The sequence below is a fragment of the Artibeus jamaicensis genome, unplaced genomic scaffold (genome assembly GCF_021234435.1).
Source record: "Artibeus jamaicensis isolate MK-2021 breed Jamaican fruit bat unplaced genomic scaffold, CSHL_Jam_final contig_465, whole genome shotgun sequence".
Taxonomy (NCBI): domain Eukaryota; kingdom Metazoa; phylum Chordata; class Mammalia; order Chiroptera; family Phyllostomidae; genus Artibeus; species Artibeus jamaicensis.
In genome coordinates, this window is record NW_026521843.1 from 4491097 (window position 1) to 4563185 (window position 72089).

Genomic DNA, 72089 nt, shown 5'->3' on the forward strand with positions numbered 1-72089 from the left:
TGAGCGAGGAGAGCAGAAGTCTGGCGGCTCTGATGGTCTGGCCGAGTTTGTTAATCACAGTTTGGTGCCCTGCGAACACGGCCACGGCTTCGTTCCCCCACAGGGATTCTTGGAAACAGCCGCCAGGAAAGATTTGTTTCTAGTCATGAACCAAATATGAAGGTCACGTGATTTTGTGATTTTTTTTTCCCTCACCAAAGAAATATGGGAGGCCGAAGCAGGCCGACCTTCCAATTAATCCTCCGAACAGCTGCCTTCGAGGTGGGTGATCCTGAATATTATTCACTACCCTAGTCATCTTTCAAGGAAAAGAAATTGTCCGCTGGCCTCCAATGGCTTTCATTCATTGGAGGCTACAGTGTGGCGTGGCTGGAGGATGCGGTTGGCAGGCAGGATGCAATGGTGACCTGCACCCACCTTTGCTCTCAGGGGAGCAGGGTGCTGAATGTCAGACTGTGCACACAGTACACTGACCTGCACACACACATGCACTGGGTGGAATCAGCTCATTTGGAGCCTACGCACAGCTCACGGCGTTCTTCTCCAGGAGCTCATCTGCACCCAGCGGCCCTCTGCTCTCTGAGTCCAACAGGCCACTCGCAGGTCACTGCGTTTTGACCCACTGGCCTCCCTGTACTGACCCAGGAGTGCTGTTGAAGTCTCCTGCGAGGGTGTGCGAGAGCCTCATTCTAGAAGATGTGACTGATGTGTGGGGCCCTCTGTGCAGTTTAATTCCATTCTCCCCAGCGAAGAATGGACGTCAGAGTCAGGACGACCGGAGTCTGAATCCTGACAATATTATTTTCTGCTGTGAGACATGGAGAGAGCGACTTTTGTGTAATTTCTCTGAAAAACAGGTTTCTTTCTCTTATTTTTTAAAAAACATATTTGTTTTTTATTGTATTTTTTCTATTACCAGTTATCCCCCACATGCTCTCTGCCACCTCCACCCAGCTCCTCCCCCCAATCACAACGCTGGCCTTCATCTGTACAGTGAGGCTGAAGGGCTTCCTTCCAGGGTCGTGTTGAAGCAAGCTCATGCAACAACGCCCGGTGTCGGGCATACGCAAAACTTGTGCTGCTCACAGGAAAGTGGAATTTATAACCTTTCTTTTTTAACATTTCATTTGGTCATCAGATAGTGGGTATTTATTTCTCATGTATAATTTTCTCCCTACTTTAGTGCGATTTTCCTTATTACATGCTATTTTCTAAGTATTTTTTTCAGGATCTGAATTTATGTTAAGTGTTAATCTCTCTCTCTTTCTCTTTCTTTTTATGGCTGATTACCTGGCCCAAATTATCCCTTGAGAGTAAGTAGGAACCAGGGTCAAACTTAAGATACAGACCTGTGCAATCTGTAGTAACCACCAGCACCCCACACTGCGCCACTGTGGGGGTGACTTCCATCAAAGGAGAGGGTGCTGCTCTCTGGGCCCAGAGGGGACCAGAGTGAATCCCCACCCAGTTCTTCCCAGGAGGAAATGGTGTTGAAATAGTCTGCAGCTGCGAGGGTTTTCAGCCTCACGTTCAGGAAGACAGAGCAGAACTTGCTAGAGGCTATTTTCAGAGAAACCCTGATACCTGCAGAACCAACATGGAGACACGGTTGTTAACACCCTGGGAAATGCCAAACCAAGGCTGGATCTCAGCCAGTGGAAAAGTGGAAAATCCTGGGCCGCTTATCTCTGAGCTAATCTGCATTATGCAGAAGGTGAGATGCAATTATACAAGACAACACAGGTGCTCGCTCCTCTGCGCTGCCTCGGTTGAAGCCCAGGAACTGTCAGGATCAAGATGCACGTGGCATTGTCTAAATATTTTGCACAAGCAGGCCTGTTGTCCTGCCTGGGTTCTTATGCCTACAGACATACTCTCGTTAAACTCTGCTCATTCTTCCTGGTCTGTCTCATTCATTCCTGGGACTCCAGGGACCACCTATCCCTAAAATGACTCCTCTGTATATTTCCAGCTTCGAATTTTTGTCCAAACTTCAGGCAGCATTTGAAGTGCCCTGCAGGTGCCTAAACTCAGCCTGTCTTACTTCACCTGTTACTCAGCATTTGCGCACAAGTTCTGACTCCAAGCTCGGAATTTTGTCCTACTTAAAACCATGTCTTCCTCAGTGTGGCTTTACTGCCGATTGAGGTTGTTGCCCAGTTAGAGTGACTTTTGGAAAGATAGCAGCAGCGTCTGTGGCATTGATGAGAATTTGGACTCAGAGACTTGGGCTCAAACCTCAGCTCTGCTGCCTGGAGGCAAGGTCACTTCCATCTTCAACTGTGAGAAGCTGAGCAGGAATGGCCAAGTTTGGATCATTAGAATAATCAAGGTCATACCACATGGCCTACAACATCTGTGTTATTAACCCAATTATCCTGATTATGTCTTGTGTATAATCTATAACATGTAGTATGCAATACATGCATGTGACAAGTTATATACAACATATAATAATATGTACTTAGCATAATTAAAATAATAACCATTAGTCTTTATGTTGTGATTTCCATGGGATAGCTAGGCACTATTGTGAGTGCCTTTTTATTATTATTATTTTTTACTATCGTTCAAGTACAGTTTTCTGCCTCTCCCCCACCCCCCTCCCCACCGGTGAGTGCCTGCTATTAACTCATTCACTTTTTACAGCTACTCTGTGAGGGTCGTGCCATCACCATTCACGTTTTTTTCTGAGTGGGAAAGGAAGTCGTGAAGTTAAAATAAGTAGTCACTTCTCTTCTGTGTTTGTTGTGGGGCCTGCAGGAGACTCTGCGCCCAGGGCTCCCCTGCCCGGTGCCGTCATAGCAGCAGGGCCGCTGGGGCTGAGCTCTGTGCTCGCTGCCCCTGGGGAGGAGTGGGAGACGGCAGCCTGGAGTGGGCCAGAGAGGCTCCAGCCACTCTCAGAAGTGCACGGAGGGCTGCTGGGAGGCAGGCCGCACAGATGGAGAAGGAACAAGGGGTACAGAGGCAGCAGCGTGGTCTGGCTTTGGGAATCCGTGTGTGGCAAGGCTGGTGGGACCTCTGAGTCTGGGGTGCACTCTGTGGACACCCTGAGAAGAGTGGGCAGCGGTGGTGGTAGCTGCTGTGATTCCATGTTGGCAGGAAAGGGACAAAGTCCTTCTCTATCTCCCTGGCAGTGGGTCACCCTCCAGGTCTCGGGAGGGCAGGCTGGAGGACCTGAGAAACCTGGGTCCAGTCAGTGCAGGACTGAACGAGAGGCAAGGCTTCCTGAAGAAACATTTCTCAGAGGCCCACGCAGCTCTGGATTTTCACAGGGAGAGGCAAGGAAGAAGCTGGGATGGCTGTTCTTGGAGAACAAGCCACAACACAGAGCGTGTACCTGCCGCATTGAATGGACTCAGGTATGGAGTATGGACACGTGGTCTCCTGAAAGGCCTAGTGTCAGGGTTTAATGGGCTGTTGATCCCTTGGAATAAGAGACTACACACTGCCCCCCTGCCACCTACTTTGTTTGCTTCGAGATTCATAGGGCTGGTTACAAGCAGAGTATTCATGGCAGCCTGGTCCTTGGTGTCCACAGGATGGGCTCAGGTGGGCCCAGGTTGGTGGCTGCTCTGCTCCACCCAGGACTTGGGTGCATGGAAATGTCTTTGCATTTGCCCTGCTTGTAGCAAAAAAGGAGGAACCAGACATCTAGTGGCTGTCAGCATCAGAAGGATAAGGACTTGGAGACATGTCATCATTCCCCCCTTTATAGAAGAAATGCATTTCCTTTTGAGATAGTCCACCAAGGGTGCACTTGGGCATGAGCCTGAAAGGGGTGAAGACAGTCATGCGCATGCGTCCCCACCTTTCTTCCCCGAGCTCTTGACCAATCCCTCCAAGAAGACCTTGGGAAGAGAAGAGGTCCAGAGTATGTTTTGAATGCAGTTTTGATGCCCCACCGTACACATCTTTCTTCCAGACATTGGACTGGACCTTCTGTCATCAAGATTGAATTATATCAAGTTTTATTGGAAAAATGGATATTAATTTCCAATTGACTGAGGAGCATCTTTTCATGCACTTACTGGCCACTTGTATTACTTCTTTGGGGAAGTGTCTATTCAAACCCTATGCTTTTAAAAAATTTGTCTTTATGTTTTCCATGTTATGAAGATATATACTCATGTATATACTCATATATGAGATTTGTCTGGAGGAAGTCCAGTCATTGTTTATGTAACAAGAATGGTTTGTAAGACATTGATGTAAACTGGCAGCCAAGGAGAGTGGACTGGAACGCACGTGCATGAACAATGATGACTTCACTGTACTCATCAGTGAGGGCAGTAGATGCTGTTGAGTGAGCATGTGTGCTGTGTGGCTACCACATTCAAAATGACTGAGCAAATAGAGCAGTGAATCTGCATCAAATTTTGCAATAAGCTTGAACATTCCTCCACAGAAACTATTTGGATGAATCTGAAGGCCACAGCTATGGGCAACTAGTGATTGGCTGCTTCATTACGACAATGTACCGGCTCATGCATCACACCTTGTGCAAAGTTGTTTTGCAAACATCAAATCACCCAGGTGACTCAGTCCCCCTATAGCCCAGATTTGGGGCCATGTGACTTCTGGCTTTTCCCAAAACTAAAATTACCTTTGAAAGGGAAGAGATTTCAGATAATCAGTGAGATTCAGGAAAAATCTGATGGGGCAGCTGATGGTGATTGGGAGAACTGTGTGAGGTCCCAAGATGCCTACTCTGAAGGGGACTGAGGCATCGTTGTCCTCTGTATAAGGTTTCTTGTATCTTCTGTACATTGGTGTTATTCAAAACACAAAAGTTTTAAATTTTTACGAGTTCCAATTTGTCTATTTTTTTTGGTCATTTGTGCTTTTGGTGTTATCATATCTAGAAAACCAGTCTAACACAAGAGCAGAAAGGTTTACTCTTACATTTTCTTCCAGGAGTTTTATTGTTTTTTATCTATTCTGAGTTGATTGTTTTGTATGGTGTGAGGTAGGGATCCAAGTTTACTTTTTACATGTGGGTGTCCAGCTGTCCCAGTACCACTTGTTGAATTTTTTTTCCCATTAAATTGTCTTGGCATGCTTGTAGAAATCAATTGACACAATGTCATTCACCTCCACTTGAATACCTGGACTTCACATTCCATTCACTATTTTAATATTGTCTTCTAGTCAGAGCAACACCACCTGCACACGACTGCATAAACAGAGCAAAGACCATCAGTGTGAAAGCTGGAATGAGTTTACTTTTAAACTTGGATGAGGGAAAGCCTTTCTGAGTAGGATAGAAAATTCAGCAGCTGTAAAAGAACAGACAGATATATATGACTAAATAAAAATTTTGAATTCATGATTGGCACAGGAGAGGTGAAACACAGTAAAACCAACCAACCCGGGGAATGCATCTGCAATGCATATGACACATGAAAGACTAATTTCTTTAATCTTCAAAGAGCTTATACAAATTGACAAGACAAAGTAATAAAAAGGCAATACAAAATATTGCACAGGTAATTTAAAGGCAAAGAAAAATGGGTATGAAATGTTAAAATACACCCAATGTGTCTTTTAGTGGAGGAAGATGTTCGGGGTGTCAAGTTGCTTATTGAAAGGGTCAACGTACTTCCGCCAAGATGGAGGCGTAGGTGGAGACGCCATGCTTTCTCACAAAACCAAGTTTAGAGACAACTAAATATTAGCAATAGAAAACACAGCCAGAACACAGAAAATTGAACTCTTCGGAAGTCTGATAACAACAAATTCTTCAGCCTGACCGGTAAGAGGGGCGAAACCAGCAGCTGGACGAGCGGGGTTGCACAGGAAAACTCGGTCAGATGGACTCAGGCGGGCGGAATCCAGGTGCAGGGCTGGACCTGGTGGGCAACTCAGCGAGCGACAGGGGGAAACAGCGAGGGAGCAGGGCTGCGGGTTGACTGTGGTCGCACATTCGTGCGTGGATAGACAAGCGAGGGAGTGGGCGATTGGATGGGAGCCAGCAGGCTCCAGTGGCAATCGATAGCGGAGGGCGCCGCCATTTCCCCGCTCTGACCCCGTCTCCACATACAGCGTCATAATCCAGCGACCTAAGTGGACCTGCCCTGGTGAACCACGTAAGGCTCTACTCCTCACCCAGTGACACAAAACATTAGAGGGGGCTGCCATTTCCCCACTCTGACCATGCCCCCACATACAGCGTCACAACCCAGGGACCTGGGAGTCCAAGGCTCCGCTCCTCGTACTTAACAGGGGCGAACAGACCAAAAATGGCTCAAGAAGATCTCAAAGCCCCAGAGCCTATAAATCTAAGCAATGAAGAAATAGCAAAACTCTCAGACGCACAGTTTAAAACACTGGTGATCAGGATCCTCACAGAACTGGTTGATTATAGCCACAAATTAGACAAACATATGAAGGCAAAACTAATTGAAATGAATGGAATTGCACAGGAAACCAATAGAGATGAAAAGGAACCTGGGACTCAAATCAATGGAGTGGACCAGAAGAAAGCAAATAATGGCCAAACAGAAAAGAGTCAAGAAGCAAGAATTCAAAGAAATGAGGAGAGTCTTAGGAACCTCCAGGGCATCTTTAAACGCTCCAACATCCGAATTATAGGGGTACCAGAAGGGGGAAAGGAACAGCCACCAGTGGAAAACTTATTTGAACAAATAATAAAGGAGAACTTCCCCAATCTGGCAAAGGGAATAGACTTCCAGGAAATCCAGGAAGCTCAGAGAATCCCAAAGAAGTTGGACCCAAGAAGAAATGCACCAAGGCACATCATAATTACATTAGCCAAGATTAAAATGAAGGAGAGAATCCTAGAAGCAGCAAGAGCTAAGGGGACAGTCACCTACAAAGGAGTCCCCATCAGACTGTCAGCTGATTTGTCAAAAGAGACCTTACAGGCAAGAAGGGGCTGGAAAGAGGTATTCCAAGTCATGAAATCCAAAGACCTACAACCAAGATTGCTCTATCCAGCAAAGCTTTAATTTAGAATGGAAGGACAGATAAGGTGCTTCTCAGATAAGATCAAATTCAAGGAGTTCATCATCACCAAGCCCTTATTATATGAAATGTTAAAGGGACTTATCTAAGAGAAAGAAGTTAAAGAAACATGAACAGTGAAAGGACAACAAACTCACAGTTATTAACAACCACACCTAAAACAAAAGAAAACTGAAAGGACACCTAGATCAGGAGCAGAAACATAGAAATGAAGATCACATGGAGGGTTAGCAATAGGAGAGTGGGAGGAGGAGGAGAAGGGGGGAGAAGGTACAGAAAATAAGTAGCACAGACGGTAGATAGAAAATAGTTGTGGGGCAAGAATAGTATGGGAAATATAGAATCTAAAGGACTTGAGACACATGGTCATAAACTAAAGGGGGGGTAATGGTGGGGATGGGGAGGTAGGGTGGAGGGGAATGAAGTGGGGATAGAACAACTGTAATAGCATAATCAATAAAAAATAAATAAAAAAAAAAAGAAAGGGTAACGTAAAACAAGGAAGCCTGCCAAGAGCAGCCAGTGGCTGGGGGCGGTGGGGGTGGCTGCTACCACCACCACTACGGACGGAGTACAAGTTGCCAGTGCTCATTAAATTACAAACTGCTCATTTTTTGATCTACCAGTTTCACTACTATAAATATACTTGCTAGAGTAAAAAAAAAATACCAAAACAAAAACAAGCTTGGAAGCAGTTTAAAGGTTTCAGAGGGTTAGTAAACACTCCTCAAGTAGCTCTGCATATCCTGATGTGGAAAAATCCCTAAGAATAGTTTCAGGGGAAAACTGTGAAACCCTGAGAAGCATACAGTGTATGAACCAAAATGTACAAATGTTAAAACTGGAAATACAAAATAAGATGTATAAAAATAAGATGCAAATAAAAGCATGCGAAGCAAAAGTTTAAAATGTATGCACACACATATGTGCTAGCATAACAGTAGCATAACATAGTAAGTAAAGCGTTTGCTGTCGGTTTTCAAAGGGCACATTAACCTCGGTTAGTGGTGATCACCTCCCGAGAGGGACTTCTAAGTAGATTTTTTTTCATTTTTAAAAATATATTTTATTGATCATGCTATTAGTTATCCCATTCCACCCCCCACTTTGTTCCCCTCCACCCTGTACACCCCCTTGCACCCACATTGCCCCCCTTTAGTTCATGTCCGTGGGTCGTACATATAGGTTCTTTGGCTTCTCCATTTCTATACTACTCTTAACCTCCCCCTGTCTATTTGCTACCTACCATTTATGCTACTTATTCCCTGTACCTTTTCCTCTTTTCTCCCCCTCCCCTTCCCCGCTGATAACCCTCCATGTGATTTCTATTTCTGTGATTCTGTTCCTGTTCTAGTTGTTTGCTTAGTTTGTTTTTGTTTTTGTCCTTTTTTTAGGTTTGGTTGTTGATAGTTGTGAGTTTGTTGTCATTTTACTAATGTGCATATTTTTGAGCTTCTTTTTCTTGGATAAGTCCCTTTAACATTTCATATAATAAGGGCTTGGTGATGATGAGCTCCTTTAACTTGACCTTATCTGAGAAGTACTTTATCTGCCCTCCCATTCTGAATGATAGCTTTGCTGGATAGAGCAATCTTGGATGTAGGTCCTTGCTTTTCATGACTTTGAATACTTCTTTCCAGCCCCTTTTTGCCTATAAGCTTTCTTTTGAGAAATCAGCTGATAGTCTTATGGGGATTCCTTTGTAGGCAACTCTCTTCTTTTCTCTTGCTGTTTTTAAGATCCTTTCCTTATCTTTAATGTCAGATAATGTAATTAAGATGTGTCTTGGTGTGTGCTTCCTTGGGTCCAACTTCTTTTGGGCTCTCTGAGCTTCCTGGACTTCCTGGAAGTCTATTTCCTTTGCCAGATTGGGGAAATTCTCCTTCATTATTTGTTCAGGTAAGTTATCAATTTCTTGCTCTTCTTCTCCTTCTGGCACCCCTATAATTTGGATGTTGGAACATTTAAAATTGTCCTGGAGGTTCCTAAGCCTTTTCTTATTTTTTTTGAGTTTCTGTTTCTTTATTCTGTTCTGGTTGACTGTTTTTAAAAAATATATATTTTATTTATTTATTTGTAGAGAGAAGGGAAGGGAGGGAGAAAAAGAGGGAGAGAAACATCAATGTGTGGTTGCCTTTCATGCATCTCATACTGGGGACCTGGCCTGCAACCCAGGCGTGTGCCCTGACTGGGAATTCAACCAGTGACCCTTTAGTTTGCAGGCCCATGCTCAATCCACTGAGCTACACCAGCCAGGGCCTGAGTGACTGTTTACTTCTTTCTTTTGGTCCAAACTGTTGATTTGAGTCCTGGTTTCCTTCCCATAACTGGTGGTTCCCTGTACATTTTCCTTTGTTTCACTTTTCACAGCTTTCACTGTTTCCTGTATTTTGCAACCATACTCAATCATTTCTGTGAGCATTCTGATTACCAGTGTTTTGAACTCTGCATCTGATGGGTTGGCTATTTCTTCATTGTTTAGTTGTATTTTTTCTGGAGCTTTGATCTGTTCTTTCATTTGGGCCATACATATTTTTTTTTGTTTTCGGTGCACCTGTTTTGTATGAGGGACAGAGCCTCAGGTATTCACCAGGGTGGGGCAATCCACGTTGCTGCATTGTGATGCTGTATGGGGGGGAGGGGTCCAAAAGGGAGCAGTGCTACTTGCTCAGCTCTCAGTTGGCTTTCAGTCACTTCCGCCGCTACCCAAAAGCGGAGTGGGCCCTTCTGGTGCTGATTCTAGGTGGTTGGGTTTGCGTATGTTCTAGGACCCTGCAGGTCTCTCCAATGAACTCTCCTGTGAGACTGGGTATTTCTCTCCGCACCACAACCTGCACAGGTGTTTTCATTCAGAGGTTTGAGGCTTTATTTCCCTGCTGGAGCCCTGGGTTGTGAGGTCTGTTTCGCTCCCCAGTTGTTCCTCCCGGTTTATCTGCACACAAATGTGGGACTGCCCCAGTCTTCCAGCTGCCACCTTGCCATGAGTCCCCTCTGCCCGGCTGCTGTCTCCTCCCCTCCTACTGGTCTGGGTGAGTGTTTCTTCTTTAACTCATTGGTTGTCAGACTTCCATACACTTCGATTTTCTGGCAGTTCTGGTTGGTTTTTGTTTTTAATTTATTGTTGTCCTTTTGGTTTGGAGGAGGCACAGTGTGTCTACTAACACCTCTATGTTGGCCAGAAGTCCATGTTATCATTTTTATTTTTTAAATATTTATTTATCTTTAGAGGGGAAGGAGAGAGGGAGAGAAACATCAATGTATGGTTGCCTCTAGTGCGTCCCCTGCTGGGAACTGGCCTGTAGGGAACTGGCTTGCAACTGAGGCATGTGCCCTGACTGGGAATTGAACCGCGATACTCTGGTTCGCAGACCTGCACTCAATCCACTGAGCTACTTCAACCAGGGCTCATTTTTATTTTAAAAATATAGTCAATTGAGATTATATTTCAGAGGTAAAATTATGAGTCAATGCTTTTTTCCTCTTTATCCCTGCATTTAAAAAGTTAGAGTCTTTTTTTTTTAGTATCCTTAACGTATCCATACGATGTACCCTAGCAAGTCTGCCTTCAGCATTTCTAAAGCTTGGTAGGTGATGAGTCTACCCACAGCCAGATGGTTATTAGGGAGCATTATTTAATGCTGGCATTCAGCTGCTCATTCTTTTTAACATTGTGGTAAAATACTCAGAATGTGAAATGTACTATTTTAACCGTTGTTAAGGGTGCAGTTCAGAGGCCTTAAGTACAATTGCACTGTTGTGCCGCCATCAGCACCACCCTTCTCTGGAACTTTTCATCACCTCCAACCAACATTCCGTGCCCATGAGACAGTAACTCCTGCCCCATCCCCCAGCCCCTGGGAACCGCTGTGCTACTTTCCGACTATTGATTTGACTATTGGAGGTCCCTGGTATAAGTGGGATCATGCAGCATTTGTGTTTTTGTATCTTGTTTATTTTACTTGGCATACTATCCTCATGGCTCTCCCATGTTGTGGCGTGTATCAGAGTTTCCTTCCTCTTTAAGGTTGAATAATATTCTATTTCATGCACATGCCACATGTTTTAGCCAATTCATCCACTGATGGACACTTGGGTTGCTTTCAGGGGTATTGGGAATAATTCTGCTATAAACACGGGTGCACAAGTTTTCATTTGAGTTTCCACTTTCAATTTTTTTGAGTATCTATCCAGAAGTGGAACTTCTCTAGATCCTATGGTAATTCCATATTTAATTTTTTTAGGAACTGCCATGCTATTTCCACAGGGGCCGCACCATTTAAATTTCCACCAGCAATGTAATGTACAAGGGTTACAATTTCTCCACACCTTTGCTGACACTTGTTATTTTGTGAGGTTTTCTTTTTTTGATAGTTGCCATCCTTGTGGGCATGAGGTGGTATCTCCTTGTGGTTTGGCTTTGCATTTCATCTGTCTGCTAATTCTTATAATAAACATTTGTGGGGAGCTCAGAGGGACCAAGCCCTGGGCTCAGCACACGTGGCTGTAGGGCTTGTGGGATGACAGATTTGCAAATGCAAACTGGCATTGCCCATATTAGCGTGCAGGGGGCTGGTGGCCCATGCATGGCACCAGGGTGACAGAAGGGTAATTTGGCTTGTTCCATGGCTCTGTCATACCTGGTTCTTACTAGTAAGCAAAGGCAATGCATTCCAAACACAAGAACCATTACAGAATAAATCTTAACACTGAGAAAGTTCTATTCATTTACTTATTCTCCTCCCTGTGAATTGGAACTAAGCAAGCATCCTTTGATTTCAGCATTAGAACTCCAGGGTTCTGTGGAGTAAATTCTGAGGGCCACGGGCTCGAATGAACCCTTTCATTCTGGGGAGATGAAAGAACACACAAGGCAGAACACTATCCCCTGTGTAATTGCTTTATGTGTAGCCTTGGCTGTGACGAGGACCAGTGAAAGCAATAATCATAATACCACCACCTGGCAAGTGTGGATGGCATTGAACTCTTCAAAGCTCTGCCACATAATCAGGGGAGGCGGTGTCCCATGCCGGAAAAAGGTTATCACTTAATTTTTTTCTAATCTATAATTACTCATGTGCTTCTCACACCTGGTGGAAATTATATTTAACAGTGTAAACAAATTCTTATTGCCTGAGTGGCTTCCATTTTTCTAGTTCCTTTTTACAGTTTCCTCAATTTGGGCTTTATGAGCTACTTTTTATGCATTTTAATCAATATTATCTTCTTGGGTATTAAAAGCCTCTTTTATAGCTATCCCAGAGGTAGGACATCAAGTGTATATGTATTTGTAAATATGATCAAATTCTTGAAAAATCAGTTGTTCAAACAAAACAAGACAAAACAAAGGGTTTTGGTGTCAGAATAGCAGAGGCTTAAGGTAGCATTTCTTTGTGGTATCATCGGTTCACAGTCAATGCACAAGTAACTGGTACATTTAAAAATTTGATAAGCAAAACCTCAGTTTTTTTCACAATTATAAGCATTCTTTCTGGTGCTCTGACTCATGGGTCAAGGAGTGGCTCCTATGTTCTTACTCTTTCTATTGAATAGCCTCCAGAACTTCTGATCTTGGCAATGTGGTTGTAAAAACTGCCCTGGGTTTTTGGATGAAAAGGGAGTGGAATGCAGTGCCTAACGGGAGAAGCATTTTCCTCTCACTCTTTCAGGATGGGCCCCCGGGGTGGTGGGAGCTTCGGCAAGTCCGACTGGTTTCTGCAGGCTGGGGGAGGAAGATGGCAGCAGAACTCAGGGCCCTCGTGTGTCCAGAGGGGCATTGGTGGGGACTCCCGGAACACTGGATAACATCCAAAGTCCTGGAAGGGTTCATCGGCTCTTTGATCCATCCAAGAAATATGAATTTATTCTCGCTGTTATAAAATGAACTGTGTCCCCCTCAAAGACATGTTGAAGCCCTAACCCTGTACCTGTGACTGTGACCGTATTTGGAAGTTGAGTCTTTATAGATGTAATTAAATTAAGGGGAACTCATGCTGGAGTAGGGTGGACCCTACTCCAATAGGACTGCTGTCCTTACAGGAAGAAGAGAAGAGATCCAAGCTCTGGAAGAACGGAGAAGGCCAGGATTTGGGACGTAGCTTCCAGGATTGTGGGAGAATAAGTGTTGATTGTTTTAAGCCACCCTGTTGGTGGTACTTTGTTATGGTGGCCCCAGGAAAATGTATGCAGTGTTCTGTTACTGAGGAGACCTAAGTGAGTGGGGTGGTGTCATTGTCCTTGAAGAGGTGACACACTGGTGAGGAGCAGACTTGTGTAATGGGGGCAGTGGGTCCCCTAACCCTAACTCTTTGGAGTTAGACAGACTTGAGTTCCAATCCTGAGCTGCTGCTTAACCTGTCTGGAGCTTGGGTTTCCTCATCTTTACAGTACAGCATACTAATCTCTTTCTCATGGGATTTCTGGCAGAAGATTTAACAGGTTGATGGATTTGAATGAGCCTGACCAGTGCCTGGCCCACTGAATGTCCTCAGCTCACACTTGTTACTGAAGGACTGGGTGTGTTCTCTCCCCTCAGTAAGGCCGGGTCTCTGCTCTTTCAATTTCATCTTGTTAATTTTTGTCCTTGCATTGAGTTTATTTAAGGAACCATTCGGTTGGGTGAAACCTCACAGCATTTAGGTTTTGGCTCGATGCATTGGAACAATCAAAAGGGTATTTATAGCTAAAAAACGTTTGTGCAGCCAAACCACATTATTTTCATCTCCTGACGCTTGAACGAGCTCTGGTTTGGGCTGGATCTTGAAGCCTTCCTGTGGTGTGGAGAGCAAATTTTCCAACACCCTCACTCATCTCTGTAAATATCTTGGTCCCACCCCATCTGGCTGGTCCAAACCATGGTCTTTCTCAGGTGATGCGCATGGTGACCCTGGGTGATAACAACGTGGACAGACACTGTGTGGGGAACCTGCTGACCACTCTTGATGGACATTGGGAGATGGTATTTTCATAGCTGATGGCTTGCAAGTATCTTAATAGGTACCTTCTGTGGGGAAAAAAATCACATTTGGGTCTTATATGCTTCTCATATTTGGGTCTTGGCAAGGCCTAAACACAGAAGAATGTCTTGTTTCTTCTATACACCTGTGTAGGAAGGAGCCAGGACTTAGGAAGTGTGTCCAGCCAACACCGTGGCCTTAATGCGCATTCCAGCCATATCTCCGAGAGCAGCTGAAAGAGCGAGCCACAAAACATCAGGGCTTCCTGATGGAGAAGCGGAGTCAGCCCAGACTGCGGAGAAGGAAATACTTGGAGAAATAGGAGCTGCGTTTTTGTTCTGTCATTGCCAGAAAGCCAAAACCCACGCTGGAATTTTGTGGTTCTGGCAGTTTTTGTGCCTCCCAGTCATTTGACACAGATGGTTCTCATTTGAGGATAAGACACTTCATCCACCAGAGGGAATGAGGCCCAGGGAATGTGCCCGAGCTGCCCGTACACATGCCAAAGTATATTTTTCAGCCGGGGAAAATGAGAACTTGGAGAAGATGGTTCTAAAGCCACCAGTCAGTGTGCAGAAACTGAACGGTAAAAATATTCCCCAACACTGAAACCCGAACATGCCTTTAGATCGTGGCGCCTTGAGAACACTAACTAAGGCCTCTCGGCTGCACAGCCAGCCCCGAGTCCGCTGGAGGCCCACCACCTATCGTGGTAATGGCAACATTTCAATACTTCCTGACAGTTGCCTTCTCCTTTGTCATTAGAGAAAACAGACTCTGAGAAGCTGAGTGAGCTGCCGTTTGAGCTAAAGGGGGAAACATCAAAGTGGAAGGTGGCATCAGTGCCCTCCTTCCTGACTCAAGGGGTGAAACCTTTCCTACTCATGTCGTTCTTTATTAACTCCTCCACTCCCGCTCCTTCCCCCACACTGCTTCCCTCCCCTCTCCTCTCCAACTGTCTCTCCTTTCCACCTACCAAGGATGAGGTGGTTGGGATTCCCAGTATATACCGTGGTGTTTTCTGCCTCCCAACCAACTCAGCAAGAAAGTCTCCACCATTTAGGACACCCTCCTCTTTCTTTGTATTTTACATAGTAACATGCTTGCATTCTGAGCAAATTCTCACCTGTCAGCATCTGGCTCAGCCACCCTCCTCTGAGGACCACTCCCCATTGCTCCCAGCTCAGGAGCTGTTCCTCTGTGATGGTGTTGCACTTTTGCATCACAGGTCTTCACTGGCATTGGGACTATGAGTTGCTCCTCAGAGGAGAACTATGCCACTTGGGACTGTCTTCTCAGTGCCTAGAAGTATCTGGTGCATAGAAGGGGATCAATCATTTAGGGGCTTACAGCCCTGTAGGTTGGCACCCTGGTTAGAGACATTCCTGGGACAGACCCAATTTATCCACATTTCACATAGCCTAGTGTATATAGTCCTGAGAAAAATGGTATGTGTTACTTTAATAGAATGAGGAGCAATCTGCAGTGTAGTTCATAAATGTTTGACTTTTAACCTTACAGCATCAAAGAGAGGCAGGGAGGGCATGTACTCAACCCATGAGGATGAGTATTAGCCCATTTTACAGGTGAGAAAACTGAGACTCAGGGAGGTTTCTTGATTTCTTCCTGGCTCTAAAGCTAGTAAACACCAGAGATGGGCCTTGTTACTGGGCCTTCCGAACCCAGCTCAAAATTTTCTTGTTGGTATTGCTGATATTGTTGTTAGAAAAGCATAACAATAATTTTGTGGGCTCTATAAAACAATTTAAAACCACAACCCGCCATGATAACAACCATAACAAAGCTTTGAACCCTTCAGGGCAGATGCCGTGTATGGTTCCTGGTGTGTCTCATGCTGAAACGCCACTTGTGAGCCAGCGGAGCCCAAACCCCAAGCACACAGGATGGGCTGGGACAGGCAAACATTGTCACAGCTCATCAGACTCCAAGATTTACAGACATAAAACACTGACGGAGACTTGGCTCCAAGAGCGAGCGAGCCAGGCTCCTGGGGAGTGGCCATGTTGCTCCATCCATAAAGAACCGGAACAGACCTTGGCCGGCTTCCAGGGCTCACATCTGGAGAGAAAGGTATGATTCATCATTATTTTGTCCACATTTGCAAGTGTTGGCCAGGCCTTCCTTCAGAGCCTGCTGGGCTGTGGGCCCTGTGATGGTGCTTCCGGGTTCCCTGTGGGCAAAGATGTGGGGGGAAGCTATAAATGTAATGTTTTTAAACCGCATTTCCCATTCAGGTCTATGGCCAATTAAGTGGGTTTAGAATTGTCTCCATACTTGGGAGTGAAGTCTGCTGGATCCTGAGCCTACCCCAGGTATCTGGGGCAAATGAGATCTTGGTACCTCTGTGGGTCCTTTAGGATGAGGCTCAGGGAGGGTCATTCTATGTCTAAGTGAGCTGTTCGACCAGGAATGACATGTTTGCCTTGGAGGAAGCTCATCAGAGACACACACTGTACTCAGTTCCTGCTCGTGTCTGGGAACCCCATCCTCCTCTCTCCCCGCCTCCTCCCTGAGCCGTGTGTCTTCTCCCCAGACAAGCTCTGTGGCTGGCCTGCTGGACCAGGTGCTGTTGAGTGGTTTGAGCAGAACCCCAGAGTCTGGGAGCCATCCTCTTGCCCAACCCTCTCTGTAGAAAGACAGCAGGGTGTGCAGTGTGAAGCATCAGTCCTGGGGTCAGACGGCCAGAGATCTGAGCCCTGGCTCAGCTCAAGGCAAAGTGTGGGATTTGACGTAGGCCTTACACACCTTTGTCTCCGTTCCCGTAAATTCTGTGTGATGCAAAGAATGGGACACATATAAGGAATCGTTACTTCCTTCCCGGCTGCCTGTCCCTAAGCCATGTTCCTTAACTTCTTTGGGCCTCATTTTCTTTACTAATAAAACTAGGAGCATAGTATTTAACCAAAAGGCCCAAACATGTAGCATTTACAGTACTAGGGATACAGTGGGGTTTCACTGACATTGCAGATATGAAGCTCTTTCTATAGTGCCTATCTCATAGGAGGGGCTCAGTAAATACCAGTTATTTTTATTCCCATTGTTGGTGAGTGGCAGGGTCTATTTGGGAGTACCAAAGGTGGGTGGTCGACCTACTCATGACAGAGGTACCAGAGCCACCAGGGTTGCCAAAGAGAAGGTGGGTCCAGGTCAGGTGGGTTGGAGGCTGCACAGGTGAGGTTGGGAGAGGGTTCGCCTGTACGGTTGGATCAGAGGCACAGGGCTTAAAGGCTTGGGTGGAGCACCAGCCAGACCCCAGGTCTGCAAAGGGATGAAGTTGTAGGAGCAGTGGCGGTGGGGGATCAAAGCCAAGGCCAGGGCTCAGACAATACTTTAGGGCAGCTTCTGAGGGCAAGGTACTGCCTGGGAGTGGGGTACAGAGGAGAACAAGGCACAGGCTCCGTCCGGGAGGATTCCTGCTCTGGGTGTTGGCAAAGGCAGTCAGCCTTATCATGAATACAAGATATGTATCTCCATAGATATTCTTTTGATTAAACGGTCACTTTATATTTTCCTCATTAAAAATAGTAAGCACAAAGTATTTTATAATTATGCAGAGGAGGGGAGATATATATATATATATATATTTAAGTATGGCTACGGTGACAAATGAAGAAATTTGGACTCAAGGGGTCAAGGTCCCGAGATGCTCCTGTTGGTGTGACCTTGGGTCTCGGTTTCCTCATCTAATTAATAATAGGATCATTATTTTATCCGGTTGTTATGAACATAATATGAGATGGAGAAAGTGGCTTTGCCTACTGTGCCATTTAATGCGAACTGTCATACATTTTAAAACTACTTCCCCTTCTGAGAAATAAATCATTCATGTTTTCAACCTCTACCCACTGCCTTTCCTTTTAAAGTTCTTGGGTAGATCCTGCCATCTGCTTCTCTCTCATTTCAATGATTATAAGATATCTCAAAAAGCTAAAAGGCCTGTAATTTCCCTAAGTCAGAATTTTCTGGGTTGCCCTTTGCCCTGTGAGCTGGGCAGTTCAGATTGTCTTCCAGAAATTGCCTTGGTTCTCTGCAGCTGTCCGTTCAGTGGGAGTCCATTCCTGGCCCCACCTGTCCTTCCTTTTCAGAGGCTCAGGGAAGGTGAGTGCATATAGGTGTTGGTATCGTCCTGCCTGGTGTCTCCTGTGCTGTACCAAACTGACCAGCAGCAGACAGAGGAAAGGCCTGCAGGACAAAGTCCACCACGATGGAACCTGAGAAAAACTGGGACTTGGCCCCCTTTTTGTTTTTTAGGCACTCATCTCCCGTCCTTCCAAGCAGCTTTTGGTGTGACTCTGGCCCCACATGTCTCTCTGCCCACTGCTGTCCCCTGGCCCATTCCATCGGGGCACTGATGACATCCAAGTGTTAGCCAGTTAGTCATGTGTTGACAGGTGGCCAGGGCAGAGGCTTGATGCTTTTACATTTGGGGTGACCATTTAAAAAAGAATATGCTTTTGTTTGCTAGTGTGGCCAAACCAGTCCCCAGGGACTGGGTGGCTTAAACAGCAGAAGAGCATTTCCCCAGAGTTCTGGAGGCTGGAAGTTCCAGGTCAAGTTGTCAGCTGGGTTGATGTCTTCTGAGGCCTCACTCCTTGTCTTCACATGGTCTTCCGCATGTGTGTCTCTGTGTGTCTGTCCCCTAATCTCCTCTTATTAAAACCCGAGTCAGATCGCATTGCTACCTTCCCAGTGACCTCAGTTTCACTTACTTTCCTTTTTAGAGACCTTTTCCCCAAATACAGTCACATTCTGAGGTCCTGGGAGTTAGAACTTCACCATATGAACTGGGAGGACACAATTCAGTCCACGCCAGAATGCAAAGTCATGGATACAAAGCGAGGTTCCAGGCTGAGGAAGAGACCCACACAAGCAAGTGAGGGCCCTAAAACTATGTTAGCTTCATGGTAACTTTGCTTCTGAATCGGCACTTCCCCGGTTGCTCTCTCTGTGCAGACAGCTGTGCTCTAAGGGAGCAGTGGGGCGGGTGGGGTAGCTCCCACAGCGAGAGTCCTACGTGGAGGGAGGTGAGTACGGGTGTGGGGAAGAGACTGCTGCGGCTTGCTCTGAGTAGACCTATTACAACCCAAAGAACGTGAGCGAAAGGTGACAGGTTGACTTCCTGAATGGAAAAAGCCCATCACAAACAGCACAGCACGACAGCAACAGCACTGCCGTACCAATGAACTTGACAGCAGAATCTCTACTGCAGGATGAGTTTCTTTCATGATGGACTGTATCACCCGTTTCCCTATTTGAAATACAGTCAGAGCTGGATAAATTAAACAATCAATTTCAACAAGGGAGCACCCCCTCATGTCCACACCCTGCTCATCCCCTGTGGGTAGAGAGTTCATTTCTACCTGAGGAAGCTGGGGGTCAGCAGGTGGAAGGGAAGTGTCCCAGCCCTACGGCGAGTGGCTGCCAAAGGATGTGTCTCCAAACTGAGATACTGTTATTACGCCAAAGCCATTTCTCTTTGTGGGCCAGGGCCAGTGTCTTTAAAATATAAATCTTCACACTAATGGGATTCTCACGACAAGCTGACAGACACTGAAGTCTCTGGGCCTGGAATAGAGGCCATAAAATGGACCTGGATGAGAAGACAGAGCCCAGTTGATTGCAGGGAGGGCTGGAAATGGTCAGAGGTCAGATTGGCCAGATGTGAACCTGTGGGGATACTCACTTAGTTGCAACATTCACCCTGCTTGCTGTCAGAAGGGGTAGGAGGGGGTGGTCTAGTCAGATAATTCAAATGTGTTAGCAAATTCAGTGGGTCTGGTCTGGGAAGCCAACCAGGAGAAGACTAAGACATTCAGAAGGAAGCCAAACTGGGAAAACAGGGTATGATTTGCTTCGTGCCGGTTTGATTCATGTTAACTATACTTTACAGTAATTACTCTAATTAGTGGTTTTGAGCATGATGAAAGAAAATAATTATAAGTATTTATAGCTGGTCAGTAGGTTACAGATTGGATAACCGAGCAAAGTAGACAATGAAGCCTAGTTTAGCTGAATTTACTCTGTGTTATAATTAAAATCCATCGCCCTCTTCCTTAAGTTTATTTGGCAATAGTATAGCACTTAATGTGAACTCAGGAGCCACGCGAGAACTGTTTTGAAGGCTGGATCTCTGGAAGTAGTGATCTTCATGTCCAGAATCTAGGACAAGAGCCACAAGATTGGGGAATCAATGAATTCACGTGAAGACCCATCCTACTGCATCAAGAATGAATGAGCACCTTTATTCTCTATGGGAAACCCACTTCCCAGGCTGAGCAGAAAAATGAGAACAAGCTGAAATCCAGGAGCTGTGCCACGCATTCTGGGTGAGGGAGCCTAGTCATTGCTCCCTCATGACCCGTGGTACAGATAGATTTCCAAAACCATTTCCTGAATATGCCCGGCCTCCTACCATCTTGGTTTTCATGACTTGTTATCTGTGGGACGACAATTCCTTCCTGTAAGAAGGGATGAATTAATGTGTGTCTAGCTCTGGGCAGAAACACGGTAGATGCTCAGTCCATAGATAGAGTCACCCCCTGACATTCCTGCTTCATCTCTGTCCCCTCCTGCTCATGCTCCTGACAGGTCCCCTTTGTTCTCCACTGCCTCACATCCAGCCTTTGCCTGCTCTGAACCTGGTTTCAGCCCAGCTCTCAAGTCTTTTAACCTCTTGCAGCAATGGCTCTTGTTTGAGGCACCCCATTTCTCCGGGTGCTCTCATGGGAGGGCAGGGGTCATGCTATCTGCTTAGACATTGCTCTCTCAACTGAGTCTTAGAGGAGGCTTGGAACTGGTCAGATCCAGTTAGTCTGGATTTGGGCACTAGTCGCATGGCTCTGAGTTGCCCACATTGCCTCTTGAGCCACAGTTTTCCTGTCTGCAGAAAAGGGGTACTTACATCCACCTTGTAGGGTTCCAGTGATTAGAGTTAGTTTTCTTTTTAAGTGCCTGGTATAGGCTTTAACACATATGAGAGGCTCCTGAACAGCAGATAATGATGACTTTGTTAAGAATGAGGATGATAATATAATAATAGTAGCGACAGTTGACGCTTATTGAAATCCTATTATATGCCAGATATAATAATGTTTCTTATCTAATATGTCTGAATTTTGGTGAATCCTGCTATAAAGAATTTTAGACTTTGCCCAATGATCTTACTAGAAAGCTGAAGGAATGAAGGTGATGAGAAACAAGTCATATTTGAGCACTTACTGTGTGCCGGTTGTTTTACAAATGCACACAGGTCAATCACTGAAGCCATAACACCAGTGATAATGAGTAATTTACCCAAATCCCATAGCTAGAGGGGAGCACAGAGCCAGATTTAAGCATGTGTTGTCTGATCTCCAAGTTCACATTCCTATTTTTCTGCCATGAGGGCAAGGAGTGGTGAAAGGAGAATGTCCAGGGTCCACAGGATAACCTGAAGTGTCTGAAGGATCTGGAGCTGGGCCGATGCAGGCTGCTGTGAGCCTTTGGGGGACCCTGGGGTATGAGGACAGAGCCCAGCAGGCAGAATTCACGCATGTGAAGAGCTTGGGGTGCCAGGGATCAGGTGCCTTGGAGAAGCTCGGTCCTTGTCAGCGCCCAGAACACTAACGAGGCAGCAGAGTAAACTGTTCAGAAGAACAGGGTGCACTGAAAAAGTATTGGGGGCAGAGATGTGGTCTGTGGTTTGAGTGAAGAGATAAATGCCAAAGCCCCGTCTCTGAGCCACTGAGAGGAACTTGTCTTCTTCAGGTTCTTAGGAATCAGTCAGGAAACTTCCCGTGACGTCCTCCTGCCATGGAGCTCCTCAGGTGGCAGGTCAAGCACTTCACACAGAAACGTGGTAAGGTAGTAGAATCACTTAGTTCTTGGGATACAAAAAAGGAAACTGAGGGTCAGAAAATGCTACAACTTTCCCAAGGCTACACAGGTCTTACGTGCTAGGCGGGGGATTTGAACCAATGGCCTTGCCTTTTTTTTTTTTTTTTTTTTTTTGCCTGAGTTATTTGCCCAGTTCCAGAAATGGGAGAAGAAATTCCAGAATATGGGACATGGGACAGTCAAGGACCTGTAAGAGAGGATGGTCACAAGGTCCGTTTGCCAGAATCAGGCCAATGGATTGCTGGGTGGAAGGATGAGCAGGTGAAGAGGGAGGGAGCCCCAGACCCTGCCATTCCTAAAGTAATTCTCTGAGTGCTTTAAGAAAACTGCCTTGTCCTTTATGGAGAAACTTGGGGTGCCTGGGCTTTCATTTCCCCCCCAGTGGAAGTAATGAGGTTCTGGGAAAACTGGTCTTTGAAACCAGATAAATGTGGCTGCAAGATTGAGTTGTGCTATTTACTGGCCTTTCTAGACTCAGGTGTTTCCCTCTAAAACGGGCACAATAAAGTACCTTGTAGCATCACTGTGTGCATTAGGGCTGTGGGAAGAATCCCTGTAGCCCTTCTTGGCGCCCTTGCCATGGTAGTGGCCACTACAACTATCCTGTCTCTTTTGGGGCTCTGTTACCTAGGAAGTCACACTCACTGAGGACTTCAAAAGGGAGGGGGAGATGGAGAAGGAATGGGGCAAGAAAGGAAGCAGGGCAGGAGACGAGAGGAAGCTCTTTTCTCACTCACAGGCATGAGTAAACGGGCAGCTCCTGGCTCAGCTCTGCGGCCGGCCAGGCCCACAGGGGCTGTGTGAGTATGCCCAGGACAACAACGAAACAAGTTCCTTTCCTTCGGATGTTCCTTGAAGCTGCATGAGTGTGCTCTGGATGTTACACTGCGTTCGCAACTGAGATCTTCGGTCTGCATCTCCTACAAACTGGGAAACAGTCTGCCTTCTGCCAAGCCAGCCCCGTCCTGGCAGGGCATGAACTCAGGGGCTTGTGGGGACTCGTTGGAAAATATTGCTCTGATGCTGGCTTGTCATACATTGTCCACAGCTGCCATTTTGGCTGTGGCTCTGGAACCTTTCAGGGCTGGTGGACCTGCTTCCTCCAGGGACAGGCTCCCCGGCCGGGGCCCATCGTCTGCATACTTCCTGGTTGAGTTGAAAGAAAGGTGACAAGTATCAGAGTCAGTGACGACTTAGTGGTGAAACATCTCCTCTACCTGATGTTCACTCATTCATTTAGTAGACATGTATTAAGTGCCTACTGTGTCCCAGGACCTGGGGGTCCTGAGATACACACTGAAGTGGCAAGGTCAGTGGTTTGCCACTGACCCCACTTTTCTAGTCCCGTTCTAGGCCAGGTACTCACACTTCCAGTCTTGTGTTTACACCTCATAAAGCATAGAGAGGAGGGCCTCTTAGTCCAACAGCAAATGGATACATTTGCTCTCTCTCAAGGCTTTTCATTGCTTGTCACTTTTCCAAGGAAAACAAATCATTAAGAAGAAATATTTGTTTCGAACAATAAGTATTCGTCAACTGCCCCCAACCTACCCTTTCTCTTCCGGGATGTCCTCCAGCTCAGAGATCTTTGAGCAGTGGTTGGGGCTTCCCGTGCCTGCCTCGGCATTGGCCTTGGGTCCACGAGGCAGAGGCAAATGGCTTTCCGGTCAGGTGTAACCGAAATGCATCTTCTCAACACCCTGGCAGGCCTTCCCATTGCCACAATAACATGTCATGTCTCATAAAGAAACTAGGCATATTGCGTGAGCCTCCAAATGCAGAAACAGATACTCATAAACTGCAAGCCTCAAAATAAAACCGAAACATTTCAAAACAACAACGGTTGCAATGCCACCACTTTATTTATTTAATTCTCTCTCTCTTTTTTTTTTCCCATCAAGATCATGAAATTAAAAGAGTTTTTTTTCCCACAGTCCCCAAGCAAAACTTGAAAAGCCCAGCAGCCATGGAGAGGGGTTGAGATGCAAAATTATCATAGTTGCGGGACATCAACAGACTCACAGATAGTTCAGCTGAGCAAAGGGTTTTTTCTTGACCTGGAACTGAACAGTTCAAAATACAGTTAGAAGATCTTCCTTCTGCCTGATTGGAGGTCTTGGTGCCCGGGGCTCCTGCCCTGGCCTGGTTATTTTCACTCCTGTACCTGCGCTGGCTTCCGGCAGGTGCGCTGCTGTGTCCCAGCTGCCTGGCATGGGGTCCAGGGCCTCGGGCTCTGTGAGTGTCCGTGGAGAGCCTTTCCTTCCCAGTCTCCATCCACAAGACGTTGGCTCTAATGATGCTCCTCCTCTAACATTAGAACACGTATCGGTATGCGCAGTGACAGTGGCATGATGTTAAGGTAACTCTTAGTAGGCTCTGGTTTATGAAAGAAGTAACATTTTACAACTTGGCACTTTTAACCAGAATTAGTGTCATGGACATCTGCTGATTTTGGATTTCCTTCCCCCTTTTCCTTGTGGTCACAGCCACCTCTTCTTTTTGGGACATGGACCTTCCTTCTTTCTTTCCTTCAGTTTGGCCACTTCTGGCTGGAAGGGTGGTAGGCAGTGGGAACTGAAGGCAGAGAGTGGTTTGAGACACATGTTGAAAAACTCATCAGGACCTGGTTGCTGTTTGGATGTGAGGCCAAGGACAGGACAGGGGTCCAGAATGATTTCCAGGTCTTTGGCTTTGGTGGTTGTTGGGGGGTGGTGTTCTTCTTCATGGAGTCACAGAAAACAGCGTGAGAAGCAGGTGATCTCTGGGACATTGCGTCTCAGGCCTCTGAGCACTGTCCCGGGTAGCAGCCAGGCGGCAGGCCCCTGAGCAGGTCCCCGGGGTGTCTTTGCCTGCCTGCCCTCTCTCTCGGCCTCCTCTTCTCTGTGAAATCTCCCCTGACTCCCCAGGGAGCCCTGACCTCTTCTCCTTTGCGTGCCGTGCTGTCTGCTTCCCACACAGACTCAGGCAGAGTGTCTGGACCTCCATAGCTCGTTCGCTTGTTTGTCTTTCTTCTCCCCGGACTCAGCACTCATCGAGGGTGAGAAAGGGTGTGACTCATCCCCGCAGAGGGGGCGGGTGCTCAGACACACTGTGAGGTTCTGGGGGGATGTCTGCAGCACGGTGCCTGCACCTTTCCCCTGATGCTACTCACTGTCCTTTGATTAGACGACCACTTGGGGAGTCTCTTGACAGTGGGATGCTCTCTGCTCACTCCCACAGGTGCCTTGTGGCTGCCTCTGCAGTCTGTGGTCACAGACCAGAGCAAAGCCACCTGGCTTCTGTTCCAGAAGGTCCTGACACCTTGGCTTCATGGCCACAGGACTGCCACCAGTGAAGTCAACACTCACAGGCACATCGGGGAGGCCTGTGTTGTCCCCCACGCAGGCCACCGTGGCCTGCGGGTGTCAGCAGGGCCCCATTTCAGCCAGCACTGCTCAAACAAACAGAGGCCAGAAATATCTAAGCTCTGGGCATAGTGGCACCAAATGGTCCATTTTGGGAGGGTTTCCTGTGTACCAGGTAACCAATGTTCATTACAGTCCTTAAGGAAAGTACCAGATTCTCATCTTACACGTGTGGAAACACAGATAAATGAGGTTAAGGAGCTCGTTGAAGGTCACACAGGAAGGGCAGGTCACACAGGAAGGGGCAGGGCCCGCCCTGCTGTTCTTATTCCCTCAGGCAGTGGCCCACTGTGGCCGTCCCCCCCTCCCTGCAGCAGCGGGGACCCTGTGTGTACGAAGGATGCAGCAACGGTGTTTGTTACTCCCTCTGCCTGGGTCCTCATTTCTGGTTTGGATCCAGTTGCCCCCCTTCTCTGACATCTCAGTTTTTTCCTTTCATTCCCTAAACGGCACCCTGGTCTCCTTCTAATTGTCAAGTTTCATCTCTTTGTTTTTCCTGTCTACTCCCTCATGGGGCCGTTTTGTGAATTCCAGAACCTTCAGATTGACACCAGTGAGCAAACAACAACTGTTTGTGTCAGTTTGGTGCTTTGAAATAGACATCGAATGCTGTGAGCAGCTATCAGCCTTGGAATCACAGTCACACTAATTACCCTCTGGGCATTTTATAGCTGTCATTGCGTTCTGCCATCAGAATCCAAACCAAATCGAGAGGGACCCACAGGTGAGAAAACAACCAGTTCAATGCCCACGGCCATAGTTTATATGTAACAGTGTGGTTCTACAATGCGTAACCCCCCAGTGACGGCCCCATTTACTCCATTTCCAGGAACAGGGAGGGTCAGAGTGGAACCGCTGGACAGCGGTCTTGTGGCTGCTGTTGCAATCGGTTGGTGCTGTCGTTGCTACTGTAGGGCAGCTCTCACACCTGCCACCGTGACAGCCACTCTGGATCTGTAGCCCGAAGCACACCTGCCTCTGCACACTCATTCTGCTTGCCACAGATGTGTTGTTGCAGATGGGAATAATCTTTGCAAACAAACTGAAGATTATTCCAAGAGTCAGTCTAATGAGTAGAGAATATGGGCTGATTACTGTCTTTGCAGAGAACCGAATTTTCCCCCCTGACATTGTACCAAAGAGCAGTGTGACGTTTCCTGCTAGACTTACAAACAAAAGTAATCAATGTGTTTGTGTAAATACTTAATGATGTCCACATTCATGTTTATGAATCAATGGACCATCATAATTACCTTGGGTGATCTGCTAGAAACAAACATAAACAGGACCCACGGAATCTTAGCAGGCTTCCTCGGGGAATTTGGAAAAGTGTGGTGATTAAAGAGCCCTTCATGCCACATGGAAAAATCTTGTAGGAAGAATTATGATGGAAGAATTCATGCTTTGATACATTCAATTTTGTACACACACACATACATATATTTTGTTTGTAACTTTTTCTTTGTGATTTAGTTTGTTTGTCTTACTGTGGTAAGAACACTCAGCCTGAGACCTGCCCGTGGCTCACGTTTTGACTGGCACAACATACCCCTGCTGTCTACGGGCACAAGGCTGTACAGCAGGTCTCAGGAATGCATTCCTCTGGAGTTACAGCTGAAACGTTACCCCAACGAACGGCAACTTCCCTCTTTCCCCTCCCAGTGACTGACATTCTTAAATCTTCTTTAGATCTTCTTGACTTGCTGATTCTGCACTAGGCGCTCAGTTGTTCGCCTACAACCTCACAATCATCCGCAGAACAGGAACTTCTTCCTCTTTGGCCGTGTGATATGGTTCAAAGTGTGGCGTCCCAGAGAGAGACCTGGCTTTGCCTTCCATGGTCCTAGGTTCAAACCAGAGCTTCTCAACTTGTTAGTTATTTGACTTTGGACAAGTCAACTAGCCTCTGAATTTTAGTTTCTCATCAGTAAAAATGGGAAATGGTATTTACCTTGTAGGGCTATGACGAGGATTAAATAATACAGCATTTGCAGAGAACCCGACAGCCTCTGGCATCTAGTAGGTACTCAGCAAATGCTCATGGCTTCCTGTTCCCTTTCTCTACCTGGAAGGCTGTCCTAGCCCTGGTGTGAATGTGAACCAGAAGAACATTCTCTGAGATATTTCTGGCTTACGGTAGTTTCTGAAAGTCAAGGCATTTGTGGGAATGAGGGAGGTGGGATATCGTGATTATGTTTTCTGCATATGCCCAGTGTTTTCTAACCCTTGGGCCAATGAACATTCCTTGAACTTGGAACGCTTTTTCTTGCCTGTCCCTCTAAGTAGTCCATGTCCCCACCAAAGCCATTCTTGTATGACTTCCCAGCCAGTGTCACACAGAAGGCTGTTTTCCTTTGAACTTCCATACAGCTCTCTCTTTGTCTGTCCTCGTCTCCTTTCATAGCCTTCGAAGTCTTGGTTGACAGTCTTTGCTGCAGTTCAAGTGCAGTGAGAGCAAAGCCATGTGTACTTCATCACTGAGTATCGAGCACCCAGGTGAGCTGGCGGAGGAGTGCACATGGCGAGTCGTGTGGTGGCAGGAAAAGTGTGGGGTTGGGTTTGATTCCACCTTTATTATGTGGTGTCAGTTAAGTCCTATAGACTTTCTTAGGTGGTGTGTCCTCATTTATGAAATGGTTATAATAGTCCTATTGGTCAGAGTTTTTAATAACTATCCCCAGATCTCACTCAGGAGTGCAGTATAAATAAAATAGATGAAGTGGCTTCTACTCTGCCTTCATTACGGGACTGTTGAACAGCCAAGGGAAATCAGGGTTGTGGAAGTATTGGATAAACAGTAAATGTAGTAGACATGCTATTTAGGGTTATTAGAAACTCACTAAGTATTTCCTCAATCAATGCTTAATGGGAATAAGATGTCTCACTTCTTTCTCTTTTATCAGCCTGGGAAGGAGGGTGACAGTTTGATAATGTCCTTGGGGGACAGGGAGAAGCAGCTCTCACTGGGAGGAGACAGTCAAGGGAAGGTGGCCGTGTCTGACCCAGTCTGTGCTAAAGAGACATGTGTCGAGTGTGGTGACTGGAAAGTACCTCCTGGTACAGAAACACGGTGAGAGATCCGTGGAAGCCGAAGCAAGTTCGCGTCGGGCACTTCCCCACTCCGACTCTCCCGAGACCCTTCCCCCATGTGATGTTTTTCCTCAAGTACTTTACACCCATCTATCTGTTCACATCTTTATGGGTTTCTTTGTTTATTTAGTGTAATGCTTCTCTTCTGTGACTAGAGGATAAGCAGTGTTATTTTTTTCTTTGTTTATTGCTATGTCCTCAGTGCCTAGAATGATGCCCACACAGACTAGGTGCCCCATCAATTCTTGTGGAAGGAAGGAATGGGGGGCTTTATTGTCACCCTTAGGCAAGGAAGGTATTCAGCTACCTCTTTTTGGACCCAGAATTCTTTATTTATTTTTCTACCATGTCGGTGCCATGGTGGTGGGAGGGATGGCATCAGTGGGAGGCTGGGTGGGCTCAGGGGAGGGCGACTGTTAACTCTCTCCCCCTCCGTCAGCCCCCCTTGTGAAGTCTCCACATTTCTTATCATTTACTACATCAATATCTGGTTTCCTACATACCTTCGTCTCAGTAATCTTGTCTCTTTACTCGTTTTCTCTGAGGCTCTGGGTAGAATCCTTCCTTGTCTCTTCCTGGCATCTGATGTCTTGATGGGAATCTTTGGGGCCCTTTGGCTTGGAGAAGCATCACTCTGACCATGCTCCTTCACTCTCCCTGTGACTTCACGTCACCCTTCCTTTGTGCATGTCTGTATCTGTGTCCAGACTTTTCCTTGTTATAAGGACACTGGTTATTTGGATTAGAGTCCACCCCTAATGACCTCCTCCTAATTTGGTTAAATTTGCAAAGACTCTATTTTCAAGTAAGGTTTGATTCAGAGGTACTGGGGGTTAGCACTTCAACATGTGTTAGGGGAAACAAATCAACCCATAACACCAGGATAGAGAGCTAGAGAATTTACGGGATTAGCAAGAAAGTTAGCATTGCAGGAGTCTGCAAAGCCCATGCACAAGGCTGTGGGTTTCTTGGGGTCCTCACCTGAGTAGGGAAGGATGTGGGAAGACAGTCTTTAACCACAGGGTCAACACACTTTCAGGGCTCTCCTGCAGAGATGCATGTTCCAATCCTAGCAGGGCATTGCTTTCTAATTTCTAATCTCCAGCCTGGTAAATTAGACCTTGACATCTTCCCCAAGGGTTTGATCTGTTGCTGCCTTTCAGGCTCCACTCCATACCCAACACCCTGATGTAGCTACTCTCTGACTTCAAGCGTTGGCACTAGGCTGTGGATCCATTCAAGTCAAGTGTAAGTTCACCTTTCCTTTCTGGGCTCTTTATAGCAGTAGATACAGCAGTCTGGCTTCCTATAGTTGAGACTCTCATGGGTACCTCTTCATTAAATATGTCATCTCTGGTCCTCATGACAGCCCCGCCGTGGTGGCTGCATTGGAGTAGGGTGGTTGTCATCTCCTTGGAATGGGAGAAAGGATGGGAGCCCAGAGAGTTTACGCTGACCCGCACAAGACCACACAGCTAGTAAGTGGGCAAGCAGGGGCTGAACCTGGTGTATCTGACTGCATACTCTTCATGTTCCATCCACCATACCCTCCTCCTTTAGTCCAAAGGCAGGGAGGCAACTCTAGGAGGGGTTTTCTCCCTATTCCTACTGATATCTGAACAAACCATCCTCTTAACTGCCCACTTCCCACCTTGACTCTTTCAGGCCTCTTTCCAGGCCTCTCTTGACAGAGAGGATGGTGAGGCAAAGATGAGCCAGATCGTGGAACACACATGCCTCTGTCCACTCTGTGTGGCTCTCCGCATGGGAGCTACCTGCTGCCTGTAGGGGCTCTGGGATAGCCGTGTTCTTCCTGAAGCACTCTGGTCTTCAAGGCCCTGGGGACTCCCCACTTTTCAAAGGAACCGGGAGACTGACCCTCCAGAGCCCTCCCTAGCTCTGAAAATTTCCGATTGAAGATCAACCAGGGCCGCGAGCTTGGGAGACACGTGTTCTGAAAGGGACAGTTCCTTAGCGGGTGAGGTCCCAGCAGGAGCCCTTTGGTGGGTGTGGTTCATGTTTCTCTCTCTGCCTTCTCACCATAGACCCTAAGAGGCATGAGAGCTGGGTGCACACCTACCACGCTGGCTGTTTTTGTCAGCCAAGCCGCAGAAGGGAACCACACGGCCCGAGGCCAGCCTTGGCCAACCACAGGGGCCACCTCTCAAGAGGGACTGTGGGGACAGCAGGATTTGGGTTTCCACTTTCTCACAGGAAGACTCAGTTGACTGCCTCAGGGCCACGGGGCCTCACTGAGCAGGGTGACTCAGCTTCCTCTGGGTGCCGCGCTGAAAGGGCAGGGACCCTGGACCGCCCAGGGTTCCCGACGCCTGTGTGTTTGCCCTCCACTTCCAGATCTAGAAAACCTCTGCTAATTAGTCAAGTCTCTGTTGACCTGAAGACTCGCTGAGAAACCAAGTTTGCACTTCGCATTTCTACAGCATTTAACACTTTACTGGAACATTCCCTCACACATGGACTCGTTCACTGGCTCATCACACAAACTCTGTGAGATCGCAGGGTGGCTATTGTCACCCTGTTCTATGTATGAGGAAAGTGAGCCAGGGGACAGGATTGCTCAGGGCCACATGGCTTGTTGGTAGATGGCTGGTGCTTGAGCCCAGGATTCTAGAATATTCATCTAGGCACTTACTAAACTCTCTTGGGTGAATTTCAGATTGATGATAAATACAACTTGTTTTAGCATGAACCTGTCCCAAATATTTCATAAGATGTGCTTAGAATGAAAACATTATTTTTTGTTGATCCAAGATTGAAATATGACTGGACATACTCTATTTTTATTTGCTAAATCTGGTGACCCTAGACTAGAGGGTGAAGCAGATGAGACCATACTATGTAGATCTTTGAAACTCATGCTTCAAAAGTTTGACTTTCAGTCTTGTGGGGTGGTTTGGAGGGGTTTTAAAACTGAGAAGTAATAGAAACAGATTTCTGTTTTGGAAATATTACTGGCTCTGTGTGGGATGATTTAGAAAGGGGGGATGGGAAGGAAGGACATTCATTTAGATAGAGAGGAAAGGGGGGTTTTGAATCAGGGCAACAGTCAAGGGGTCCTCAGGCAAGATAAATATGCTGGAGGCAGGAGCCACAGGGCTTGTTCAGAATGAGCATCTGTGCTGGTCTTTTCTAATTATGAGCACCATATATTTGTCCTTGAAAGCATGTGACCTTCCAAACATTCACTCCCAGTAGATTCAGGATGGGGGATTTCTGGAGACTAGAAGTCTGTGCCATTGACCACATGCCTCAGCTCTTCATTTCCTTAAAACACACTCTGGCTAAACTCTGAGCCAGATGATGGTATCTCAATTAAGTGGCCAAGTCCATGGTGGGTTCAGGTGGAGGCACTGAGGGGCTATGAAAGAGAATGTCATCCACATTTCTTAGGAGACAGTTATTTCTTAAAAGGAAGTGTATTATTTTGGAAAGGTAAGGACACTGTTTACTTCTGGGATTAAATACTTCTCCAAGGTTATAGAATCTATTCAGACACTGTAGACCTGTTGCAGCCATTGGAGAAGCTTCAGCCCAGGGAAGAGATGTCACCTGCTCAGGGGGCAGAATTTGGACGAGGACAAAGGACTCAGGGGGCCCAGTTAAAGAGCAATGGAATTTATGAGAAGCGCACAATTCTTGGCTGCCATGTAAACCCTTAGAGTTTGGAAACACAGTGCCCTTCTTGTATGCAGCTACAACATTACAAAACAATTTCACCTTGAGGTATTTCAATGTGAACATGAGCATTAACACAAGTTTTTAAAAGGGATTTCATGAAATTGGGTCACAAAAAATAACCACATCTGATTCGTATTGACAACCCTTTTGAAATCGATCAACACAGCCTCATTCCTGGTGGTTTTCACAGTTTTTGGAAGCTGGAAACAGAAGAGTTTATAGAAATAGGAAATACTAGGTATTTGTTGAGTGCATTTTCAGTTGCATGACTCTGACGTTTTGGCAAAGGCACGCTTTCCTTTCAACAGATCAGCCGTCAGAGTCAAGTTGTGTCTCACAAGAATAAAAAGCAAAGAGTACCGTGTTTACAGTTCAAATATGACATTGTAGGACTGCTGCCCGGGAACACTGCCGGGCTCGCCTTGGCTTCACTACTTCCAGAGACCTTCACTGCTGGTGCCTCCAAGGTCAGTCCTCATTCAGGGTGGAGGGTTCATCCCCGATAAAGACTGATTGAAACCCTCCCTCCTCCCCTCAGCACTGAGGCACGGTGACCAAGTGGGTGTGGATAAGCTTTCCGTTATCATTCCACATTCAGTCCTCGTGGGTAATTTGGTTTTGTTTCTAACAGCTGGTCCACTAGTTGTCTTTTCCTTCATATCTTATATGCAGCCCTCATTCAGGCCCTTCTGGGATGGGGGGGGTGGGGAGGACAGAAGCGAAGAACAGCGACTCTGATCCACCCCCTTCCGTGACATTGACACGTCTCCCTGTGAACAGAGATTAAAAATGTTATAAAGCCAATGGCGCTAAGCACCAAGGGAGGCATGTGGCCGGACGGTCCCTCACTCTAAACAAGCCCGTCTGAGGTTTGCCAGGCCCCTGCCAACCTCACCCTGCCCCCCCAGCCCTGCCAACTCCCCATGCTGAGCCCCATTTATTGATTTATCGATGAGTCTCAAGTGCCTTTTGTGTGCCAGGCAGTGTTCTAGGCATTGGGAACATAGCAATAGACCAAACAGGCAAGCACCAGCCAAAGCACCTTTTCTGGAACCATGACCTGGACGAAGGTGGGAGGTCTCTGCGTTTAGTACCATATCTGATTTTGCAGGGAGGGCCCAGCTGGGAAATTCTCTGGGGGTGGGAGGGGGTCAGAAAGGGGTTCTGAAAGCCGGGAGCAGGGTTTCAGGGTCGGCACCATCAGCAGTCCCAGTGACTTCATGTCTGGGCTCTGGGGCAAGGGTCTCTGAAGAGATGGTGGGCAGTGGCCTGAAGTTTCTTCTTAGAAACTTCTAAACTTCCCTTGGGGAGGGCTGAAGTGTGTTGCAAGTCATTTTTGTTCTAGAACATGTTTTCTTCATATTTTCCTAACTCCTGTAAATATAAAATAGCTTTGACGTGATTGTTGTTTGTGAAACTGTAAGTTAATGAAATGGAATTCTTAAGCATTAGGCGAAGCAAATGTCTGGAATATCTTGTTTCCATTCAGACGCTGGGCCTCTGCTTTTCGAGAGTAAAGGGACCCTGTTCTGTTCTGTGTGTAAATGTGCTGTGCTCTGAGAGGAACTTCTGAAGAAGCGGAACGTGGATGGAACAGGAAAGTAATGGAATAAAGGGGAGGGAGGAGGGGGGTGATGCAGGAGAGCAAGGCAGAGAGACCTGAATTCAAATCCTGCTCTGGGCTCACTAGCTGTGTGGTGTTGGGCAACTTACTCAACCTCTCTGAGCCGCAGTTTCCTTATCAGTGGAATGAATGGACTTCTACCTACCAGTTTGGATTGGGGCATGATTAAATGGGATAACATATATAGTTTTTCCTGGTACAGCGGAAGCCCTCAGTATGTTCTTATTGAATGAATGAATGATAACTCTTCAGAATCTTACTTCTGAATTGTCTGTGGATCACTCCCCAGTTTCCCAGGTACCCTTGGGAATCTATAGTCACCTAAGATAGAGGCATTCCACTGGCCTCCTAGACCGGATATTTCAAGCATCTGATTTCAATCTCTTTAATTGGGCTGACTCCCACTGCAGCAATTGGGAGTGTTCCTCCCTCCCTCCCTCCCTCCCTCCCTCCCTCCCTCCCTCCCTCCCTCCCTCCCTCCCTTCCTCCTTCCCTCATCCATTCAAAACTATATATTAAGATTCTATTATGTTCCAGACATCGGGTGAAGGTAGGTGATGAGGCCCCAGTAGCCCACAATCTGTGGAAGGGACACAGAGGGCTTGGGGAGAGCAAGATGGCCTTTTCCTGAAGACCTGAGGGTGTCAGGTGGAGAATCTGGGTGAGGGGTGTGGTCACTGCAGCAGGTCAAGGGCCTGAGAGACGCCCGCGTGTTCAGGAACAGCAGGGAGTCAGAGTGGTAGCAGCATGGGTGCTGAGGGACATGGGTGGGGCCAAGTCAGGGGTCAGTAGGGGGCCGACAGCCACAGCACCCCTTGCCTTTCTGAGGTGCTTGAACTTTACCCTTCTGGCAATTGGGAGGGAGAGCAGTCTGTAGAGGTGGCAAAGGGCCTGTGACAGACAGACACCCCAGGGGAACAGGTGTGGGGTGGTGGTATGGGGGAGGTGGGTGCAGAGCCTGTTATAAAACCCAGCTGGGCGATGTGGAGGGTGGGAACTTGGAGACAGTGCTGGGTGGAGAGGAGGGGATGGAATTCCAGAGATGGCTGGGAGCAGGTCACCAGAGGGGGTGGGGGCTGGGGACTAGGAAGGGCTGGGCTGAGAAAGCTGAGGCTGGAGGAGTCTTTTCTGAACTTCCTCTGAGGCAGAGGCTTCCTTCTGGGTACAAGTGCTTGTCTTACCCTGGAGTGACCTGGCACTGCCTGACTTCACCCCAGGCATTCCAGGCTGTCCCCAAACATGTGCTGAAGGAACGGAGGCTGGAAATGACATCCCTGCAGGAAGCCAAAACGAGAGCTCTTAGGCTATTCTGGGCTGGCCTTATCCTCAGCAGCCTCCCTGCTGTATCTCCTTGGCAACCTGAGCATCCCATGTGGCCCTAGGTCATCCTTGCTGTCTTCTCCTGAGGCTTCCATGTCCTGGATCCAAGCTCAGAGGAGGTGACAGTGGCTGTGGCAGGCAGCCTTGCACTCCTCCCATTGGGTCTCTCCTTGGAGCAGAACTTGGTCCGCGTCCCTGTCATTTCCACATGCGATCCCAGCTGCCCGAGTGCTGTAGCGACTCAGCAGGCTGGCTGGGACCTAGGCTGGGTGGGACTGGGAGTGATGAGCTGTCCTCTTTGCAAAGCAGGATGGCTCTGAAGCTCTTTCCCAGGGTGTCCCAGGCCCAGCTCACCGACCTGTGGCCTCTTTGTCCCAAGCTGAGGGGAGGGGACCTGTCAGGGATCCAAGTCCACGTGGGGTCGTTTAGTTTCACAGTTAAATGCACACATCAGTACCAACTCAACGATTACTCTTGAATTAGCGATTTAAGACTATCACCTCCTAGTGCCTCCTTAGCACACAGGACCATGTCTTAGAAGGAGCAGTTTTTCCCACCTAGGAAAGTCCATCAGTCACCTGTTACGGTCAGCGAGGTCTCAGACAGGTCTTTAAAGCCTCTGTGCCTCCTTAATCATACGGACGGCCCAGGGCAGGTGTGAATACTTCATGGACCCCGTGTTCCATGCCTTTCACCGTGTCTGGCTTCATCCAGGCTCCGGGAGCAAAGGGGTGAGCGTATTAGACAGCCCTCTACCTCCTCCCAACTCCAGCTGGCTGCATCCGAATGTGGAAGGAGTCAGTCGCTTTTTAAACTTTAAAGCCAAGTGTCTTGAGACATCACTTATATACAGTAAATGTCTGCCTTTTTAGAAAGTGTGTGGTGCTAGAAGTTCTTTTTTTCTTTAAATGCATGTGGTCTTACAAACATCACTATAGTCAAGACATGGAACATTTCATCACCTGAAATGTTCCTTCATGCCCCGCTTGTAAGAACCACTCCCCCCCCCCCCCCTCCACACACAGTTCCTGGCAACCACTGATTGGTGTCCTACACCTGTAGTTCTGCCTTTTTACAGAAGGTCATATCGATGAAATCATACGTGGGCAGTGGCTTGAGTCCAGCGTCTTTCCCAGAGCACAGTGTCTTTGACATGCATCCGGGCCGTTGCCCGCGATGGTAGTTTCCTCCTGTGGCCACGTATTTCTGCGCTGTGTGGGCGCACCCCGGCTCCGTTATCCTCCGCCAGCTGAGGGCCACTCGAGCCGTCCTTGGTTTTGGAGCCTATGAGTAAAGCTGGGGCACATATTTGCACACAGGGTTTCGTGTGGGTATATATGTTCTTATTTTTCTTGGGCTAATAACGAAGCATGGGGTGGATAAGACTTATGATCAGCTGGGTTACATTTATTAAAAAACTGCCAAGCTGGTTTTCAAAATGGCTGTCCTGTTTTAACGATTCAAGTTTTAGGAAGGAAACTCCAATTTTGAGGTCATTGTAGATTTTCATGTAGTCCTAAGAAAGAATACAGAGAGACTCTGAGAGCCCCTGGCTTCTTTACTCAGTTTTCCAGGGTGGTAACATCTCACAAAATGAGTACAATGTCACGAGCAGGGTATTGACCTTGTTGCAGCCACGGTGCAGAACACCTTCCACCCCCGCATTCCTTGGGTGGCCACCCCACTTCCCTCCTTCACTTCTGGTAACCAGTAATCAGTTGTCCACTTCTCTCACTTTTTGTGTGTCAAGAACATTATAGAAATAGAATCATACAGTGTGTGCACTTTGGGACTGGACTTTTTCACTCAACACGGTTCTTGGGAGAGTGGGTCAGTTGTTGTGTGCACCCGGTTAGTTCTGTTTCATATCATGTTGGAGCAGCATCCCCTGGGTGGATGTACCAGGGTGTGTTTAACCATTTCCCCAGGTGACACATGACCTAGTTGTTTTCAGTTTGGGGCTGGTACAAATAACGCTGCTATAAACATTCATGCGTAGCCTTTGGTGTGAACACAAGTCTGTGTTCTCTGGGATACAAACATCTGGGAGGCAATGGCCAGGCCACACGGTCACGGCGGGTTTTGCCTTTGAGGAAACTGCACCCTGTTTCCCAGCCTGGGTGTGGCCTTTTCTGGGCCCACCCGCCACGTGCAAAAGCTGTGGCTTGTCTGCATCCTCGCCGGCTTTTTATTTCTTCACTTTCCCTTGGAGACTTACTTTCCCCCAAGGGGTCAACGACATGCCCTTAAAGTTGTCCCTTCTACCATTAAAAACTATGATTTCTGTTTCGTTCCTCATTACGTAGTTCAGTGTCCCCAAGGTAAAGTGTGGTCAGGAGTCCAACCTAGCAAGGTGGGGAGTTTGGGCTCCCTATACACCGGTGGCCTGGATTTGACACCCCGAGCTACTCAAGTGCCCCTGCTTCTCTCTCCAGCTTGGCTGCTGGGATGTTCAGTGTCAAGTGTGATGTTGTCAGTGCCTCCCATTAGCCTCCCATCACTGCTTGTTCCTGTAGTGCCAGCTATAAAGAATTCATTTGCCTAATAAATTGTGGGGCGTCCCTTCTCCACGTTCCTGGAGGCACTTAGCTTAGTCAGTCAGTGAATTATCATCAGGTCGTGGGTGTGTATCACCATCGGATGAAGAACTCTTTCAGAGTGATGTCCCTGTCGCCACCTTCTACCCTCATACATGTCCTGGAGCCATGTCCTTAGTCACTCCTTAGATATTTAAGGAGCACTGGCATGGATTTTGCCTCAAGAAAGTCATAGTTTAGCAGGGAATGTTAGGCTGTGGATCTGAATTACTATGAAGCCAGGCAAAATGCGAACAGACATTTAATTCAAGATGCTTTAGGAGTTTAGGGTCAGCAGACCTGTGTCCATGCTAGACGTAGGGAAGGCTTATTTTGACAGTTTTGTGACTTCTCAAAATTAATGTCTTCCGCATCAGTTAGGCAAATCCTGCCAGTGAAGTGCTGTTGCTGGTTAGGGAGGTGCCATAGGGAAGGGAGGCTGCGGTGGAGATGGGGTCCCCTGCGGGTTCGGGGGCACTGAGGCCAGAACCGTGTGGGGAAGGAAGAGCACTACCCGTGTCAGGAAGGACCAGCTGGAGCGAGGACCAAGAAGACTATGATCTTAAAAGAAACAAAGGCACATCCTACCCATCTGAAGGACCCAGTGTTTTTAGAGATTCTAGGAGTCGGAGCAGGGAGGGGGTTGATGGCTCTGGGGTATCAGTTTGAGTGCAAAGAACCGCTTACCCTTGTGGGGTCCCCAGACACCCTGACTGCTTCAGGGGGGTCTACCTGACGGCAGGTCCCTGCTCTTCCTTGTGTTCCCCAGCCTCTCGTGAATGATGAAGGCCACAGGTTGATGACCGCAGAGAAGCCCAAGGGACCCTGACTTTCCGAACCCCACACAACTGGTGTCCGACGTCTGATCCAGGGTTTGGCATTGCTATTTTTTACAGCCAAACCTCGAAACCAAACAAATGCAGAAGTGAAAGCAGGGCCTCGCTGTGGAACCAAAATCATCCTCATGACAAAGCCGTTGGTCCTCGGTGGCTGTTTTTTCATGGAGTCTTTTAGGCCAGTGGCTTCCAAAGAGACTGTCGGCCGTTGGCCAGGCTGGGCCTTCTCCCGGGGACCCCTGTGAGCACGTCGTTTGGTGTTTGCCGATGATAAGCAGTGGAGGAGCTCCTCTCTGATGCACCCCAGCGCCCAGCTGCGCCTCTCCTGTCTCCTTCATCTCTCGTGTTCTCTGGTCATACTTCCCTCTGTGCCTTCGCTGCTAGAAACTGAGATGAATCTGTGACCTGAATCTGGTAAATGTACAACGCTTCATGACATAAATTTAATGGACAATGACTGCTTCAAATCTGGCTTTTATTTTCTTGCCTTGGTTTACTTCCTTCCTTCTTTCCTTCTTAATCTATTATATGCCGTTTGTCTTAAGACCTTTGAATTTTTTTCCTTTGGTCATAAATATGGTTGTAAAAAAATAAGAACTTAATACCTGGGCTCAGTTGACACTGGTCTGATTTCCAAAGTTGGAGCTCCACTCCTGAAGAAAATAGATCCTATGGAAATTATGATAGCATGGTGATACCTAACAATCCTAGAGAGCTAATTGAATTTCAGACTTTTTGATAAACCTTTTACAAATATTAACTCAATGCATTCTCATTACAACCCTACAGGGCAGATGCCATTGCTATGGCAAATTTATGGGTACAGAGAAGTCCAGTAACTTCCCTAAGTCCCACAGCCAGTAAGAGATAGAGCCCAGATCTGAACCTAGGAAGACTAGTCTCTTTTGAAGAAACTTGCATTATCATCTAAACATTATTGTAATAAAGTCTAACAAAAAGCACTAAAATATAACATAGATTTAGACTCAGTGATCCCAGATTTGTCAGTTAACATCTGTGAGACCTCATGCAAATTCCTTCCCGTCATTTGAAAATGGAGCTGGTAGCATTGACGTCCTAGATCGAGCCGAGGACTAAGTTGGATAATCTGGGTGAAGTCTGGAGTGTCAGGTCACGGGCAGGGCCAGTCGACACTAAGTGGGTAACGGCAGAGGGGCGCTGAGCGGAGGAGCCCTGGGTCCCGTCCCAACTCCAGTTCCTGCCGGTAAAATGAGGTGTGGCCTTTTCACAAACTCAAGGAAGCTCAGAGATGTGAAAATGCTTTGTAAATGACAACTGGCTGACAGTGTCAAAGGTCATCAATCAAGTGAGGAAGCTGGGCCTGCAGATCTCCAAAGTGCCTCCTGGGCAGGTGATGGGGACCAGTATGTCCACTGAGTTTCAAATATATAGATACACACACACACACAAATACACACACATCCTTTAATTAAAAATAATACTTATTATGTGCCAAATAATATTTAAATACATTATACATATTAACCCATTCAATCCTCACAATAACCTGATGAGGTAGGAAGTATTATATCCTCTCTGTTTTACAGATGAGAAAGCTGAGACAGACAGGTTAAGCAACTTGACCAACGTAACCTAGAAACTAGCAGAACTTGGATTTGAACCTAAGAAGTTGGCCCCAGAGTCTGTGCCCCATTATGTGGGGAATAGATGTCGTACCTCCTTCTCTAAGTCAGGCATCTCCCCTGGTTTTATAGAAAATACAACACCTCTGAGAGGCAGGTGGTACCCACATTTTGCAGGTGGTACCCACATTTCACAGGTGGGGATCTTCAGGAGAGAGCCCAGTTCACACCACCAGGGAGTGAGGCCAACGGCTGGGCCCGCGGCGTGAGGGCCTTGGGGCTAGAGCAGATGGCGGGGGCAAGGTGGGCTTGGTCTGTTAGTGGATGTGACCCCCGTGTGCTTTATTCCAAAAACAGAACCAGAATCAGGCTCATGGGATCCTGGAATTACCTGAATCATGGAATTCAGAGATGACAGGGACCCACAGGGCTTGTCACTGAGGATTTTCTCGTACAGATAAAGTGCCGTAGATCCTTGGAGTCCGAGAGACTCGCACAAAATCCCATGCTCAGAAAATACTGGGGTTGGCCCTGATCCTCTTTTCTGAACTTAAACCCAAAACCATTGTAGGTTTTTTCTCTTTTAGTGGCAAAATCCAAAGACACGGCAGAATGAAGAAATACAGACAATAGCTGTAGTCAGCAATCCCTCCCTCTCCCCTTGTTCTTCTTCAGTGGTTTAGTTTAAAAATTCCTACAATCAGTTACAGATTCTCTCATCACCCCTGAATTCTTATCAGGCTTTTGCAGTTGGGAGATAAAGACCCACAGCATCTTCAAGTCAAGCAGGCAGTTTTCTTTCTGATTGAACCCGAAGCCACGAGGTGGGCCCCTCGCCACAACCAGCGATGGGAAAGGGGAAACTGAGGGAAAAAGGGCGGTGTGGCCGAGAGGACGAGGTCCTGCCTGTGAGCACCAACTTGGCCTCTGTGGCTCACCCAGGCCCTCCCCTTGTGACCCAGTTTCTCTGGCCTCCAGAGAGAAGAGAGATGTCACTCAGAGATGTTCTGAAATGGGCCTGATAGCATCGAGTCTGTTCCCACAAGATAAGCATCCATTCCCAAGGCTGCCTCTGGCGGTCACTGCCTAGAAGGCCAAGGTGGGGGGGAACCAGTGGAAACCATAGTCTCTTATCAGCTGTGGAATGCCTGTGCTCTCCTAGTTCAGAGTTGCTAAAGTCTGGGATGAAAGGCTGACATTCACGGTAGTGAACAGGACATTTTTAATCACGGGTCCATATCCCGCTGGCATCCTGTCCAGGGACAGTTGTGGAAGGCGAGGGGAATGATAATGAGGAAAACCAAGACTTGATTCTTAGGCACAGAAAACGCCGCTGGAGGTCCATAGAAAGCACTGTGACCTGCGTTGTCACTGATGTTCTGCCTGGGCACCTGGGATGAGGAGCGAGATGCAAGCCAGACTGCCCCAGCTTCCTTTGGAAACTTCTGGATCCCATCTTCAGAAACAGCAGGGCACCATTTCCTTTGTTTATTTTCCAGAGTAAAATACTAATTTGTGCAAAAGAATCACAGCACTATGTTTGTTTGACTCTCCTTTTCTTCACGATTCCTGCTCTCTAGAAACCCGAGAGCAAGTTTCTAAGATGTCGGTTGTCCCGACTGCTGGTCATCATCTTCACGGTTCTCATTCTCTCTTGCTTCTCTCTGAAACTTGATTTTCTTCTTCACCTGATCAAGTCTAACCCATCTTTCAAGAGGCACTACAAATTTTTTTCAGAAAAAGTCTTCCAACTTCAAGATTATTTTTTGAAATGGGAAAATTTATTTTGTCAAGAAAATTGTCAAGGTTTTCGTTTTTTGGTAAGAAAGCCTGAGCTTCGTTGTTTAAACTGACAGGTAACACACATGCAGGAAAACAATGATCTTAAGTGGAGCTCGATAAATTTCCTTTCCATTCATGTAAACAGCATATGGATAAAAATAGAGAGTTTCTAGGACCCATTTCTCTACTCATTCATCCTTAATACCCCACACCTGATGTGATCGCGTCGTGACTTCTGTCACCACCAGTTCAACTTTCCTACTCTTGAACTTCATGTAATTGTAGCGTATACGTTTCTGTGTCTGGCTTATTTGGCTCTAAGTAATGGTTTTTTAGATGTGGCATTAGTGATTGATTATTTTTTCGTTACTCAACTATGCCACAACTGATGCATCCATTCTTTTGTTGATAACTTTCTAGCTTCCAGCAATTGTAAATAAGCTTGCTATAAATAATTTTGGTCATTTTTTTGGATGGACAAATGTACTTCTTTCTTTGGGGGTAGAACTGTGAGTGGGACTGGTGATTTATAGGGTGGGTAGGTCTGCATTTAGGTTTAGTAGATACAAATAGTTATCCAACATGTCTACACCAATTCATAGTCCTAATAACTGAGATTTCCAGTTGTATTACATCCTCACCAAAAACTTAGTATTCCAATATATTTTGTGTGAATTAGAATTTATTTTGCTAGATGAGTGTGGGTATCTTTTCATTTGCCTATTAGATGCTTGAGCATCCAATTGCAAAGGGCTTGGTCAAATCTCTTGCCCTTTTTAGAAATAAAATTACTTGGCCTTTTCTTATTGGATAATCATTTAAACAGACACTTCAGAAAAGAAGTTATACAAAGAACTAATAAGCCCATGAAAAGACGGTCTTTTCTTTCAACCTCTAAACAAAGCTATGTCTTGCACAGGTCTTTGCCGCCGATTGCCTTTGGCCTTGTGCTCTCTGTTTGCAGCATTCCTGCCGAAATCTGCTTTTCGAAGCTGGGGTTCCAGCAGGAGAAGAGGTGGTCCCGAGCAGGTCCCAGCCTCACTCCGAGGTTCTAGCAAACACGCCCCCAGCATGCCTCCGCTCGGCCAAGACGGCAACTTCCTCCCCGTCTGCATGTGGTTTTCCTGGTATTTGGAGCTGTTACAAATTAAGATGTAAAATAGCCAGTTGCAGGAGGCAGGGTTCTGCTTTTCTTCACTCTTTCTTAAAGGGGTTTCTCGTATAATCAGACACACACACACACACACACACGTGCACACAAATACTATTATTTGAACAGTTGATGCTAGCATTCCTCTGTTTCAAAGAAATCTGTTGACAAGTGGTTGGTGTAGAAAGGGGTGGGTTAAGAAGCTACAGTTTCAGGAGGTTCGCAGGGAAGTTGTTTGGCTCTGAAGAGGGGAGAAGAGGAGCAGGAGAGAGGTGAGAACTCTCTGTGGGGCTGTTGCTAAAGCACTTGAAGACGATGATATCCATCCTTGCATTTCAAAATGCTGATGAGGCAGGTTGTGTTATTGTTCAGCTGGATTTGGTGCTGCTTCCTGTGGGAGCTTCCCACATCCCCACACTCGGAACTCAGGCTTGGCCATGGCACTGGCTTTGGTCAATAAACTGTGAGTGAAATTGATGTGCGTCATTTTCCAAGCAAAAGCTTTCAGAGTCGGTGAGTGATTCCCTCTTCTGTGGTGACTGGCCACGTTCCAGATAGTGAATGCTCTGTCAGCCTCCGCCCACTGAGAGGAGGGTGGGAACTGAGCCCGGGCCAGCCGGGATGGGCATGTGGGGGCAATAGACAGTACGACTATTATTGTAAGCCCTACGCTTTGGGGGTCACTTGTTAATTTAGTCTTACCTGATTGATTCAGCTGGGTTGTGTTTTATAAATTCTCCTTTGTTTCCTGTGCCTCCACCCAAGCAAATTCTCTGGCAAATTCTGCTCTCCTCCCAAGTACTTTGTGTGAGTAATTTTTGTTGGTGAACCAAGGAAAGGAGTGCATTTTGGATCTTTGTCGATGCATTGCTGAGACAGCCCATGCTGAGCCTGAAGCAAAAGGGGGATCCAGAGAAGCCGACATTGGACTTTCTCTGGAATAGAGGGAATTATGTCTGCAATTTGCTATTGTGAACCTGGAGCAATACTACTGGGGGACACATAGGTTCAAGTTTGGGGACTCCCTCAAGCATCAGAATTGGGGAGTACTTGTGGACCTTGGGATGATGACTGATGTCCTGGGGTAATGCCTGGGGTTGGCACTGTCCATAGGCAGGTGACACTGTCTTGGGTCACTGCTAGTTGGTGGCATACAAATTCCCAATGGCAATTTTTAGTAGTCCATTTTTAAAAAATTCTTTTATTCTCCCCCTTACTCCCTACTCTTCCGAGTGATACTGTTCATTATTTCTCTCCTCTGTGGCAGTAGGATTTCAGAAACCTTTCAGCTCCTGCCCTGCCCATCCCAGATGAGCTCAGGGAAGATCGAAGCTCTTTTGATCTGCAGTTACTGTTCTGTAACTTGTGTTTCATATCTGGGAGAGGAAGTTCTCTTCACTGACTCTCTCATCAGTTCTGACATCTCTGGGTGCCAGGACCCTGGTAATTAGTCACTTGGAGAAGGCAAGTGGCATTTACATCCGCTCACCTTTGGAAACTGGCATCTGGGGTCTCCTGCAGAGAAATCTAGGTTGGGATTCAGTCAGCAAGTGCCTCTTCCCCCAGGATCCATGATTAGGAACAGGCTGTTCCCCCAAGACCATTTCCATTTCTATAGCAGGCTTTGAATAGAACTAATACATTTTAGAAATGCAAATGGCTTTAATTTGAGCAAAGCGAGTGGCAGACAGAAGCTAGATTCTTCCTTTTTTTTTTTTTTTAACCAGTTGCCTCCTGCCATGGTCTTTCAGGCAGATGTTTTGGACAAAAGGATAATGCCAAGTTCACATCATGATGATAAGGGTCAGGATGCTGGCTCTGCTGCAGCGGTAGCCCCATTAAAATCTCTTTCCAGTGCAGCACGAGAAACGCCCGGTGCGAGCGGCTGGCCCTGCAGACTGCAGAGGCTCAGTCAGCTCCCGGTGTAGTTTTCAGCACAAATGATGGAAATAAAAACTGTGAAGAAAGCCAATATTAGTATAAGCCCTTTACACCCTACCAGGTGCTTTCACATCCATAATTTTTTTCATTAGACTGCTTGTCTGTCCAAAAAAAAAAAAGCAGTAAGGCCCAAAGGGTGAGCCCATTGGCCATATTGATCCCCAGCCTGCTTGGGCAGAGTCCTACTCGGTCACCCCAGGAGCAAGGCCCCTGCCTGTCAGATCTCCTCTTAGCAATTCCCCACCCACCGACTCCTGAGACCTGCTCCTCAGCCAGCACTTCCCACCGCTCCCTCTCGACCTTGGAATGGAGCCCAGGTCCTCGCCGAGGTCTCTTTCCCCTTCTTGCAACAGTTCCAGCATTGAAGCCGTTTTCACTACTTTAACTACTGTCCAGCTCTGGTTTTCTTCCACAACTGTCACCACCTGTGTTGTTAAATACAGCTGATATTCATGGGACACAGAGCGGCTTGTGAAGCGTTTCCATCACTGTGGTCCAATCCGAGCCACACCCACCTCGGGAAGCGGGAATTAGAATCCCCTTCTTCAGGAAAAGATGCCTACCTGTACATCCACGCTGGCTGGTCTGTGGGCGTTCATCAACCCAGGTGCGTGAGGTAGACTTGAACCTCATTTGTCTCTGAATCTTCTATCCTTTCAACTTGAACTCAGACAAGGAGACCTTTTTTTTTTTTTTTAAATCTCTTGGGAACTAGCAGCCAGGGTGGCCTCTGGAAATTCTGAGGGAAACGATGACAAAAATCAAAAAGGCTGACGTCTTTGCAAGTGCCGCACGGTTGAAGTGGCCTTTTACCTACACATCCTTACGTGGAATTCTGTGAGGGAACCAGGTCCTGCTGCCCATGATGAGGCGAGTCTCGGGCATGATGTTGCACAGCCAAGCTCTTCAGGTTGACAGTGGCTCCGTCCTGTTGACTTTGGAGTTGGTTCTCTATGAAACCATGGTCCTCTCAAAATAAAGCCAATTGTCTTCGATTAGGATGGAAGAACAATGCAAGTTTGAGTAGATTTTAAAGAACTAGAAACTAAAACCGAAACCAAAAATGCCATAGTGTACCCTGGGCGTGGTGTCACTCAGAAAGCGGTACTCCCTGCCAGCCTTCCCAGCAGCCTCCGGGCGCAGGCGGAGGTGATGTTGGCTTTTCTCTGAAGTCCTTATTTTCATCATTTATGTCAAAAGGATCAGCTTGCCTCTGTTGATTTCTCTCTCATGTTCTCAGACACAAGAGCTTTTCTGATTTCAGGGTTTACTCTTCACATAGAGTCTCCGATGGGGTGGCAGGATCCAGTTGACTCCATCTCTACAGTATCATGAGATGAACGTATTAAGAGATAAATGTATGTTTTCTAAGTGTCTATAGCTGTGTTGGTCCCAAACCAAACATCAGCAGACCCTAACATGTGGGTACACACACGGTTCTAATGATGGTGTCCAGGCACTGCCGGCCTATCTGCAGACTATTCTCTTATTCGCCTGCATGCATTTTGTGAAATACAGACAGAACTGTATATGGTCAGTCTATACCCCAAAGAATAAGGAGCAACACATGGAAACTGTTTTTCCACAAACAAAAATCTCTTTACTATTCATCTTATTATTGAAGTATACCTACTTACCATTAAAAATTTAAAAAATACAGAAATGTGTAAAAAATAAAACAAAAGCTCCCTATTATCTAATCCCCCGAGAGAACTATGGGTAACAGTTTGCCAAATATACTTTTAGATTTTTGATGTGTATCAAATATATGTGTGAATATTACATTGTTTTCTTTTTTTCCCATCACCATTTATCCCCCCTATATCCATACATTATTTTAAATAGAAGTGAAGTTATATACACCTGTCTGACTTAATTTTTAACTTGAACGAGACATTGGTAAAAATCTTTTCATCTTTATTTATATGTGTCTATATATACATACACACACACTCCTCTGTATATATCCACACCTTTGTATTCATATATATGCATGTCTATAACTATGAGTTATCTTTTTAGTGTATGTGTGTAGTATTACATTGCCTACATTTGCTATAATTGATTTATGGTAACTACTCCCATATTCAGAGAGAGTTTGGATGTTTTCAGTGTTTCACTGTTGATAATAATGATGCGATGAATATACTTCATGTCTACATTTGAAAAATCATTCATTATCCTGAAGCAAAAATTTCCCTAAATGCAGTTGCTAGGGCATTTTGGATTTTGACACCCATTGCCAAATTGCCCTCTGGTAAACTCCTGCTGCCATACATCTCCCGTCAACAGAGCACAAGGGTCCTCTGCTCTGCACCCCCACGACAGTGCCGAGTATCGTCCATCTTCAAGATCTTTTGCTGCAGATTTTTTAACTTAATAGAATTCCACTCAAACTCTAATATTTTCCCCTTCGGAAGATAATACAATTAAAAGTGTAAAAAAATAAAGTCAGCCATGGCAATAAATCTAAATATAATGTCAATTAGAGCTAGGCAGAATGAGCTTGAGGTGGCCAGCGATGAATCATAAAAAGCTGTTTGAAACAGGCACAGATGAGATGTTTTGAAAAATCTTTTATCTGATCTTGTTAAGCAACGGCAGCAGTAGGAAAATCACAGACTCCTGGTAACATGCAGCTCGGCTTCATAAAGCAGCCAGGAAGGTGCTGGGCTGTTGAGAAGAATATGTATTATAAAGAAAAGAAGGGGAACTCTGTACTCTGTGCCTTTCTATTTTCTTCTTCTGGTCCTAATTATGGTTCAGGTGTGCACCTCCCATCTGTCTGTGCAACTGTCATTAATTTCTGTTTGTCCTTTCCAAGACCTACCCAGCTGTCTTTTTATCATTCATTAAACACACTTGTGTTCGTTGAATCGACACTTAGTGCCCATCTCTGTGCTGTATGTCCTCAGGACCTTGTGTTTCTCTACCTCTCAGCTCTGCCTGTCTCTGTGTGGCTTTACCCAGTAAACAAGCTCCGACCTCAGAGAAGCCAGGTGACCCTGATGGCTGCACTCACATCCTGTTATCTTAGCATAACAGCTAAACAAAAGATGCTATCTTTCCCACCCTCGTATGTCAGTCCCCGGGGAGGAACTGACTAGCTTCACTTGGAACATGTCTCTCCATGGAATAATTCTCTGTGGCTGAAGTGTGGAGCATTTTCATTGGCTCAGCCCTCCTCTGAGAAGGACATGTTCTTATGGGCATCATTAACGAAGCATGGGGACTGGTGATCATGTTAGACAAAACCAGGGCTGCCACTGTCTTCCATGAGAGAAAGGTGGGGACTCCCACATGTGGTACCAAGAGATCACAAGGGAAGGCTGGGCAGGACACGTGCTATGCACCAAAAGACAAGGGTAGGATTGGAGGCAGAAGGAAAACCATGTGTGTTTGGGAAATGATGAGTAATTTTGTTGGGCTGGAGGGTAGGACTTGTGGTGGGACTGTGAGGCTGGAGAAAAGGCAGGGCCTGCATTATAACAGGCTTCCTGAGGCACACCCAGAAGTCGGACTTTTCTCTCTTTGGGAGAGTAAGAAGGCAGAGCCTCTGCTGCTGGTGGAAATGGGGTCCTTTCACAGAGTCACAAGAAAAGCATTTTGGGGGACCCCCTACATGAGAGGATGAGGTTTAGTGCTAAGATTTATTGGGGTTGAAATAAATAGCTGGCCCCAGGTCCCTGGTGTCTCATCTCTGGCCATCCTGCTGGGGACAGAGTCCAGCCTTGTCTTTATCAGGCCCAGAACAATGGTGAGTGTCCAAAAATTCTGTGCCACGCTGAAGCTTAGTCCACTCTAGTCTTTGCCCCCATCTGACTAGCTTAGTTTGTCCCTGGCTGCACTTGGCTGGCATCGCACTGGAGCCTGCGTTCAAAATGTGTGTGGCTGTCAGATCCCAGGTGGCTGCTAGGTTTGCATGGATTCTATGGAGAGAGAACATGAGAATGAATGAGGTGAACACATGTTACCAGGTGAAAGAGAGAGAGAGAGAGAAAGAAAGGGCTCTGTTCAGCTTGGATTATATTATTTTGGGCTTGGGAAGGACTAGGTACTTTTTCAAAATAACCGATCACTTTCCCAATCATTCGCTGGCTGGTGTTTGACCCTCCCCCTAACCAATCCATTTCCTAGATCTTCAGGGGTTCTGTGCTCCGAATCCAATCCAATCCTTTTCCCAGAATAGGCTCCGCCCCATATGGTGACTGGCTCAGATCCTCCTGTGTGTGGCTCAAAGTGGAAGCACTTTCTCCTGTCCATCTTGGCTTCTACTGGGTGTGTAGAATTTCCCCTTTGCTGTTTATTCCTCTCCACTTCGTCTAGACCATTGGACCGATTGTACCCTTGTCCTTTCTCCCTACATGGGGAAGGGAGGGCTGTTAATCCCTTGGCCAGGCAATGCTGCAATCCCCCTGGTGAGTGTGTGAAGGCTTCTCAATGTCTGATTCCCTTTGCTCCCTTCCTTTACTAATATCTAGCTACTTACACTAACACATTCATCTCGGAGGATGGTTTGGGAGGATGGAAGAGTGGACTGGTGGCAGGGTGTGTTTAGAAGCTGTTGCAGTTGTCTAGGTGAGATGAGAGATGATGAGGTCCTGTCATTGTCCTGAAGCAGAACAGTGACAATGAGCCCAATAGGGAAGGGTGAAAAGTATTTAGCTGGAAAGATCAACAGGTGGATGACCTAAGAAGGTAGGGAGACAGGGAGTCTTGGAGAAGAGAAAAGTTTATGTGGCGAACAGTGAGAGGAAATTCCTGTCTCCTCGAGAAATTTCATACCCAGGCTGTACCTCCACTACCACCACAGCCTTGCTAGTCACCTCCTGAACAGTTGCTGCCAGTTAAGAGCTCCGTCTCCCCAGGCCAGCCAGCTGGGAAACTGTGGCCATTTCTGAGCCTCTGTTCCACCTGCTGTGTCATCCCTGGTCTCAGGTGTACTTTATATTCTGCCCTGCTTCAGGCCATTCTCATCTTGGGCCCTTGCAGTCTTCACTCTGAACTTGAACAAACACCTTCATTCCTCATCATCTTCTGAGGAAAGTAGAATGGGAAGTGCTTGCTCTCTATTAGTACATTTTTGAATCAAGTGAAAGTGAGAGTCTGACCCGCTCAAGTGCAAAATGGCAGTCAAGGGACAAATTCCAGATTGACAGTTGGGTCCACATGGCTCCAAGTCCAGGACTCTTTCCAGTGCTGGCTTGCCTTTCATAACACAACAAAGCAGATTTTTACATTATTTTCCATTAAAGATATAATTTTGATTGATAACATTAATCAAAAAAGAAATGAGAATATTTTTCTCTTATTATTGGCTAACTTATTACTTCATTTTCAGATACAAAAGTTACAACACTTATTTTAAAGAAAATTAAGTGTGATCATGAAGAAAAGGTACTTATAGGAATAACAAAAACAACTGACTTTGCTAATTGAAGAAGACTGAATCTCTAGTTTTTAATATGAAATAAATTAGTTTTATATTTATTTAAAGCCTAATATGTTTCAGGTAGTCTATGCATTGCACATGTTATAGCTAATCCTTAAAATTTTTTTTGTTGATTATGCTATTAGAGTTGTACCATTCCCCCCTTTTATTCCCATTTACCCTGCATACCTCTGCCCACCCCCATTCCCTGCCACCTAGTTCATGTCCATGGGTCATACATCTAAGTTCATTGGCTTCTCCATTTCCTATACTAATCTTAACCTCCCCCTGTCTATTTTCTACCTACCATTTATGCTACTTTCCCCCAGTACCTTTTCCCCCTTTCTCCCTCCTCCCCTTCACCCTGATAATCCTCCATATGATCTCCATTTCTGTGATTCTGTTCCTGTTCTAGGTGTTTGCTTATTTTTTTGGTTTTGTTGTTGATAATTGTGAGTTTATAGTCATTTTACTGTGCATATTTTTGATTTTCTTTTTCTTGGATAAGTCCCTTTAACATTTCATATAATAAGGGCTTGGTGATGATGAGCTCCTCTAACTTGACCTTATCTGGGAAGCATTTTAGCTGCCCTTCCATTCTAAATGATAACTTTGCTGGATAGAGCAATTTTGGATACAGGTCCTTGCCTTTCATGACTTGGAATACCTTTTTTTCCAGCACCTTCTTGCCTGCAAAGTTTCTTTTGAGAAATCAGGTGACAGTCTAATGGGAACTCCTTTGTAGATAACTCTTTCCTTTTCTCTTGTTGCTTTTAAGATTCTCTCCTTATCTTTAATCTTGGGTAATGTAATTATGATGTGCCTTGGTATGTTTCTCCTTGGGTCCAGCTTCTTTGGGATTCTGAGCTTCATGGGATTCCTGGAACTCTGTTTCCTTGGCCAGATTGGGGAAGTTCTCCTTCATTATTTGTTCAAATAAGTTTTCAACTTCTTGCTCTTCCTCTTGTCCTTCTGGCACCCTTATGATTCAGATGTTGGAATGTTTGAAGTTGTCCTGGAGGTTCCTAAACCTCTCCTCATGTTTCTGAATTCTTGTTTCTTCATTCTATTGTGGTTGAATGTTTATTTCTTCTTTCTGGTCTGACAGTTGATTTGAGTTCCAGTTTTCTTCCTGTCACTGATGGTTCCCTGTACATTTTCCTTTATTTCACTTTTCCTTCTATTTTGCAACCATACTTAACCATTTCTGTGAGCATCCTGACTACCAGTCTTTTGAACTAACTCTTTATTCGACAGCTTGGCTATCTGTTTATCACTTAGTTGTATTTTTTTCTGGAAGTTTGATCTGCTCTTTCAGTCACTTCCCCTACTACCCACAAGCAAATTGGGCCCTTCTGGTGCTGATTCCCAGGTAGGTGGATTTGTGTACATTCTAGGACCCTGTGGGTCTTCCCAACAAACTCTCCTGTGAGGCTGGAAGTTTTTCCTCTACCTCCATAGGTTTTTTTAGTCAGAGGTTTTGAGACTTTATTTCCCCTCACTGGAGCCCTGGGTTATGCAGTCTGTCTCCATCACCAGTGTTTCCTTCCAGTTTATCTGCACGTGAAAGTTGGACCGCCCTGTCCAGCAGCCTCTGCCTTGCTATCAGTCTTCTCCACCTGGCTGCCTGTCTGTGCTCCTTCTACTGGTCTGGGTGAATGTTTCTTCTTTAACTTTTTGGTTGTCAGACTTCCACACAATTCAATTTTCTGTCAGTTCTGGTTGTTTTTTGTTTTTAAATTTGTTGTTGTCCTTCTTTTGGTTGTGTGTGGAAGCACAGTGTATCTACCTACACCTCCATCTTGGCTGGAAGTCTCTCTAGCTAATCCTTAATACAAGACTAGGCTGGTAGTACCTCCCTCGGTGTTTTGGTAAAAACAAAAAAAAGTTAGGCTCAAAGGGTTTAATTTGCCTAAAATCATAAAGCTGGAAATTGGATGAATAGGAATAAAACACACTTTTCACTATCTGTTTCTGGAGGGGAGGGCGTTCGTTGTACTGTCTAGCTGTCTAGTTCCCTTAGAGCTCCTTGACACCTCCCTCATCTCCCCCACCCACACATCCATCTAATAACAAGCCCAGACCAAAACCACGTGGGAAGTCTCAACATTGCCAGGACCAGCAGTAGTGAGAGGAGGCCAGCGCTGTAGGTATGACTCAGGCTGAGTCATGCGCTGTTTTCTTTTCCTAGGAAATAGTCACTGTCCCATCATTGATACAGGGTGCAGCCAGGGGGGCCCCAAAAAAGATTTAGAAAGGTGTCCAGAATTCAAAGTGTATAGAAATATTGGAGAGACATATAAGATGTCCTCACCACCCCCGCCCCCCCCAGGGGGAAGGGATGAATGGAGCCAGGCCATTGAGAGCTATTTTGCATAGCAACAGTTTTGGAGCTAACCTCTGGAGGAATGGTTATTTAACATATCTATAACCTTTAACTGGTTTCATAGATATGTTAAATAGCAGTGGCCAAGTTTGGAGCCAGGAAGAAGAGAGCAGCTTGGGGACTCAAGATGGAACTAGCGGGGGACTGAGGATGGAACTTGGGGGACTCAAGATGGAACTAGCAGGGACTGAGGATGGAACTAGGGGGACTCAAGATGGAACTAGGGGCTGCACTCCTGAGTGAGAAGGGCTTGGACTCAGAATGTAACTAGGGGCTGCGCTCCTGAGTTGAGAAGGCCTGGGAGAGAGCCACGCGGTTTCAGCAGAGTGAGGACCCCCCTCTAGGTGAGGTGAAAGAGGGAGCCACGTGGTTTTGGCAGGGTGTGGACCCCCTCTTTCCCAGGTGAAAGGGAAGAACCACGCAGCTTTGCCAGAATGGAGATCCCTGCAGCCAGGTGAAGAAGAAAGCCACATGCTTTTGGTGGAGTGCGGACCCCTGCAGCTTTGGTAGAAGAGGCCCACGCGGCTTTGGGGTGCTCCCTTTGGCCGCGGGGCCTGAAAAGCAACAGAGACTTTGACTGGAACTGGGTACAAAGGACTCTTGCCAGTGGACCATGAGAGGGTACCACGGTACTTTGGATTAACTCGAGATCCTGCACAGTGACACAGCTGACGGTGCCAGCGGCCTGCAACACAGACGTGTGCTCTTTTCCTGATTTACGGTACCTGGAGTTGGGACAGTGGGAGAAGGGAGCGCTGTGTGGGTGTAGGTGTATACCCTAAAGGACTTTGATATTTTAGTGGTGGCATTAGGCCTGAGTAGCATTAAATAAACATTTTGTTTCCTTTTCACAAATCTCTGGCCTTGAGAGATGTCTTTCCAATTGGCGGCGGACAGAAGGGCCCAGTAGATTTTAGTATTCTGTTTTTGGGAGGGGCCCCTGTTGTATAGCAGTTTTGGGCATCCCTAGGTGGGCCAAATATTGTATTGCCCCTCCCTCGGACCTCCTCCTCTTGTTCGGTAACATCATGACAATGGTTTGAATTGAAATGGTCACAATAAAGAGCACAGTAGAGCATTTTTTTAAAAAACAACACAGTAGGTAAAGAATATAGATCTCAACAGGGCAGGTGGTGTTGTATGTGTGTTTGCAAATAGTTTTTATTCCCAGATTCCCTTGCCGTAGACATAAGGGGTTGAAAATATGAAGAGGAAAAAAAATACCCCCTTTTAATATCAATTGTTTACCTCTCTTTTGAATTCTTCCTTTGTATTTCCTCTCTCTACTTCTCTTGAAATAATTTTATTTCCCAAACTAGCATTTTTGTTGCTCTTTATGTTACTGGTGTTCCTGCAAATAACTGAGAGAGAGGAAGGACTGTCTCGACCCTCCCCAGTGAACAGTTGGAAAGGACAGAATTTTCTTCTCATCTATCATTCATGGTTTGCTGCTGTGAGTTCACAAAGCCAGGGGCTTTCAAAAAGTGGAAAAGAATATTGGGGAAGCAGGCAGAGAAAGAATGCTAGCATTCTGAAAGAGAATTTCAACACCCTGCTGCCCATTCAAATGACATTGGGATAATCATCTTTCTGGTGGGTAAGAGGCAGAATGTGAATCAATAGTTTTACTTTGAACATTCTATATTACCTAGTGTGTGTGTGTGGGGGGGGTGCTGAACTCACAGCAGACAGGCATATTTGCTTTTCTTTGCAACGAGAGGCCTTTACAGTTGCAAAGAGAGGAAAACAGTCTAACGGACATTCCTGGTTGGAACATTGCAAGGAACTTGAAATGGTCACGTCTGGGAGATGAAACTAAACATACTCATTTTTTCCTCCCCATTAGTTGGGTTCAAAGTAAGTGAGATGCCAGACAAGAACATGCATAGAAAATTATAAACTCTTATATACTTAGTAGATTAACTGCATGTGTTACTGAAAACTACGTGTTAACCCTTTGAGAGAGCCACAGGGCATGGTGCTCAACTTCTTTACGTGTCCATCCCCATGGTACCATGAGTACCTGGAGTGGAACCCCCTTCCCCTTCCAAACCACAGGGTCTGGGGACCTTAATGGAGTGCATTGGTGACCAACTTGATTAATACTCTGGACCCGCGCTCATCTCCTTCATGTTTTTCCTTTTATCTGCCTGATTGTGACTCTTTGGATTTCTCTTATTTGAATTTGATGACTTAGATTTCAAATTAAGCCATTTAGTTCTCAATTTGTTCTGTGTTCAGACTGGTCTCTAATTGTGGAAGTCCCTCAGCCTAGGCAGCCATGCCTCGTTCCTTAAGTGTGAATAAACTGACCTGGGCTTGGCCCCCTTCCCCACCTAATCTCAGTCAGATCAGTGGAGGGTAGGAGCCAGCTCCTAGAAATGCCCCAAAGAAATAGGTACAGCTCAGTCTTGTTTATATACTTTTTATGTTCATATTTCATTCACCATATCTTGGCCTCCTCGGGATTTATCCTCAGGATTTACTTTCTTGCATTGGCTTGTTTTATCTTCAGGATTGCTGTTTGTTGCCGGCTCTGGCTATACTTTCTTTCCCTTATGAGCTATGATTTGTTTTCTTTCTTTTCTGGGAAGCCACCTTCCCAGTTCTGCTGAGCTTCTGAGACCCAGTTCCTTGACACTCTCTCCAAGGGCAGTGCCAGATCTGTGCTGGAGCGTGAAGAGAAGCTGTCTTCTCTTCTTTGCCTTCTGTTCTTTCTACATGCACAGACACAGTATGTAAAAGACCTGGAAACATCACATGTAAGTACAGGGTAGACAAAACGATGGGCTGAATGAAAAGTTATTACATGTTCTCCCTATGGGAGCCAACCAAGTACACAAGAAAAGTTTGCTTGGGTCAAGTGGACAAATCTTTATTGATATCCGGTTCTGGAGTTGACTTGATATTGGTGCTATTATTGTAATGTGGCTTTACAGTGAACTATATCTGGTAATTAAAAAAAATTTTCTTTGAGTCTTGGCTAAAATACCACTTTTCTATTACATTTTGGATTTGTCCTTCCTGCTGGAATGAATTGCTCTCTCCTCTTTACAAACTACATTATTTATATTTTTCTTTAGCACTTATTTATTCTGTTTAAATTATCATTTGTTGTGTTTATATTCATTATCAGACTGTGTTCACATCTGTAAAATGGAGATAATAATGATGTCTTCTTCTCAACGTGTCTTGACTGGAATTGTTGACATGTCCTTCAGAGAGGACATCCCCCTTGTCAAAAATGAACAAATACATAAAACTCAACAAGGTCATGAAAAAGTTGCTCAATAATCGATTACTAAAATTTTTCTGTCACATGAGGCTCATTCATTAGGGTGGCCCAGCAATAAGTCTACTCGATGACATTGAAAGAACAAGTTGAGCAAAATTAATTTTTTACATATTGGTAATCTGGTGTACCATGGAGTGATTTTTATATATTTTTCTTGGTCTTCAAGCATTCCTTCTACCGCACACGTTCTTTTTAATCATTTATGAATTTCTGCACAAGTTTTCATTGCTAATATTTATTTTGGTTTCTTTTTCTAAGCCTGTGCTTAGGCTCTGTCCTTAAATTTATAGCACACACGACATTCATGAGAGCTTTCATTCTGACTTGAGAAGTCCTCTCAACAGGTGGAAATATAATGTCATGAGGTAGCAAAAATTTATGCTCACAATAGGTAAAAGTAGTTGAAAACAAATTAATGTACAGTTTAATATGGTAAAAATAGAAGAAGCAAAATAGGAATGACTATCTGATACATTTAAAATTAAAGTATGTTTCTGTATGAGAGCTTATAGAGTGGACAAATTAAAGTAAATTTTAAAAATTAATGTAGAGTGCTAAGAAATCATCAACATATGAAGTTCTGATTCCAAGCATTACATTTTAAAAAGTCTTAGATAAAAATTAGAAATGTCATATAATTTTTAGAGGGGCAGAAATTAGCACAATTGTCTAAAGTTATATAAGAAATTAAAGACTAAAAGTGTGAAACATAAGAAAATATTTTATAACCATATAAGAGATATACAAGATTATTGAAATAGTAAAATCCATTCTGAAGAATAGATTCAAATGCTTAAAACATTCTTAAATAGTTTGAATACTAGCCCACTGAGTACAAAATTTATGTGAAGATTTTGACTGAAAGCACTGATCATTTTCATCAATTTACTTTTGACAATTTTCCTTGTAATTGTCATCAACTATCAGAAAAACGTGTGCCTTCCAACGGAGCTCAGCCCAGTGGTAATCATCAACAGGGGTGTCGGACCCTTGCAGAGCCGGCGTCATAGAGTCTGCTCCCAGCGAATGTTCTGTAGCTTCTCAGAGCTCTGTTTTTCTTCTGTAAAATGGAAAAAAAATGCATGAGATGATATATTTGAAAATGATTTGTAAATGGAAACCTTTGGACAAATGTACATAAAAATTTCAATACATTATTACCACTGAAATGATTGGGTCACACTTCAGATTGTACCTTAAAACAAGGCATTGCTTGAGTTCAAGGAGCACATCAGAGCAGCTGCGAGCAGAAGCTCAGAGGCTCTCAGAAGGTACTTACTGTAATCTCAGCCGATTGCCAAGCTCTCTGCAGTTCAGCCTCTTGTCCTAGTTACATGTTCACAGGTACTAGTTCAATACATGCCTTCTGTGTATCTCGCACTAAAATGCTTGATGAAATGGACTCTTCAACTCATTCTTTGATTCATGCATTGACCCATCCACTGATTAATTTGTTTAACAAACATTCAGTGAATGCCTAGGTGGGCCAGGTGCTGTGCAAGGTGCTGTGGATTTAAGCACAAAATGAGTCACCCCTTATCTATACTCAAGGAGCTCACAACTACTGGGGCAAACAGAAGAACAGATAGAGAAGCCTGAGGCAGTGCAGCGGTGCTGTGATGAGAGCCAGCCCAAGTTTTCTGAATGGGAGAGCAGCCTCTGACCCAGCTGCCCACATCAGAGAAGACTCTGGAGGAGCTGGCGAGCCAGGCATCTGACCTGGGAAACGGGAGGGGCAAGGAGAAAAAACACCGGGCTTTTCTAATAAGCACCGGTCAAAGGATCTTATGCTAGTTTGGTCTCAGTGTGAACTGAAGTGAGATTCTTTCAAGGCAAATGTATTTTTTAAAGAGTTTACGAAGTGGTGCATGGTATCTGAAGCATAGAAAAGAGCTCTTCAGTTAATCGGTTCTTTCTTGCTGCCCAGTTAATAACCGTGTTCATTCCCAAAGCAGCTCATAAATGTATGACCACTTCAGGCTCCTTGCTTCAAAATCTGTAAATGAAACAGCATGAGTGTTCCCTTCCTTACTGTGACTACTTCAAGTTCCAATGTGAATATACTTATTCCCTTTGAAAAGCGACAAAATGATCGTTGACAATAATGGGTTTTGCTTTATTGATTTCAGAGAAAATACAGCAACGTAGATGCATAGAGTAAAAAATGAACCCAACCAAATAAAAAGCGTTTGCTTCCTATGGAATACTGTGTTTGAATCGGCAACATTGCATGGAATATTGACATTATCTTTGCTTCTATTGACAAGAGAAAGGCACATGAAACCTCTTACTGGTCATCATGTCGGGACGGGATCTGGAGGTGTGTTCGGTAAATGTCATTGATGAGAAAGCAGCATGAGGGGCGGGGGCACCGGAACCCTGAAGCTGACACAATGGGACTTCCGAGGTGATGCTAAAGAAACACGGGGGGGGGACGTAGGAGCTAGTGTTTATCAAGCACCCCTGTCTCTGAGGCCTCGTGGGAGGCGTACTCTGTTATCCACACTTCAGGGCGTGAAACCCAAGGCTCTAACATGTGAAAAAACTTGCCCTGGGTGGCTGAGTTTGCAATGGTCAGGGCTCTAATTCTGTCTCAGATCTGTTTGACTCCTTATCTCAGTTTTTGTGTAACTGTTTTGCTCAGTAAAAAGAAGATGGAATAGAACAGAAAAGAATATTTTGAGGAACAGGAGAGAGGAGGCATTTAGACCAAAGAGCTGCAACCATTTTGGTTAAAGGGGAGGCAGGTCCCCTTCATGGTGAGAATAGGGGACTTGTGGGGCAAAACCCCACTGTTCATCCTGGCATCTGGTGAAGGAATCATCATCTGATGAATACTTGGACTTTACTAAACATATTTATTTTACTAGAGAAAAATAACAAAAGTGAACAGTTTTTGGAACATGGGTTTTGATTTTGGTTTGAAAAATGCAGTCTTCTTAGGACAAGGGTGTTGGTGATAGAAAGTCATCAACGAGATGGGCGATCGCCCAATTCCTCCCCGTTTGCAGAGATATGTGTGTATGTGTATGTATATGTGTGCATGTATGTGCACACTTGTATACACACGTGTACAAAGGAGATAGTCCATCTTTTCTCAAACAGCACCACCTCAACAATGCCTAAAAACCTGACTAATAAGCTTTTTGTTCCTGTAAGTCTTTGTCCCTTTGCTTCTAATAAAGCCAGCAGGTCCACTGTTCCTTTTAGTCAACTCAACCCTTACAAAGAAGTCAAATCATTACTTTCTAAAAATATTAGATAATGACTCCAGGAATTTTTCTCTTAAGAGAATTATATTTTAACTGCAAACTTCTAGGAGCCATAAGATAAAGCCATGAATCTCAAATGTCTTAAGCTAAGAGAAGGAAGAACTGAGCTAATGGGAATAACTGGGGCATGTCCTGGAAGCCCTCACACTGTACTATGGAGGTGCAGATTAATAGAAGCAGGAAAAACTTCCCAGTGTGGCCCTCAAACTGCCCAGTATTTCTTAAAGCCCCAGAATTTCCACCACTAGAGTTGAAATCTCTTAGACCTGAGTACCCAAATGCTCCTGATGCCAGTATACCTTGGAGTGGGATTACGTTAAAAATGATTATCAGAGAAAACATCATTAGAGAAGGGGAAGAGAAGGCAAAAGGGCTCATCTTCTCTGATTTGGCTACAAGCCAGCCTGACACACAAAAGACTATTGAGACTGAGCCTGATCCGTATAACTCTGCCTCAGTATAATAAGCAGTCCATTCAGCTTTGATATCCAGTGGGGTCTCATCATCCTCTGGCACTATCTTATTGGTTTCTTTGTGCTATAAAAGATGGTCTTTAAAATCTGCCTTACAAAGACAGTGTGGTGTGCAGAACATGACCTTTGGAGCTCCAGAATTTGGTCCAATAATGAACTCTGCTACTTTCTGGCAACTTGAACTTCATCCCCACTGTCTCCATTCCCATGGCCAAATTCAATTCCTTGTCACTCCTTTCCTGAACTTCTACCTGGTCCTCTCGCCTCTGCAAATTTACTCTCTGATATTGTCAGTCCTTGTTGCTGAACAATCTAACCAGCCCAAATATCATGTCAGTTTGCTGTTCCACTTACGTTTCTAAATAATTCCTCATTACCTAAAAAATAGACTCAAACCCAGCAGAAGGCTGCTTGTGGTCTGGTTAATGCTCTCTCCTGTAGGCGCAGGGAGTAGTTAACTGGCAAGTTAGGATGTGTTACGCCTCTGTGTTGCCCCTGTGCCCCACTTGCTTACTTGTCCTTAGGACTCTGCTGCAAAGCTTTCTTTACTTTCCAGCACCCCTCCTCTTGCTCTGCCTTTCAGCTTCGATGGGTTCCTCTTCAGTTTTAACCTTGACCAGCCTCCATGTGGTGTGTCTCTTCCCTTCTTACACTGTGACGGCTGTTCACTGGAGTCACCTCTCCAAGGGCCTCCTGGGTTGGTCCTGAGCTCTTTGAAGACAGACTGTAACTCATACCCTCTAAATGCAAGAACTTGGGGCAGGACTGCCATTCAGACAGTATTTACTAAATAACATCCCTCAAGCATTATTATCTTAAAAACTCTAATTTGTAAAAAAGGAATGATAACATCAATCTCCTGGATTTGTGGTGGTGATGAAATTTAAAAAAATATGACAAAGAACTTTCTTTTTTAAATTTTTAAAAAATATATATTTTTAAGATTTTATTTATTTGTCTTTAGAGGGGAAGGGAAGGAGAGAGGGAGAGAAATATCAATGTATGGTTGCCTCTTGCGTGTCCCCTGCTGGGACCTGGCCTGCAACCCAGGCATGTGTCCTGACTGGGAATCGAACCATGATCTTTTGGTTCAAAGGCCTGTGCTCAATCCACTGAGCTATACCAGCCAGGGCACAAAGAACTTTCTTAACTATAAAGATTATTAAATGTCTTAGTAATTATTGTGATGTTAACATAGGTACTGGAACTAAAGCTTTTTCTTCATCTAGTGGGCAGTTAAGATGCCACAGATTCTGCTCAAAGTCAGGAACTGGACTTAGTCTTAGGGTTCTTGTGATGTACATGTTTAGCGTAATTATCAAAATTCCTACCTGCTGGTTAGACTCAGACTGATTTTTAATGATCTTAGCTTCAGGGGAAAAAAGAGAAACATTAAGAAACTAAAGCTTCCTAACAGCTGGTTATATGGCATTATTTGTTCACAACTACTAGCAAATGTATTTGCTGAATGCTTCCAATCCAGTCTTTCAAGTCTGAGCCACAGCTAGTAATCATTTCATAAATATTAATGGAGAATATGCAAGTGGAAACTTAAATTAAAATGCTACCAAATGGCTAGCATGCAGCAGAAGATGAGCAGGAATCTCTAATCAGTGGAATTTATGGTTGTATAACTTTTATCTCCCCATTAGAGTACAAAACAGAAGTTGATTTTTCTCCCATTTAAAATCAGTGCGTGTTGAAAGAAATGCAAATCAGTTCAATTACTGAAAGGTTCCAGAAACAGCTATTCTTTATGGTAAGTCTACTCTCCCTGGTCTCGGTTGACTGCAAAGAGCTGGACACATAGACATCGAGACTGACTGTGGTCTTCTCATTGGCAAGACTTCACAGGGTTTTGGGAGAAAGAGAACAAGCAATATTTTCCATTTATTCTCCATCAGTTGATCATTTTTAACTTCTGGAGCTTTTATGAATCTATATTTCAGCCAGCAACTTGACTTAGAAATTTCAAACTGGGAAAAAGGAAAAGTGCAGAGTTCTGTTTAGCTGGGCCCGGTGTTGCTATAACATCTGTTTCAGATGAATTTTAGTGTCAGCATTAGACACCTTTATACTATATGACATCCACCCATTCATCCGTCCATCTGTCCATCCTTTTACCTGTCCATCTGTCCATCCATCCATTCATGCATTTAACAGATGTTCACTGAGTACTACCCTGGATCAGGCCCTGTGCTAGGCATTGGGAAGGACTAATTGAATAAGCCATAGTCACGTGGTTCCCTATAGATTTCAAACTCTAAATAACTATTGTACAGCTTTGTTATGAGATTGAAGGAGTTACTAGAGGTAGGGCACTTAGAACCGTTCTTGGCATGTAGTACTGACATATAGGAAGCACTGTGTGATGGCTGGTGCAGGGAAGTAGTGAGAGATGAAGATGGACACATTGGAAGAACTCAGACCATGCTGGGCTTCATGTCACACACATTTCTCTTGTGAGAAAAGAGGAGTGATTGAAGAACAGAGGGCAGGAGAGTGAGGTGACCATCCTTGTGTTCCATAGAGACCTTTGTGACTGCCGTATGGAGGATGGATGGAAATGACAGGGGTCATCACTAGTTATAGACAATTCATTTAGACAAGGAGAAAGAAGACAGCGGACTGAGAAGGAGTGTAGCATGTAGGATGGAAATTGGGGAGATGTTTGAGATTTCTAGAAGGGGGAGATGGCTGGATGGGTATTGATATTTCATTGTAAATAAAAGGTGTGGGGCACATGGAGTCTCAGCTGATGCCTAGGTTTCTAGAAGAGGTGACTGGTAGACAGTAGAGTCTTAAATGAGAGAAGAAAGTAGAAGAGGAGCACGTTCCGGTGAGAGGGCTTTGTGTTCATAGCCTTTCTAAGAGCTGCATCATTAAGCAGAAGACGCGCTTAGTGGGACTTCAACTCTGCCATATCAGCAGAATAATTCTTGGGTGAGACACCTCATCATGCTGGCTTTCATTTCCAAGCCCATAAAATGAAGGCTCGTGCCATCCCAATTCAAGTGGTTGTTAAGAAAGTGAACAGAGATGATGTGCAGGGAAGCCCACACTTGGGGAAGTGGGACTTGGTGTGTGTTGGGGGATCTGACTCTGAAGGACATTGAAGATCTTGCACTGTAGCTTTGTTCATTTTGGGAAAGTTGTCCCAAAGGAAAAGAGTTATTCCTACACATATTCATTCATACACTAATTTATTCATTTATCCTTGTGGCAATAATTTACCGAGGACTTTCTGTGGATAGGAAATATGTCAGCTGCTTGGACAGGGAGGATTCCCTTTGGTAAACAAAGACTCCACTGGATGCCTACTGCCCGTCTGTGCTGAAACTATTGCCAGGTTGGCTTCCGTCATATCTGTAACATGAGATTGCAGCAAAAACTCCCTCAGGGTCTCAAAGGACCCAACATTGACCCTTCACATAAACATCATCACAGCAGAAGACAACACACTGGATGGATGTCAATGAGTCAGCGCTCTTTTTCACTTTGAATGAAATTAATCAGTGAACAAATTGTTATTAATAACAAAATAATAGCTAAAATCTACTGAGTGTTTTCTAATGAACTGTATTATACATTCACTTCTCAGTTAATTCTAGGAGGAGGGTTCATTTTTTTCTTAGTTTACAGAAGGATGAGAAAATTGAGGCTAAGGTAGATTAAATAGCTTGGTTAAAATTATACAACCAGTAAGCAGTAGAGCTGGGGCTAAAATCTCGGTCTGTGTGAATGCAATTTTGGTTACACTATTGTGCAGTGTATTGTAATCCAGTAATATTAATGTAGCATGTTGCCCACATTTCAGTGTGTTTAGATGGTAAAGTTACCTTGACCTCCTTAGTCTGAGCCAGTTTCCTTCTCTGCACACACATCTTGTACATACATCTTTCTCAGCGTATATTGCACTGTTCTGTTGTTTAACTGACTTGCTTCTCTCCCTGCCTTCCCACAATATACATGCTTTGGAGGCAGGAACCATGTCTTATGATCTCATATTTGGCAAATAATGAATTGTCCACATCTGAGGAATGAATGTGTGTATATATAAACTACAAATCTAGCCATTTTCTAGCACGCATCAAAAGCATTCTGTTTTTGGTACAACTAAGAATATATATAAATGATTATGTTTTAATTGATGTAGTGTTACCTATTCAGGTTTCAAAAATGTTCTCAAAAACTATCTGGCCTTGAAAGCCTCTAATGCACAGTTATTAATGGTCTCCTTCATGTTTCCACATCATTGCCTATATCAGCCTATTATTTATTTTATAGAACTATAATTATTTATTGGTCTCATTTCACATATCCTGAATCTAGCTGCACTGGCATTGATGCCAGCTGACTGAGCTGCATGACCAGGCCACTGTGCCTCCCTGGGGACCAGAGAAGCTGCATCCCATCCAGGGGGTACCCTCCCAGCTGCCCGCAGGGGAAAAGTCCTCACTGAAGCCAGTCCAGGAGGCTGGAAGGGCAACTCTGGCTTTCTTCTTTCCTGAGAGGGGTGGACAGTTTTGACTATATTCATGAATCCAACTTCCACTGTCTTAAGACTGAGCCCCAAGCAGATGAGAAGACTCAGATCTGGAGCTCCTGACTCCAGTCCATAAACTTGACATCACATTCTCTGCCTTTCTCAGATGTCAATTGTTTGTCAATTTAGTGTGAAAAGAGAACTCAGTGGTGGTAGCAGTACAAATAAAAATGATGCAACAGAGATTTATACTCCTAAGCCTCCTATACAGACAGCCCTGCAACACACCCCTTGTCCACTCCTCATCCAGCCCCCGCTGTGGGAGGGAGTTGGGCATCCCAAGTGTGAAGCCTGGATCCTTCTCGCAACCTACCATGGGGATAAATAAGTAAATAATACCAACATTTGCTTATTTCTTTTTAAAAAAATGTTTTTGGCCACTAGGGAAGATTTTCTTTGTATCATCATCATGACAACCTTGTAGGGTAGATTTTATTAACCCACTTTTCAAGTGAGAAAAGTATGGTTTTAGCGAATTTAGGCAATGTACCTATATAGTAACTGTCTGAGCTGGTGGGTGGGGGATGAAGGGCAAGTCTGCCTGACTCTCCTCCTCTGCTCGTACCCACCCAGTCCCAACTTGGAAAAGAATCAGGAGACTGGAATAGAAAAATGTCCTCTCAGATGACTTGCCCCTGCTGGAGATGACCCAAAAGGCTTGATTAAATTTTCTTCCCCTGATTTCCCCAACTGCCAACAGCTCTGTGAGTCATCTCCATTAAATGCAAAGAGCCCCTGAGCAGCTGTGCCACTGTGCGTTAAATTTTAACACTCAGATGAGCAGTGACAGGGACGCCACCTTCCCTGCCAGCTGCTGTGTGATGAGGGCCTGCAAACTCTGGACGGCTCCCGCCCCATCAGGAGAAACAAGACCCAAAACTGCATTTGGAGCTGATGAATGAAATACGTTATTAAAGATGGTTCTTCTGAAAGCAGAGGTAATTATCTCAGCATTAACATTTCTCATCTAATTCAGCCCTGATTAAACTTTTCTTTTAGAAGGAGGAAATGGAAAGTGTGAAATATAGGTTGGGAGAAAAAGGTTCTAACAAATGTGGTTATTAACTGGAGAACTGCTCTCTGTGGTTCTCAGGTAGGGCTCAGGTGTCCATACTCAGTAGTGGACATGGGCTGGTACTCCATCAAGAACACGGGGTCTCACAGAATCAGCTGTAACTTCAGCATTCTCCCAGCATTCTCCAGGGGGACTGAGGGACATTCATAGTGACTTTGGATACCATGTGGCTTTTCCTTTGGCCCTGCAGGCTGGGCTCCATTGCGAGGTACCTTGCTTCTTTCCTCTGTCCCTCAAAATGGTAATTGGTTACTTGCCCTTCTCCCTCCCTAGTCAGAGGACCTCAAGGACAGGGACAATGATGTAAACACCTTCATATCTTCCACACCAAACATAATGCCTGGCATGGAGTAGGAACCCAATCCACGTTTGACAAACAAAATGACGTAAAGGGCTCATCAACTTGAATTGCTTATGTTTTCATTTGTCAGCATCTCTCTATCAACCTTTGTGCTCCAAGATAATTTATTCACTTCTTGGCCTGGGAGCAAAATGCTTCAGCAAAATGGTTGGGTGTGGGTGGATGGTGGAGCAGAGGTTAAGAAGAAGCAGAGGCGAACCAACTGAGAATAATAAAATGCAAACTTATGTCTCCTGCATTGCGGAATGAAAGGTGCTGTTTCAGATCCCTTTTCTCATGTGAAATTCTTGGCTTGCTTTTTCTAACAGTCAAGCTAAAAAGGAACTTTTCACAAAAGAGGTATTTTTCTGCTTGGCCTGGAAAATCAATTTTGATGTTAATCTTGCTCCTTGGAATGTCCTCCCCCACCCTTTTCCACCTAGCAAAATATTCTTTATCTTTTCTAGCCCAGCTCAAATGTCAGCTCTTCAAACAATAATAACCATACCTAGTCTCTGAAGAGTATTAACTCTGGGATGGGGCTGCACTAAATGTTTATAGAAGTTTTATCACTTGCTGTTCACAAGACTCCATCAAATCAGGATGATTATCATAAATGTACAGATGATGTAGCTAAAGACTATGGAGGTGATGTCATTGCCCAAGTTCAAATACTGAGTGTTGGTTCATGGACTTGCACTCACATAGCCTGACGTCAGCTGGCCTTTTACTGAGAGGACATGGTGGCTCCCTTCTGTGACTCTCTCCAGACAGGCCAGCCCTCCCCTTTATGAAGACTGAGCACCTACCCCAACCAGCTTTCAACCTGCCGCCTTCAGGTGACCACCATGGCCTCTTAACTCTTCTCCATGGGTCCAGGCTCAAAACTTGCAATAATACCTTACATTTCATGCCAGGTTGATCTTCTAGAAATGATCTCTGCTTCTGTCACTGCTTGGCACCTTGAGCTCCCTAGCCCTTGTGGTTTCTTTTGCCCCACTCTGCCTCATCTCTGCTGATCCAGCATCTTCCTCATCTGCTCCACATTTGCTTTACTCCACTATGTGGAGAAAGGAGCATGCTCTCTTGTGTCCTCTCCACCTAACACACGTGGAACACGCACGCATTCAGTGATAGGTTGCAAACAGTGATGAGTGTATTTATATTTATGAATTCTTTGCCAGTCGAGATTCCAATAAAGTATACTCATCCATTTCACCACCAAACATTTGATCTAGAACAGCAGGGAGTCAGAGCTCCCGTTAGCATTGGTGGTCTCCTTGTCCTGCCCAACCCCAACTTTTCTGACAAACGATGTGTATCAACTCAGAAAGGTGTTGCAGGCCAGTCTTCTTTTTCTTAAATCCCAGTTCCTTCCCCAAATCATTGACATATGATCTCACAACAGATATATTTGAGGTAGTCGGTCAAAGAGAAATGCTTCAGCATGTAAATCACATCGGCCTAAATCACACCCTGGGACGCCATACCCTGGAACACCAAAGCAAAAGAGACATCATTTTGGTTCTGTTTTGCTGTTTCCATGGCAGGCATATGTTAAGCACCCCTGGAATTAGTGTAAATTCTCCCCCTATTGCGAATTAGATGGATAAAATGATTCTCTTCTCCTTGGTAAAGATAACCTTACATCTTGTACAACTGTACTTACATATCTTGCCCCATCTCAGGTATATTGTATAAGCTGAATGCTTTATGTATATTCTATTATCTTAGAGTACAATACAGAGGAACCATGTAATGATAGTTATGAAAACTGATACTCACTTGCAGGCTGTGTCCTTTTGAGTGACACACATGTTCCACGCTTCCATGTTTCCATCAGAAAAGTTGGGTTAGCAATAATAACTATTTTATTGGGTTGTTGTAAATCCAACCTAATGCATCTATTGCATGAATGTCTTATCCTAACTACTAGTACATATTAGCTGTTATTATCCCTTAGTGGAAGTAACATGGAGTTGGGAGAAAGAAGACCTAACTCTCATCTCTGCTAACCAGCCAAGTGGCCACGGGGGCAGATCCAGTTTCACGTCACGCTTCTCTCTACAACACACTGGGTTTTCCAGAGAATCAAGCTCTTTACAGTCTATCACTCTTGTCCAGTCTATTCTGGCCTTGCTGCCATCATCTCACTTTGGTGTGGGCATGTGTGTGTGCATATGCACACACTCACACACTCGGAGCTGCCCCTCACCCTGTGCCTTAGCTCATGCTAGCCTTTCCACCTCACCTTTGCCCAGTTTATTCCTCTGCTTGGAAGGCCTTTCTCAGAAGAGCTGCTGACTCCACAGTCTGATTAGCAGCCCTTCCTTGGCATTCACGTCTCATACAACCCAGCGTCATCATGGCCACTTTCAATGTCTGAATCTTTCACGAGATGAGAGCTACATAGGAAAAAGATTGGATCTCAGTAAGGTGTCTGTCTGATGTCTGGCACCTCCTGAACACCCAGTCTGAGTTTCATAAATGTTTGTCAAAACATTGGCTGGATGGTAAAGCCGGAAATTTCTTGTCTATCAAATAAAATGGGAAATGTTGGTGTTTTTGAGCTGGGGTGCGGCCATGGTGACAACAGCTTATGAAAATAACCTATTGGGCTTTTAATTCTGCACATGTGGGCACCAGCCCTTGAGAAACAGGGGCTTAGACTTTTAATTCCACCTTGATGTCTGTGAAGGTCAGATGGGGATGTAAGGAAGGAAGTGAAGACTCATGAAGTATTTCCCACATTTCTGAAAGCCTGATGGAGTTGTTCCATGTCTCCATGAAGAGTCCCTCTAAATTAAATCCATTTCATGTTTCTTTGCCTTTCAGGCAAATTTTATATTATTTCATGGTGGTTGTGCTGGCTCTTCATGTTGACCAGAGATTCTGATGTTTTGTCCTTGGTCATTATAGAATGATCATACAAATAATTTTATATTTGTACTTTTATAGATATGCAAAATAATGTTAAAAATGGTGAAGAGTAGAGGGAGTTCAATAGCTTACCCACTTGGCAGTTAAAAGTTGGGGGGGGCCTGCAAAGAAAGAGGCAGTCACCTCTTTCCTTCAGTGGCATTCCTGGGAGCTCTGTATTTTAGTGTTCCAGGTCTCCCACAGCAGAGCACCATGAACTGAGTGGTTCACACAGGACTAATTCAGTGTCTCACAGAGGCTGGAAGTCTGAGATCAAGGTGGCACCAAGATCGGGTCCTTCGGAGGCTGGGAGGGAGGACCTACTCCAGGTCTCTCTCTGTGACTTGGAGATGCTGTCTTCTCTCTCTGTTTCTTCACATCAACTTCTCTCTTTTGGGGTCTGTGCCAGAAGTTCCCCTTTTTATAAAGTCACCAGTCATATTGAATGAGGACCCTCCTCGCAATGACCTCACTTTAACTTGACTGCCTCTATAAACACCTTATCTACAAGCAGGGTCATACCCTGGGGTCTTGGGGGTTAGGTCCTCAACACTTGAATTTTGGGAGGAGCACAGTTCAGCAGTAACCCTTGAGGATGGCCCACACCTGGGGCCTGTGTCCCCTGAGTTGGTACTATCATTATTTTTGGTCCCCAGCTTTATTTCTCATGAATTTTCAGGGAGGCACATGGATAACATTTCCTGAATTCAAACTCTTTTTTTTTTTTTTTGCTGCTGCAAAGCTGTTATTCTCTTTGGTTTCTCCTTTCATCAGCCTGGCTGCCAACCAATGTCTAAAAAAAAATAAAAAAACAACCCAGGCTGCAGGCCGAGTTCCTGCCTTGGGTCGATGTGGGTTTATTGATATTCCAGTGTGGTTTGCTCCCGATTTATGCTCTGCAGTTTGCACCACAGGCCCAAGGGGAGCAGAGATAGTGAACCAGGGGATTTTTCCATCACTTTATATGCAGTAAGTGAATCTCAATTTCCTGCCATGGTATTTCAGAGTCCTTAAATAGCCTCCTCTCTGCCTGGACATTAGAAATGACAAAAGCTCTTCATTCTTTAGGTTGAGCTACGATTCCTGTTGGATCTATAATCAGAGCAACCTCTTAGTCACATAGACATACCTGTGGACATGCGCATCCCTTTGATTTGGGTGGAAGGAGGGTGCCCATCTTGGGATCTGAAATGATGAGCAACCTCATTATTGCTCTGTCTCAAGCCAGGACCCCAGCCATGGCCTATGCCCTCACTCTCCACGGTGCGGGCATATGCCGACTCAGTGAAGGAATTGAATTTGCCTATTTAGAATGCAGATGTAGGCTCTGAGCTGGGCTTTCGAAGCAACACAAACCACAGCAGGGGAATGAGCTCTACAGGCCAAGGTTTAGGAGAGGGAAAATTACACAGTAGAATAGCTGGGGGACAACTTAGAAATTATTTTATGTAAGAAAGAAAAATAAGCCCATGCCACAGTTTCTTTTAATTAAAAGTATGCGTTGGTTTCCTAATAAGACAAAAACCAGACCATTATTTGTAATGAAGAACTTCTAACACTCTGTTGCTGGGGAGGGTTACCATAGGGGGTTTGGTTGGATAGAGAGGGGTGGGGGGAGAGGATGGTAGAAGTTTCCACACTCTGGTCCCGGGGCATACCAAATACCAACCCATTTGCTATATAAATTTCCACATGGTTTGATTTTAGTATGGAGAGCTCATGAGAGAGAACATGAGAAGTCGCTGAAGGTTCTGCTCCAGGAGTGACAGGCAGTTCCTTTCCAAGCCTCGAGATTTACATCACCACAGTTATTAACAACAGCAACAGCTTCAGATGGGCAAACAGCCCTCCAGGGTAGTGGCCATGTCCCCTTCGCCTTTTTCTTTTCCTTCTGGCAGGAGCACAGATTTTCTAGGTCAGCCCTGTCCTGTGAATTACTTGACCTTGGGATATCTGTGGTCTTCACCTCTGGTTTTGTCTGGTGGCATGCTGAAGAGGTGGCAGAGGAATCGCACAACCTCCTAAATTCTTACTTTTCAAACCATTCCCCTTAGGATGCTCTAGTATTTGTAGCCAAACTGTAAAGACCATGTTCTCCAATAAATCCTTTGTCCTCAGTTCATCTGGGTTAGGGCATGAGCCATCGTTTCTCGTGCTGGCTCTCTTCCTTCCACAAGTATTTGTCGAGTGCCCATTGGGTGTCAGCACTGTGCTCTTCTAGGACGGTCCAGATCTGCAGCTGTCCACCTCAATCCACCAAATCTAACCAAGCCATGCCCTTGGGCTCTTCTACCTAAAAATCAAAGCCCAAGCTTATTGGGCAGGGAAATGACTATGAGCCCTTGACCCTGTGATGCTGTTGGGGTGTGGGTTGGGGCACGGGTGGGATGAGGCTGGAATAAGGCCAAGGCAGGTCATGAAGGACCAGGTGTGCCTGGCTAAGGAGCATGGACTTGGGAGCAAGTGAGAGTCTGTAAAGAGAGGCGTTGGGCGAATCATCTCTAAATCCCCCACATGCTACATTCTAGGATTCGATCCACATCACAAGCCTGGTGTCACTGCCCACAGCAGCACTGCCCTGGGCGGGAGCTTCACTCAGTTCAGCTCCTCACTGTGATGGTCGTGGGAAAGTGCCAAAGGGACATGTGACAGAGCTTCTATCTTCTAGGAATGGACCGTCATGGAGACAATAAAATTGTCTCCAAGGTTGCTTTCGATATCTATTTATTCAGAAAATATTCATTGAATGCTATAGCTGTGGATTATAATCATATGACTATGTATTCTGAAATCCAACAGCGGGGAATCAAATCCTGATTATGTCGCTGACTGTGTGACCTTAGGCAAGTCCTTTTTCATTTGTAAAATGCGGATACTATTTAATCCCCTAGTGTTGTGATGAGAACTGAACAAGACAATGCTTCTCAGGTGCAGAGACCCATGCCTGACCCAGGGTTGGCCTCGGGAATTGTTACCTGTCATCATTCGGTTACAGGGTGCTGTGTTGGAGACGTGTGTGCTAGGCAGACATGCTTCCTACTGTCCAAAATGGCAAAAAAGGTAAACAAGGGACTGAACAAAATAATTACTATTAAAGTTAACAGTGCAAAACCCAAACCAAACCAAACCAAACCAAACCAAACCAAACCAAACCAAACCAAAAACTAGGCATGGTGCTATGAAAGAGAGCTATGGGGCAGATTCTGCTTTGGAAAGAGTGTCCTGAGAAGGTCTTCTGGAAGGGTGACATTTAAACTGTCACTTGACACATGAGAAGAGTCAGCCATTGCAAGTGCTAGGGAGAGTGATTCCTGATGAGGGACTGGTGAGCATAAAGCCTTCACAGTAGGATACAGCTTGGAATGTTCTAGCAACTGACAGAGGGCCAGGCATGCCTGGAGCTCAGGGAGCAAAGGTGTGTGGTGGCAAGAGGTGAAGCTGAGAGGACGCAGTGGCAGATCATGCTGGGTCTTGCAGGCCCCACTCAGGA